The sequence below is a fragment of the Bos indicus x Bos taurus genome, chromosome 12, assembly GCF_003369695.1.
Source record: "Bos indicus x Bos taurus breed Angus x Brahman F1 hybrid chromosome 12, Bos_hybrid_MaternalHap_v2.0, whole genome shotgun sequence".
Classification (NCBI taxonomy): Eukaryota; Metazoa; Chordata; class Mammalia; order Artiodactyla; family Bovidae; genus Bos; species Bos indicus x Bos taurus.
In genome coordinates, this window is record NC_040087.1 from 9,495,455 (window position 1) to 9,567,543 (window position 72,089).

Below are 72,089 nucleotides of genomic sequence, written 5' to 3' on the forward strand. Positions count from 1 at the left end.
TGACTTTATTTTTCTGGCCTCCAAAATCACTGCAGATGGTGACTGCAGCCATGAAATTAAAAGACACTTGCTCCTTGGAAGGAAAGTTATGACCAAACTAGATACCATATTCAAAAGCAGGGACATTACTTTGCCAACAAAGGTCCATCTAGTCAAGGCTATGGTTTTTCCTGTAGTCATGTGTGGATGTGAGAGTTGGACTGTGAAGAAGGCTGAGCACTGAAGATTTGATGCTTTTGAACTGTGGTGTTGGAGAAGACTCTTGAGAGTCCCTTGGACTGCAAGGAGATCCAACCAGTCCATTCTGAAGGAGATCAGCCCTGGGATTTCTTTGGAGGGAATGATGCTAAAGCTGAAACTCCAGTACTTTGGCCACCTCATGCAAAAAGAGTTGACTCATTGGAAAAGACTCTGATGCTGGGAGGGATTGGGGGCAGGAGGAGAAGGGGACAACAGAGGATGAGATGGCTGGATGGCATCACTGACTCGATGGACATGAGTCTGAGTGAACTCCGGGAGTTGGTGACGGACAGGGAGGCCTGGCGTACTGTGATTCATGGGGTCGCAAAGAGTCGGACACAACTGAGCAACTGATCTGATCTCATCTGATCTGAAGGCCAACTTCACTTCAGACTCCAGGATGTATGGCTCTAGGTGAGTGACCACACCATAGTAGTTATTAAACCATTTTTGTATAGTTCTTTGGCATATTCTTCCCACCTCTTCTTAATCTCTTCTGCCTCTGATAGGTCCTTACTGCTTCTGTCTACCATGCCCATCCTTGCATGAAATATTTTCTTGATATATCCAATTTTCTTGAAGAGATCTCTAGTGTTTCACATTTTTTCTTTTCCTCTACTTCTTTGTGGTGTTCATTTAAGAAGACCTTCTTATCTCTCCTTTCTATTCTCTGTAACTCTGGATTCAACTGGGTATATCTTTCCCTTTCTCCCTTAATTTTCACTTCTTTTCTTCCTTCAGCTCTTTGTAAAGCCTCCTTAGACAACCACTTTGCCTTCTTGCATTTATTTTTCTTGGATGGTTTTGGTCACTGCCTCATGTACTTCTGTGCATAGTTCTTCAGACACTGTCCACCAGATCTAATCCCTTGAATCTACTTGTCACTTCCACTGTATAATCATAAGGGATTTGATTTAGGTCATACATGAATGGCCTACTGGTTTTCCCTACTTTCTTCAATTTAAGCCTGAATTTTGAAATAAGGAGCTGATGATCTGAGCCATAGTCAGCTCCTAGTCTTGTTTGTGCTGACTATATAAAGGTTCTTCATCTTTAGCTACGAAGAATATAATCAAACTGATTTTGGTATTGACCATTTGGTGACATCCATCTGCAGTGTTGTCAGAAAATGGTATTTGCTATGACCAGTGTGTTCTCTTGACAAAACACTACTGCTTTATTTTGTACTCAAATGCCTGTTATGCCAGGTACCTCTTGACATCCTACTTTTGCATTCTGATCTCCTGTGATGAAAAGGACATCTTTTTAAATTATTTTTTCCCCAAGTTAGTTCTAGAAGGTCTTGTGGGTCTTCATAGAACCAGTCAGCTTCTGGGGCATAGATTTGGAATACTGTGCTGTTGAGTGGTTTGCCTTGAAAATGAACCAAGATCATTATGTACTTTCTAAGACTGCATCCAAATACTGCATTTCAGACTTGTTGACTACGGGGCTACTCCATTTTTTCTAAGGGATTCTTGTGACAGTAGTGGTTATAACGGTCATTTGAATTAAATTCGTCCATTCCCATCCATTATAGTTCACTGATTTCTAGCATTCCAGGTTCCTATATAATATTGTTCTTTAGCACATTGGACTTTATTTTGACCACCAAACACATCCACAACTGAGCATCATTTCTGCTTTTCATCAATCACTCTTTCTTTCTGGAACAATTAACAATTGCCCTCTGTTCTTCCCTAGTGACTGATGCTGAAGCTGAAGCTTCAATACTTTGGCCACCTGATGTGAACAGGGGGCTTGTTGAAAAAGACTGAAAGACTCTGAAAGCTGGGAAAGATTGAAGGCAGGAGGAGAAGGGGGCAACAGAGGATAAAATGGTTGGATGGTATCACCAACTCAATGGAGATGAGTTTGAGCAAACTCTGGGAGATGGTGAAGGACAAGGAAGCCTGGTGTGCTGTAGACCACAGGTTTGCAAAGAGTGGACATGACTTGGAGACTGAGCAACAACAATTTCTATGGTAGCATATTGGACACTTTCCAACCAGGAGGGCTCATCTTCCAGTGTCATATATCTTTGCCTCTTCATACTGTTCATGGGATTCTTGTGGCAAGAATACTGGAGTGGGTTGCCATTTCCTCCTCGAGTGGACCACTTTTTTCCAGAACTCTCCACTATGACTTGTCCATCTTGGATGGTCCTGCATGGCATGGCTCATAGCTTTATTGAGTTTCACAAGCCCCTTCGTAACAACAAGGCTGTAATCCATGAAGGGGAGATATCTGAATATGACTGAGTACAAACAATCACAGCTAATATGAATTAAGTTTTTATAAAAATAGAGTTACTCCTTAAATCATTATTCACTTAAAAAATGTAGTTCTCAGGGCAATTCCATAAAGTTGGCACCATTATTATCTTCATTCTTTAAAATGAGGAAAGTATGTTACACAGATTCAGAGACTTTTCTGTGGTATACAGCTAATGAAAAATGGCCATACCAATGACACTGAAAGTAAAAACGTCTTATAAATATTACCTCTTCTTGCTGATTTGAAATATTATGGAAAGTGTTGAAGGAGATGATTCCAAAGGATCAGATTACAAGGAATCAGTGAGAAAGCAGCTGTCTGATCAAGCATATGTTGCAAGTTTTTCATGAATTTACTTGATTTCCCATTTCTGCAGTTATACTTCCAAGTGCTGTTGTAGTCACATACCAATGATGCAATCCACCAACATAGCAATCAATATCTGTTAGTTGTCTATGTGGAACAAGTTTCTCCCACTCCTAGCCCGCGTGTCCAGGTTTTACTTTCTAAAATAACCCACATCCTATTCTCAAATATGTGACAGTCAGGTGAAAGTGATCAAATTCTTAGTCATAGACTGGTTCAGTATGGACGTGTCATAAAATTCTGGCTAACTGGAAGAAAGAAGCTAATGCTGGTAGGTTTGGGGGAAGAAGATTCCTCTCCGTTTTGTGAAAACTGCTGGAAAAATAAGTTTCTTTTCACTAGATGGCTTATTGCATGGGTGCAACAATATCAGTGTCACACTATCGGTGCTGCTGCTGCTGCTAAGTCACTTCAGTCGTGTCCGACTCTGTGCGACCCCATAGAGAGCAGCCCACCAGGCTCCCCGGTCCCTGGGATTCTCCAGGCAAGAACACTGGAGTGGGTTGCCATTTCCTTCTCCAATGCATGAAAGTGAAAAGTGAAAGTGAAGTTGTTCAGTCGTGTCTGACTCCCAGCGACCCCATGGACTGCAGCCCACCAGGCTCCTCCATCCATGGGATTTTCCAGGCAAGAGTACTGGAGTGGGGTGTCATTGCCTTCTCCAACTATTGGTGCTATAATAAGACAATTTGAGAACCTAGGTAACAGAAGAGTGAACACAACTGCAGGAAAGTGCAGATGAAATATGTAAGACTTGGCAAACTCTGGATCAGATCATGGTTGAAGCCAAGTCTAACTCTGTATTTTTCAGTATGCTAATCATCTAAGTTGCTTTTAAAATTTAAATTGCAGTTCATATAATAGAATGGGCTTCCCTGGTGGCTCAAGCAGTCAGACTCTGCCTGCAATGCAAGAGCCACAGGAGACACAGGTTCAATCCTTGGGTCAGGAAGTTCCCCTGGTAGGAGGAAATGGCAACTCATGCCAGTATTCTTGCCTGGAGAATCCCATGGACAGAGGAGCCAGGCGGGCTACAGTCCTTACGGTCCAAAAAGTCAGACACAACTGAAGTGACTTAGCATACATGTAATAAAACAAAATGGAAAATGATTTATTCACCTCAGCACTGTTGACACTGGCCACAGGAATCTTTGTTGACCGTCATGTGCACTGCAGGATGTTTAGCTCAATCCCTGACTTCTACCTACCAGATTCCAGTAGAACATCTCCAGTCCTGACAATTAATGATGTCTTCAGACATTGCCATGTGTTCCCTGCAGGGCAAAATTGCCTTCTGTTGAGAATCCCTAATATAAAGCATTCATAGACATTTTAGGACACCTTCCCATCAACCAGAGCCTCTTTTTAACTATTCTGATTATCAATCATGTTATCTCACATTCCTTACTTTGATATCTAGACTAAACCATGTAACCAATCCTATTCTTTGGTCACATTTTTGTTTGGAGGTTGACAGTGGAATCTGGGCTGATGAATTTCAGGAAAGCTTTTGTTACAGGGAAGATCTGATTCCATGGTGGGTCTGTTTCTTATACTCTAACCTTTGCTTCAGGTTGCTTTTGTTCACTAAAATGATATTGTCCATACTTAATGGCTTGCCTCAAGGGACCCTGCTCCTCTGCCTAAATGTTAAATTAAAATTCCTTTGTTCAGGACCCTGTCAACCTGTGGATGGCTACAGGAAGGAAGAAATTAACACATTCCCTTCCTGAGGCTTGCCATTCCACAAGATATTTATAAGATTAATGGCTTTTTTCACTTCACCTCTTTATACCCCTCCACTCTCTGTTCTATAAAAGAACCTGGCATCTAGACCCTGATAAGATGGTTATTTTGAGACATTAGTTACCATCTTCTTGATCAGCTGGCCTTCCAAAAAAGTTGTATTCCTGGCCTCAATGCCTGGTCTCTGGGATTTACTGGCCTGCTGTGTGCACAGCGAGCTTGGTATCAGTAACAGTTTGTGATTATATCTAGGAAAAAACAAAACAAAACACTTCCTTGATGTTGTGAAAATTCTGTTTGTTTTGTAGAACTATTTAGTCATGGGAAATATGGGCAAACCGCTGGCAACCGTTTTGGGGAGGCAGCTGTTAGACCATGGCTGACATGATTCAGAAGAGAAAGACAAACAGAAAGACAAGTTTTTGACAAGCTATTATGCAGTTGACTAAAACCAGCTCTGCAGCCTTCCAGTTTCATAAATGAATATAATTCTCTCTATTGAAAAACTTGCTTGAATTATGTTGTGTGTTATTTACCACCTGCGTGACTTATTCAAGGAATGTGCTTTATCTAAGGATGTAAAAAAAGTTCTAGACAAATGAATAGAGTTTAGCAAATGCTGTTGAGACAAGCTGGAACCTGGGACTTGGAACTCTTTGCTTCAGAGCCTACATTTGGACAAATGTCTTCTGCAGCAAAAGAATACAATAAATAAATAACCTCAAGGGACTACAAGTAACTGCATATATGTGTAGTTGGGGCATATTTTGAACAAAGATACAAAAACGCCAAAACTGAACCGCCACTTGTACACGAACCCTGCACACAGCACCAATGAGGACATGGGCAGACGCCCTAAGTCCAACCTACATATCTGCCTGTACTTTCATTCCATCTAAGGAAGCGGCTCACCTCTCCTCAGGACCTGTTGCTTGTTTTTGCTTCCTCGTGTTGTAGCACAAATCCCAGTAAAGCCTTGCCTGAATTCTTCTTCTGGCTTCCTATCAATTTCTAGTTTATTGAGTCCTGGGACCCAGGTCAGTAACAGTATCTGAGAGAAGTTTCTGTGATGATGGGAATGCTCTACGTATGTGGTAGTCAGTCACCTGTGGGTATTGAGCACTTGAAAGTTGGCTAGAGTGACTGAGGAATTGGATTTCTTCTTATTCTTCTTTAGGTAAGAACATGACCTCTACCCTTTTTACAAATTTACAGTTTTGTAAATTTACAAATTTACTATGCAACCAAGGTGCATAATAGAACTCTAGAACATTGTTATCTTACGTAAGCAACTTTGTGTCTGTTAAAAATCAAGTGTTAATGTCTCCCTCCCCAAAGCCTTTGACAATCACCATTTTATTCTTGGTCTCTATGTTTTGATGATTTTGACTCTTTCTATGTTATAAAAGTTAAATTTTAATATTATTTAACTAAATTAATTTAAATGTAAAGAGTTACATGTGGATCATGGCTACTGTTTAGTACAGCACAGATCTAAAATCAATGAGAACAAAGAATACATTCAGAGCTTTGGTTAACAAGAAGCCCCAGCCAATCGAGACAGTTAGTGCAGCCGAGGCTTTCAGCAAAATCAACAAATCAGCCGATCTAGGACTTGAAATTGAACTTCAGGATGGCAAAACAAGGAAACAGGACTATTTGACAACTATCTGTATTTCAGAGAGTACCAAAGCAGCCATGTTTCTCCAAAGGCTGTCCAAAGCAGATATGGAATCTTAATTTGCACACATCTAAAGCACAGTCTGCTGCTTCTGCTGCTGCTAAGTCGCTTCAGTCGTGTCCGACCCTGTGCGACCCCATAGACAGCAGTCCACCAGGCACAGCTGTCCCTGGGATTCTCCAGGCAAGAACACTGGAGTGGGTTGCCATTTCCTTCTCCAATGCATGAAAGTGAAAAGTGAAAGTGAAGTCACTCAGTTGTGTCCGACTCTTAGCGACCCCATGGACCACAGCCCACCAGGCTCCTCCGTCCATGGGATTTTCTAGGCAAGAGTACTGGAGTGGGGTGCCATTGCCTTATCCAAAAGCACAGTCTACTTGGACTACTTTAGCAGACAAAGGGGCGAGCATCTATATTGGAAGATCTTGGGTCAGGTGCCCACCAAAAGGCCTGGTCACCTGCAGCCAGGGCAGTGGACGACATAACTGTATTCATGACAGCCTTTGTCTACAATCTCTTCAGTGGGCTTCACTGGCATTAAATGACAATAAATATTCTTATCTGGTAATTTGGATTTCTTCAGCCAAATAGCATGTGCTATGATAGTCTTATCAGTGAAGGAACAGAGCTCTTAAGCAAGTGTCATTTCTCCTGCATCAAGACAGCCTTTAGAAACCACAGTAACTTACTGTGAAGTCTTCCCCATATATCCTCAAACTGCCTATAATTGTTCCTTTAGACCCCTTTCCGTCTCCCCAGGAAACAATTCCAGAAATACTTCCATCAATTTCAAAAACCCTCCTTGTTACTTTATTTAAATTTTACTTTCACTGGGGCACACTCCCTGAAGGAGACAAGGCTTGACTCCGTGCAGGTACCAAATAAAGACAGGCACTCTGCCTTTACTCCGAAACTTAAAGTGCATGCTTGAAATGAAAACATTGACTGTTTCAGAAAGCCACAAGCAGCCCTTTGCCTGTGTGTCTTTAGGATGAAAGTATGGTGATGTACTTGGATTGCAAAATAGTTAACAAGTGTAGAGGAGAGACTTTCTTAAAACCTTCCACCTAGGGAGCGCTCCAAGTCAGATCTGTCTCAAAGGCTCAGAAACCAAAGGAATCAGTGGGTGGGTCCTGCTCTGCAGGTTTTCAGCTGTCTGCAAGGGCTGTAGTACCATGGGGTTTTGCTAGCGAGTCTGAACAGTAAATTCCTGGGGAAGAAAGCTAGATCAGGGAACTGCCAACAGATGGGGCATGGTATCAACTGCAAAACTCATGCTTTGACAAAAAGAGCTGGAAAAACAAGGACGCAAGCTCCAGCTACCAGGCACCTCGGTGCTTTTTCCCAGTACTTTTCTGCCCATGGCATAACTTATATAAAATCTGAAAACTCAAAAATCTGTAGTTTTTGAAATAAACCAGGTGAGTGGACCATTTCTGGGTTTGTATTAAACACTGAGCCCTTTTTGAGGGAAGAAGAGATAATGAAACAACTTGAAATAAAGTTTGCCACAGACTGATTTTTATAATCGGCCACGTATGTGGTGCCTCACTGAGTGTGCACTACAATAAGCTTTAATGAAATGGCCAAAAGAGAGAAATATTAATATCACTGTGGAGAAAAGGCAGTATAGTTTGCTCATCATTGTTGAAACATTTGGAGAGACGATGAACAAACATTCAGGTTAAGGAGACATCTGCCAAAGTAAAGGTCTTTCAGTGAAAAGGGCACTGGAAACTTCTGTCCAGCATATAATACTTGGCCAATGGAAGTATCAAACATGAGAATAAAATGTATCAAAAAACTAATAGTTGGCTTGGGGGACCTCAGGGAAGAATCAAAGGAGAAGAAAATATTGTGTCTATCTGAGCATTCAAAGGTAAATAAGATTTTTAAAAATTGCACTTACTTAAAATATTCATCTTACTAGTTTTAAGTATATAAAATGAATGAATAATTTAACAGGAAGAAAAGAGAGAGGCTGTGAGCTGCCTGGAGAGGTAAATTCCAAGCTCGCGCTAAGTGTTCTTTCCAGACTATTCTCTTTGGAAGAGTTTCTTGCCAAAAATATGCTCCCAGGCTCACCTCAGGTGATGTATTAACATTCTGAAAGCTTTTACCTAAACCAATAAATGAAACTCCCTGATTAGCTACAATCCCTGTAGACTCAGTAACTTTACCCATTAATTAACAAAGGGGCAAGTGAAAACAAGGAGAGAGTGTAAGGCAAGAAATCTTGCCATTTCTGTTAAGTCTTAGGATAACAACAAAAATAAATAAATAAAAATGAATGATTTACAGCCACTTTTGGGGGGCAATTTGTCGAAATAGCTAGATTTTGTTCAGTTCAGTTCAGTCACTCAGTCGTGTCCGACTCTTTGCGACCCCATGAATCGCAGCACGCCAGGCCTCCCTGTCCATCACCAACTCCCGGAGTTCACCCAGACTCACGTCCATCGAGTCAGTGATGCCATCCAGCCATCTCATCCTCTGTCATCTGTTATGTATGGCTGTGTGTGTATGTGTGTGTGTGTGTGTGTGTGTGTTTATAGTTTTTTAAACATATACACTCAGAATGCTTACTGATAAGTAAAAATATTTATGACACATTTGCAAATTCTGTTAAGGAGATGTTTCTATGGATAGTTTCACTTCAAAAATTGTAGTGTTGTGGCTTTTAGAAGATTGCAAATATATTTCCTAAGAGACATAAAGTACACATCTGCTAATAAGATGAAAGTCCAGGATAATGATTATCCTTTTTCACTCGGAAATTAACACAAAGGATGGATTTTAAAGATGAAGAGGGAAAAAATAAAAATAAAGATACAGAAGGTATGTGGCACTGAAATATTTATTAACTTAACCAGACATATCAGACATGTAATTTTTCCTTTATAAACAACACATCTAGTTGGATAGGAAAATGTCACATTGAGACACAAAAGCACTTGGAGTGGGTAGCAGAGAAAAGATTGGTTCCAGGATTCTAGATGTGTTTCAAAGTAACAAATCTGCTACTGACAAGAGCAGAAAAGTTGAAGAGTTTGATGATCTAAGTATGAAGAGGCCATACTCTGGCACATTGGAGAAGACATAGAAACCAATACTTCCCAAACAATGTGATTTTAATATAAATCACATATTATCTCTCTGTATAATCACTAATTTAAAATGGCAATTCTCTGAGCTAAAGAAAAAGGGAAGTGGGTTGGGGTTATCAGAAGCTAGAAAGAAAGCCCTGTGGAGCAGGAAACTGCCTCTCCGAGGAAACGGTGCTCCCTGTCCTGAGCTCCATGTGAAGGCCCCAGCTCTGGTGTTGTGAGGGTATAGCCAGAAGCTAGAATCTGGAAACAGGTGTTGCTGGGAGGACACCGACAGAAGCCACAAGTCCCTTCCTCCATTTGTCCTACCTCCGGGCTCCCTCTGCTTTGGTTTGGTTTGGTTTAGCCGCTAAGTTGTGTCCTACTCTTGGGACGCCATGGACTGTACCCTGCTAAGGCACCTCTGTCCATGGGATTCTCCAGGCAAGAATACTGGAGTGAGTTGTCAATTCCTTCTCTAGGAGTCTTCCCAAGCCAGGAATCAAACCCCGTTCTCCTGCATTGCAGGCAGATTCTTTACCATCTGAGCTATAGGGAAGATATACTGGTAGAATCTATCAGAAAACCTTCAGGTAAGTGACAAATATGTTTCAGCATCACTGGTCAAGCATCACAGAGCAGAACAAAGAAGAATGGGTTTGAAGCTTAGAGGTAAGAGATTTATAGCAGAATATTCTGTTATTCCCTTTCTCTCTTTGCACCATAAGTTTCTTTCTTTCAATCACATAATACCATCAGCATTCCAAACCCTTCCTGGACCTTACATGACTTCTAGAGCTACTTCCCTCCATTAGTATTCCCTTTCATTTTAAACCAATACAATATTGTAAAGTTAAATAAAATTAAATTAAAAAAAAAACTTCTCAAAAATGCTCTCTAGAAAGGCCATTGCAACTCAACTACCATTCAAATACTAAATCACTTCAATCTAGCTTCCCTTCGTTAGCATACGTGTGCATGCGTAGTCATTTTAGCCATGTCTGACTCCTTTAGAACAGTTCCATGAATACTGAATTTCACCAGGGTTACCAAACCAAAAATCCAGGCAGCTACTCTCTCCTGCCGGAAACACTTTCCTTTGTGGACATCCATGAATTCCTGTTCTCACTGAATGCAATTTTCAGTCTCATGCTTTCATCTCTTACTTCACTTCACTTCTAGTTGTTTGTATGTCACAAGTTTTGATGCAGGTATGCAATATTTCTGTAACTCCACTCACTCTGTAAAAATCTTTACTGTGAGTAAAACACTGTAATGTATTAAGTGTTTAATAGTATCTCTATGCTGGTAAACTCCAAATTCATGGATCAAAATGATATCACTCCTGTGAACTCAGACATCCAGTAAACTGATATTCCTCCTTCATTGTTGGACAACGTCATCAACATAATGTTGCTCAAATGCTACTATTTATTATGTCCTAAAAAGTTTTCCTTCTTTAGTCTTCTCTAAGAAAGGAACTGGAATGAAATCTTACCAGCTGCCCAAGTTAAAAACTAAGAAATTATCTTTAACGATTGGATTTATTTCATCTTCCACATGCAATACATAAAGATACGCTTGATTTTACCTCCAAATGTGTCTAAAATCTATTTACTTTCTATACTTCCATTCTGCTTTTAGCAGTAAGAATCCAAGTCACCATTACCATACACACCACTCCTATCTTGTCCTGATTACCCAACTCCTGTGTTCTCTTACTCTAATCCAGCCTCTCCACAGCAGCCAATGATTTTTAAAGAAAACAACCAGATCTTGTTACTTCTCTTTGAAAGCAATCCAGTGGCTTCCAACAGCACTTAGAATAAATTTCAAATGATAAATGATGTCCCATAGCCTACAGAGCCTAGCCTAACTATTATATTCACCTTGTTTAAGTCTTCCACGAGCAACTCTCTATATTCCAACAACATTGCTGATTTTTGGATGTTAATTTAACTTTCTTTTAGAACTTTTCTTTATAAAATAATTTTATTAATAATGTATATTTATTAATAATGAGTATACTTGATCTTTGTTGCCGTGCAGGCTTTTCTCTAGGTTCAGAGAGCTGGGGCTACTCTTATTGCAGTAGCCACTCCCGAAGCAGAGCACGGATACCAGGGCACGCCTGCTTCAACAGCTGCACTGCGCAGGCTCCGTCACTGTGGTTCCCAGGATCTAGAGCACACATTCTATAATTTTGGCACACAGGCTGAATTGCTCCATGGCATGTGGTTTCCTCTGGGACCAGGGATCAAACCCACACCTCCTGCATTGGCAGACCAGCTCTTCGTCCCTGAGCCACTAGAGAAGCCCCTTAGTTTAATTTTAAAAATATTATTGAAATATAATTGATTTACAATGCTGTGTTGTCGTTTCATGGCTAAGTCGTGTCCGACTCTTTCGAACCCCATGGACTGTAGCCCGTCAGACTTCTCTGCCCATGGGATTTCTCAGGCAGGAATACTAGGGTGGGTTGTTTCCTTTTTCAGGGGATCTTCTAGACCCAAGGGTTGAAGGTGGGCACCCCACATTGCAGGCAGATTCTTTACCAACTGAGCCCCCAGGGAAGTGCTATCTATCTATATTCTTATATACATATAGTCTTTTCTATTGTGATCTACCCAGGATATTGAATATAGCTCCCTGTGCTACGCCCTAAGACCTTGTGACTTATCCATCCTATAAATAATAATTTGCATCTGTGAATCCCACTCTCAAAACATCCCTCCCCAACTCCCCTTCCCCTTGGAATACTGCTCTTTTTTTAGTTACTTAACAAAATTTTGAGCACTTACTATGTGTTACCATCATGGTAAACAGTCTTTGTATCCTCATAAATACTGAGTCTAATAGAAAGTGACACACACACCTGTATGCATACTTTCTATTACAGATTTAAATATTGTTCCATAGGAAATAAACTCGGGATTCAGAACAGAAATAGATCATGATTGGTGAAGAGTTAAGCTATAATCTATAAATCAAGTATTTAGCCATGCAAAAAAATGAAGAGAAAAGAAATTTCAAGTAGAACATCATATGGAAACGCCCTAGAACGTTAGTGTGGACAAGCAGCTAGCAGGACTTGAAGGCCTTAATGTAGTAAATTAAAAGGAAACAGGCAGAGATATGGTTGGATGGATATAGTAGCCTAGCCAATTGGGCCATTACAGATTTCTCAACCTTGATAAGTTTACCAGATAAGTCTCTGTTCTGGATGGCTGACCTGTGTAGTTTAATCTTTAGCAACATTACTGACCACTGGAAAAAAGTAGCTTATGACCTCAGCTGTGAAAATTATGGTTACCAAAGGGGTAATGCACAGAGGGATAAATTGGGAGACTGGATTTGACATATACAGTCTAATATATACAAAATAGATAACTGATACGAAACTACTGTATAGCACAGAGAACTCTACTAAGTATTCTGTAATGACCTCTGTCAGAATAGAATACAAAAAAGCATGACTATATGTATATGTATGTGTGTATCTATATGTGTGTGTGTATATCTATATCTATATCTATATGAGCTTCCCAGGTGGTTCAGCAGTAAAGAATCAGCCTGCAACAGGAGATCTGGGTTTGCTCCCTGGGTCAGAGAGATCCCCTGGAGAAGGAAATTCTTTCTTAGGACAACCCACAGACAGAGGAACTTGCATCCATGGGGTCACAAAGAGGCTAAGAGTCAGACAGGACTCGTCAACTAAGCATGAACATATATATATTTATATGTCCATTGAGTCGGTGATGCCATTCAGCTATCTCATCCCCTGTCATCCCCTTCTCCTCCCTCCTTCAATCTTTCCCAGCATCAAGGTATTTTCTAATGAGTTGGCTCTTCACATCAGGTGGCCAAGTATTGGAGTTTCAGCTTCAACATTAGTCTTTCCAATGAATATTCAAAACTGATTTCCTTTAGGATTTACTGGTTTGATCTCTTTCCAGTCCAAGGGAATCTCAAAGCATCTTGTCCAACACCACAGTTCAAAAGCAACGATTCTTCAGTGTTCAGCTTTCTTTTAGAGTCCAATCCTCACATCCATACATGATTATTGGAAAAACCGTAACTTTGACTAGACAGACCTTTGTCAGCAAAGTAACATTTGTGCTTTTTAATATGCTGTCTAGGTGGATCATTTTTTTCCAAGGAGCAAGTGTCTTTTAATTTTATGGCTGCAGTCACCATCTGCAGTGATTTTGGAACCCAAGAAGATAAAGTCTGTCATTGTTTCAATTGTTTCCCCATCTATTTATCATGAAGTAATGGACTGGATGGCATGATCTTTGTTTTTTGAATGTTGAGGGTTAAGCCAGTTTTTTCACTCTCCTCTTTCACATTCATCAAGAGGCTTTTTAGTTCCTCTCCATTTTCTGCCATACTAGTGGTGTCATCTGCATATCTGAGGTTATTGATATTTTTCCTAGCAATCTTGATTCCAGCTTGTGCTTCATCCAGCCTGGCATTTTGCATGATGTACTCTGCATATAAGTTAACTAAGCAGGGTGACAATATACAGCTTTGATGTACTCCTTTCCCAATTTGGAACCAGTCCATTGTTTCATGTCCAGTTCTAACTATTGCCTCTTGACCTGCATACAGGTTTCTCAGGAAGCAGGTCAGGTGGTCTGGTATTCCCATCTCTTCAAATATTTTCCACAGTTTGTTGTGATCCACACAGTCAAAGGATTTAGCATAGTCAATGAAGCAGAAGTAGTAGGTCTTCTGTAGTTCTCTTGCTTTTTTCTATGATTCAATGGATGTTGGCAATTTGATCTCTGTTTCCTCTGCCTTTTTCTAAATCCAGCTTGAACATCTGGAAGTTCTTGGTTCACGTACTATTGAAGCCTGGCTTGGAGAATTTTGAACATTACTTTGCTAGCGTGTGAAATGAATGCAATTGTGTGGCAGTTTGAACATTCTTTGGCATTGCCTTTCTTTGGGATTGTAATGAAAACTGACCTTTTCCAGTTCTGTGACCACTGCTGTGTTTTTCAAATTGTCTGGCATATTGAGTGCAGCACTTTACTAGCATCATCTTTTAGGATTTGAAATAGCTCAGTTGGAATTCCATTACCTCCACTAACTTTGTTCTTAGTGGTGCTTCCTAATAGTGAATTCAATTTGTTGTAGAGAAGAAACTAACACAGCATTGTAAATCAACTATACTCCAATAAATTTAATTTAAAAAAAACCTATATATTTCAATGTCTCATGAGGAGCAAAAACCACTGGTATGTACTAAGAAGTTGCAGTGAATAATAGCCAACATTTCCTAAACTTTGGCTTTTTCCACTTGCTTCATAGAGCTATATACTTGAATGAATGAGGTTCACCTTTCACGTTTCTCTTGGAAGAATTTTACCAAATGTTTGAATATATAACATAAACCATAAGCTTCTTTGCAGGCCACCTGTCTCCTAATTGTAAAGTGATGCCAAATATTATGCAGAACTCCACTTCAATGAACCCATTTCTGTATTAGCATAATGCTGACTGCCTTAACAAAGGAGCCCCATATACCTTAAATTCAATGGAAATGTATATCTTATATGAATAGGTGGTGGTGCAAGTTTGGAGAAGGTAAACAAGGTTCTCTGTTCTTACCTCTGCCCTCCTATACAGGTGATCCTTAAAAAATGCTGAGATTAGGGGGTGGGCCCTCTGTACAGTCCCAAGTCTGCATATAACCTACAGTGGGTTCTCCTCATCCATGGCTCTATATCTGTGGATTTAACTCAGATCATGTAGGACCAAAATATTTGCTGTTGAATAAAATATCCCTGTATAAATGAACCTCTATAGTTCAAGCCCCTCCTGTTCAGGGTCAACCGTAATTCAACTTTCAATGTAACAGAAAACAAATTTCTGTAAACGTTAAGTCAAGTCATCCAGGTATCTCTTTAATACTCCATTTTAATTTTAGTAAAGACAGTCATAAAAGCCTTAGAGTGCCTAACATCCCCGACCTCATTTCACCAGTGTTCTCACTCGGTCTGCTCCAGGCACACTGGCCTTCCAGATGTTTTTAAGTGTCCTCAAACAGGACAGGTACAGTCTGGCCCCAAGAACTTTGCATTGATTACTCCCTCTGCTTTGAGGACTCTTCTTCCAGATATCTGCATGAGTAAGTTCATTATTTCCTTTAATTTCTCACAAATTCACCATCACAGTGAGACTATGTCCTCTAGTTCCCCACAGCGAATAACCCCTGAACTCTGAAATCCACTATACTTGCTGAGGCGATCATTAACATCATGCATCAGATGGTTCTTGTTCTCCCTGCTACAAGGCAGCTGGCAGGGCTGTGCTTTCTGGTTGGCCCTCATATTGGAATGGAACCACGTGATGAATTTTTGCTGATAACCTGAGAATGGAAATGAGGTTTGGTCCTCCTGGCCAGAGTATCAGCTGTCTGGCCACGATTTTCTGGGTCCTTTTCCTCTGACCTAACAATGGCATGACCTAAACCATGGTGTTTCTAGCCCTTTTAACCCAGACCGTTTGTTAGACTGACTGACTGTTATCTTTACTATGTATTCTCTCTTTCTCATGGCAAGAATATAAGATTAAGGAGCAGGGATCTTTATCTGTTTTATTCATGACTACAAAGTCCTCAAAATAATGTCTATTATATAATAGGTGTTCACTGGAAACATCAGATTGCTGAATAAATCAAAGTGAGTCCCAAAAGTATATTCTGCTTATGAAGAAATCACTATTTTTTTTTAAAGGACATGAAATGGGCATGAAAAAGTTTCCAAGAAACAGTTGGTGACAGTGAAAAAGTAAAGCATAAAAGTTCAGTCTAAAACTGAATGCACACACATACATATACACAGATTATATAGATAAAAATATATAAGTATAAAAACAGTGGAAATAAATACGTGAGTATACTTAAAGAGTCTATTTTTATGTCTATAATCATTTATGTGTATATATATCTGTATGTATATATAAATATATATATTTACTTCTGTAATTTTACCAAATTATAAATGATTAATGCATAACATCTATATTGAGCCACCTGGGAAGCTCATATAGAAATAAGGTCGCACATAATTATCTTCGGAGCTTTGCTGGTGGCTTAGAGGGTAAAGGATCTGCCTGCAATGTGGGAGAGCCGGGTTCTATTCCTGGGTGGGGAAGATTCCCTGGAGAAGGAAATGGCAACCCACTCCAGTATTCTTGCCTGGAGAATCCCATGGACAGAAGAGCCTGGTAGGCTACAGTCCACAGGGTCACAAAGAGTTGGACACGAGTGAGCGAGTGGCCCTAACTAATTATCTTCAACTATTTAGTCTCTTCTTCTTCCTTTCAGTAAAGGGAATCCTCTAGTTTTTGTTTGACAGAAACATACAATATTTCTTAGTTTCTGTTATAGTTTGATTTAAACATGTGCCTAAATTTGGCCAAGGGGATAGAAGCAGAAGTATTGCGTGGGAGGGACTTCCAGACCACCTCTTTAAAGAAGTTTGTCCAGTACTCTGCATTCTTCCTTACCACTGGATGAGAAATGCAAACACAGGAACAGAAAGTTGAAGTTGATAGGTCTGCCCCCCATACCTGCTTGATTATCCTCTGGACTGTGATACTGAGAGAAATCAATTTCTAGTGTATCTTACTCACTATATTTTACAACCTATTAAAGAAGGCTGAGAGCCAAAGAATTGATGCTTTTGAACTGTAATGGTGGAGAAGACTCTTGAGAGTCCCAGTCAATCCCAGAACAAATCAGTCAATCCTAAAGGAAATCAATCTTGAATATTCATTGGAAGGATTGATGATGAAGCTCCAGTACTTTGGCCACCTGATGCAAAGAGTTTACTCATTAGAAAAGACCCTCATGCTGGGGAATATTGAGGGCAGGAGGAGAAGGGGACGACAGAGGATGAGACAGTTGGATGGCATCACCGACTCAATGGACATGAGTTTGAGTAAACTCCCAGAGTTGGTGATGGATAGGGAGGCCTGGTGTGCTGCAGTCCATGGGGTCACAGAGTCGGGCAAGACTGAGTGACTGAATGGTAACAACAATAATAACTTAGCTGTTATTCTAGATACCACTAAAGCCAAGTAGGAGGTGGTCAGAGTAGATTGGTTTATGCACTTTCATGTATAGTATAAAGGTATGTATTTCACCCTTTTCTTCCTAATTCTATGTTAGTAATTATAAAGATTCAATCACAAATTGGCTCTTCCTTTTCTAAAGAATAATACTGGTTAAGACTAAAATAAAGTCATCACAAAATTTTTAAAGTCCTTGCCTTGTTATTAGGCAAATGTGGCAGTTTAATATATATGAATAATTGCATGAACTTATGTGCATCATTTTGGCAACAGATCTTCCACAGTTGACACAAAGATGCCTGGGAAAAATTTGATAATTAGCAAAATGTGATATAAAGAAATCCATATCTTATGTTGTATTCATCAATACCCAATACAAAAATAATGAATGTCTGTATAGATAAAAAAAATAGGATGCTTCCTTCATCACTAAAAAGTAGCTTTTCAGGCAAGGATCTGAGTTTTACTTAAAATATATCCTTTGTTATGCTTTAGTAAAAACATGGGGTAATGCGCATGGGGAATGTTCTGTAAAGGCAGAGCCAATCCATATTTTGGGTGATTATATTTGTAAATCTTTATTTTAGATCAATTTGCCACAAGTTATTTTCAATGAGTAGGACAGGGTATGATTCAACTGGTTTTGTTCTAAAAACGTATAGCTTCAATTATTTCCTGAACTCTGTCTATAATGATTTGCATTCTATCGTCCCTGCTGTTCCCTGACACCTACCATAATATAATCTTGTCCCTCTAGTTTTGTTCTATTTCTTTTCTTTCCTCCTCTTAATTACCCCTTTTGTACCCCTGGCCTATGGTATCTGTGTCTCTAATACTAATTTCACAACCCCCAAGGCTTGTCAGGTTAAAGATTAATGAGCAGACTATACCCAGAGGCTTCAGAAAGGTTAAGCATAATTACAAATGGGTATTTTATGCAATGCTGGAGATGTGCAAGCTGTTTTTTTAAAAAGGGCAAGAAAAAAGGTAATGAAACTTATGGGATTCATGTCAACTATTGTATCTCAAAAAGAAGGTCTTGTTAAAATGAGAAATTAACATGCTAACTGAAAGGGATTGTTACATTCTACCCTTTGTTTTATTCCTGATTAAAAGACACACATCCAGGAACAAAACCATATGGTAGAATTAAGTACAATCACAAGGCTGTTATATCACTCGCTTTTAATTTTACTTTTTTTCTTTATTATGAAAAGGTACTTTTTCATTTTACAGTAAAAAAAGAAAAGTTACAGTTTGAAAAAAAAAAGACTGGAACATTGGAAAAATTAAACAGCATTCAAAGAAGGAATATGTCATTTCCAGTTGAAATTTTATACTCACCACGAAAAGAGCTACTTTCTGTGGAAAAATAAAGCTTTTTTAGAGGTCCAGTTACACAATTATTGTAAATTATAAGCTGAACATCTGGCCATCCCAGCACCATGGGGATAGTATTAGGATTATAGTAATTAAAAGAAATCCAGTCAGTGTTTTACTAATTATAAAGTGTTACCAGGGTTAAAACATTTGTGTTTAAAAGTGAGAAAGCTGTTGGCTTAATTGGAGGTGCTTTTCCCCAAAATGTTTCAGAACAAGGGAACACGTTAGAATTAACTTTGCTCAAAACGAAAAAACATAATGCGAATATTGATCTCTAAATGTTGAGTTGATAAGTAAAGATTTTTTGGTAGCAAAGAGGTTAGACATGAGTAGTGTTAATTAATTTCCTTTCAGATTATTCAAGTTCTTACTGAGGGCAGCCCTTTCCACTTATACACTAGATTTCTCCACTTCCCCCACCAACCACTTTTCTGTAGGGGTTGGAGAGAAGTGGATGTTCTCAGGTTGCATCAACATTTTTTTCTCTCTCCACTGAAATATGGAAATATGGAGAGTCACAGATGAACATGAAAATTTCCATCTCATTTAAAATAGGGGGAAAAGCGCTTTCTTGCCGTCATTGTTTTTCTATCTACCACCCTATTTTCTTTATAGGAAAATTTCCTAAAGCACTTGTCTGTTTTTTCTGCCTCACATGTCTTCCTTCCCAGTCTCTTTTAAATTCACATCAATACAGCTTTCATTTCAATAACTGAAACGGCCATTTGTTAAGGTTATTGGTGATCTTCCTAAATCCGGTGTACAGTCTACTGGCCTCTCCTCAGCCTCCTCTTTCACGCTCAGCCGTGGCAAACACCCACTGAAGCCCTTGCTTTCTACAGTCAGCCCTCCGTATCTGTATCTGCAAGTTTTCCATGTATGGATTCAACTAACCTCACATTGAAAATATTTGAGGGAAAAAAGTCCAAAATTTTCCAAAAAAGCAAGAGTTGAATTTGCTACACTCTGGCAACTATTTACACAGCATTTACATTGCATTTACAACTATTTACATAGAATTTGCATTGTATTTACAACGATTTGCATAGCACTTACTTGGTACTAGGTATTATAAGTAATCTACAGATGATTTAACGTATACAAGTGGATGTGCAGAAGATATGTGCAAATCTACACCGTTTTATAATACGACCAGACCAAACAGAGAAACAGACTCCGACTTTGAAAACAAACGTATGGTTACCAACGAGGAAAGGCTGGGGAGCAGTGGGGAGAACTTAAGGGTTTAGGATTAACATTTACGCACTACTCCACATAAAATAGATAATCAACCAAGACCTACTATATAGCACAGGGAACTCTACTCTAAATTTTTTGTAATAACCTATAGTGGAAAAGAAACTGAAAAAGAATGGATGTATGTATATGTATAACTGAATCACTTTGCTGTGTACCTGAAACTAACACAACACTGTACATCGATGGCACAATATAAAATTAAAACAAAGATACCAGAGTATTCTCAGATCCCATGGGGATCTCCTGTGGATACTCACAGACGACAGCAATATCTCCCTGCTGGATACGTTTTCTTCACTTGACATCCAGGACATCCACCGGTAACTGGTTTTACACCTACCACTCTGCTCGCTCCCTCTCAGTCTCCTTGCTTGTTCCTAATCTTTCTGAACTCATGGTTGTTTAGGAAGAGCCCAAGATCATCCTTGAACGTTCTCTCTTTCAGAATTCTTTTCCTTGGTGAATTAATCCAGTCTCATGACTTTCAATGTCGTGTATATGCTGATGACTGATAGACTAGAATTTTTCAGTTCACTTCAGTTCAGTCGCTCAGTCGTGTCCGACTCTTTGTGACCCCAGGAATCGCAGCACGCCAGGCCTCCCTGTCCATCATCAACTCCCGGAGTTCACTCAGACTCACATCCATCGAGTCAGTGATGCCATCCAGCCATCTCATCCTCTGTTGTCCCCTTCTCCTCCTGCACCCAATCCCTCCCAGCATCAGAGTCTTTTCCAATGAGTCAATTCTTCACATGAGGTGGCCAAAGTACTGGAGTTTCAGCTTTAGCATCATTCCTTCCAAAGAAATCCCAGGGCTGATCTCTTTCAGAATGGACTGGCTGGATCTCCTTGCAGTCCAAGGGACTCTCAAGACTCTTCTCCAATACCACAGTTCAAAAGCATCAATTCTTCGGCGCTCAAGCCTTCTTCACAGTCCAACTCTCACATCCATACATGACCACAGGAAAAACCATAGCCTTGACTAGACAGACCTTTGTTGGCCAAGTAATGTCTCTGCTTTTGAATATGCTATCTAGAATTTTTACTGCTGACCAAATATCTATGTTCTCAGTCACATTTCACAGAGCCTTTCTAGTTAAGTGGGCCCATTGGATTCATCAACACCAATAGGTGATGCCTAGCTCTCTAGACAGTGTTTGAGAGCTAACGTGAGCCCCTCTCACATGGTGATGGTGATACATGATGAATGTGAAGGCCTCATATACAAATAGTGGAATCCTGATATAAAAGCAGCGTAGATGCAAGTGCTTAAAAGCAACCTAATCTGTGAAGGTGTTTGGACACATAGCAGGCTTTTTATGAGCAAGAAATAAAGCTTTTCCACTTTATTCATAGGGTCAACAACTTCTTCAGTAAAATGACAGATGATAAATATTTCAAGCTTGTAGACCATGCCATCTCTGTTGCAACTACTCAGTTTCAATTTTGCCATTTTAGTGACAGAACAGCTGTGGGCATGATATAAATGAATCAGAATGTAGCTGTGTTCCCACAAAAGCTTATTTAACTGAAATGGGTGGTAAGCTGGATTTGGCCTATGGTCCATTGTTTCTGACCCTTGCTCTAAGCCACTGAGATTTTGGTGTTTCTTTACGATCACAGCATGTAGCCTAGTCTATATGGATTAATACAACTGTCAAACATATGCCTTCATTCCAGGTCTCCAGGCACATGCATGATTGACATGGGCTCCTAATTTCTCCTTTTTTAAAAAAATTTACCTTATTCTCAATCCCAAAGGTCAGTGTGATGCTATCAAAAGATAAGTTCAATTTTCTCACTCTTTTGCTCCAAGTTATCTAGCACATTTCTATCTCTTTATCAAAAGTCTACAACTGTTAAAATAGCCTGCAAATAGGATAACCATTCATTCCAGTTTTATAGAAAAATACCCAACTTTTTAAATGAAGTTCATCTCCTTTCACTTTCAAAAGTGTGCTGAGATAATCAGTTATATATAACTCATTATCTCCGTGGCCTCGTTTGCTTCTACTTTCCCATATTTCATATTGATCCAGCCGTATCTGCATTCTTGCCATATCAGAGCACACAAAACACCATTCAACATCAGTACTTTTTACGTTTCCTATTTTCGTTTCCTAAAATGTTCTTCCTCTAAAACTCGCCTGCTCTGTTCCCCCTTCACCTTTATCACACGTTTCCATAAATGGGATATTCTCAATGTAGTCTTCCTCAACTGATTTGCCTTCAATTGTATACCATCTGCCAATCCACTTTGTCTCTCCCTCCCTCATTTACTTATTTTCACCACAACACTTGTGACCATCTACGGCATAGGAGTCTGACAAAATGTTCTTACTTATTTCATTTGTTGCAAATCTTCTCACATTAGAATGTACCCTCCATAAAGTCGGATGCTTCCCCCAAATCTACCGCCATGCCTCATAATGCAGTTGGTCTGTGTTTTGAATGGATAGTATCTATAATGAAAATTAATTGTTTAGGTCCTAAAAGAGAGACTACCTCTCTTCAATTTTAGTTGCATTCAACTGATTTAGGGATGATCTGTGTCTTAGCCATGAGGACTTAGGGAACAGAGACTTGTGTGTGTGTGTGTGTGTGTGTGTGTGTGTCTGTGTGTGTGTAAAGTAGCTCAGTCGTGTCCGACTCTTTGCAACCCCGTGGACTGTAGCCTGCCAGACTCCTCTGTCCATAGGGAACAAAGACTTAGGGAAGTCCAAATAAAGTGTTATCTCTAACACTTGAAGATCTAAATATTTAACAAGAATGCAGAAATAATCTAGTTAATGAGAATATTATGAGAAGTAATGTGAGGTGACATATTACAATGGTAGCCACTGCTTCAAAATGAACTGATGAGAGATACAGAAAGTTGTTTTCCAGTGACTTTGCTCAGGCACATTGACTATCTCTTGAAGTGGTCAATGGGAAACCCTATCTAGGATCAGTCTATTAGAATAAGAGCAAATTGATCTCTGCTGCTCACTTCTAGCTCATGTTTCCATTGGTCGCAGTAGCTGTCTGGGGATTTAGTGCTCCTGAACTTTCTGCTTGCATCATTTGGCTCTTCTGCAACTGCTTGGAAAGTGAGATCTTAAACTCCAGAGTCTGTTGTTTTATTTAAGCTTGTTAATGTTTCAAAGAGCCAATGATATGAGTCCAGTTGACCTCAGGAAGAAAAAAATATGTGGAGACACACAGGGCTGGGAGGTCAGTGAAGTATCAGAGGAGGAGCAAGAGGTTGAGCATGCAAAAGTCAAGGAATTCAGAGAAAATCTGAGAAGGTACTTAGAAAATGATTTTTTTTTTTTTTTGTATCCATTCAGCCAGTCTTTGTCTTTTGGTTGGGGCATTCAACCCATTTACGTTTAAGGTAATTACTGATAAGTATGATCCAGTTGCCATTTCCTTTATTGTTTTGGGTTCGAGTTTATACACCATTTTTGTGTTTCCTGTCTAGAGAATATCCTTTAGTATTTGTTGGAGAGCTGGTTTGGTGGTGCAGAATTCTCTCAGCTTTTGCTTATCTGAAAAGCTTTTGATTTCTCCTTCATACTTAAATGAGATCCTTGTTGGGTACAATAATCTGGGCTGTAGGTTATTTTCTTTCATCATTTTAAGTATGTCTTGCCATTCCCTCCTGGCTTGAAGAGTTTCTATTGAAAGATCAGCTGTTATCCTTATGGGAATTCCCTTGTGTGTTATTTGTTGTTTTTCCCTTGCTGCTTTTAATATTTGTTCTTTGTGTTTGATCTTTGTTAATTTGATTAATATGTGTCTTGGGGTGTTTCTCCTTGGGTTTATCCTGTTTGGGACTCTCTGGGTTTCTTGGACTTGGGTGATTATTTCCTTCCCCATTTTAGGGAAGTTTTCAACTATTATCTCCTCAAGTATTTTCTCATGGCTTTCTTTTTGTCTTCTTCTTCTGGAACCCCTATGATTCGAATGTTGTAGTGTTTAATATTGTCCTGGAGGTCTCTGAGATTGTCCTCATTTCTTTTAATTCGTTTTTCTTTTATCCTCTCTGATTCATTTATTTCTACCATTCTATCTTCTAATTCACTAATCCTATCTTCTGCCTCTGTTATTCTACCATTTGTTGCCTCCAGAGTGTTTTTAATTTCATTTATTGCATTATTCATTAAATATATGAATATATATTCTTTAAATATAATTTCAGTGGTTGAAAAAAAAATATTGATTGAAATTGTGCTGAAACCATATTTAACCATCTGTGAATTGCCATATTTGACAAATAAAAATATAGTATGCAAAAAAAAAAAAGAGGAAGCTTTGGAGTCAGCTTGCCCAGGGTTCAAATCCAGTGTGTGACCCTGGGAAGTCTCCTGGCCTGTAAAATGGGGATAAAAAAAAAAAAAAAGAAAATGATTTTTATAAACTATTTTTTTTAGCATTGGTCATATCCATACATCATGACCACAATTACTGTATGCACTTCTCTTTTGCAGGGAAATACACCTATTGATTTCACTTTCTTTCTTTTCTTTAGCAATATAATATTGATTTGTGACCAGATTATGTTGGTGAGTAGACTAAATGCTTAGTTGAGAATAAAAAGTTATTAAAGACATGTTAAAAGTATAGGAGAAAATGGCCTGTGCTTAGAATCTGACCTATAGAGATGCCTCACAGCCCTTGAAAACTAATTTTTAGAAGCTGCTCCATCAAAGGATAAATTCTCGATTGTGAGTGTGTGCTCAGGTAGACTGGGAACAACCAATTTCTATGGCCAGTTTCTGAGAGGACAGGGAGGCATCAACGCCAACCATCTGCCCTCCCAGAGAAAGCTGCAGTTCTGCCTGGCAACCACGGTGCTGGGACTGTAGCTGAGTGAAGCGTGCTGCGGACTTCCTCAAAGGTAACCACAACCTCAAACAATAGAGAGGACAGATTTCCTCCTCACTCTTCTGGAAAGTGTGTTGCATCTAAGCTGCACTCAGAGGCATGTGTGCTCCGTTCCTTCCCATAAAGCAAAACGGAACCTGCTTTTCCACTCAGAATCACAGTGCAGGGCAGCCATTACTAACTTAGTTCAGACAAAGGTCTGGACACAGAACCATCTGCTGCTGCTGCTAAGTCGCTTCAGTCGTGTCCGACTCTTAGCAACCCCATGGACTGCAGCCCACCAGGCTCCTCCATCCGTGGGATTTTCCAGGCAAGAGTACTGGAGTGGGGTGCCATTGCCTTCTCCGTTAACATAGTGATTCTCCATGTCTTGTTAAGAAATGAAGTAATGACTGTGATTTCTTTGTTAGTTCATTGATTTTATGGTTATTTAAGTAATGCAATGATTAAGAGAAATAAGTAATACAGTTGGTAAGGAGAAATGGTTTGCAAACCTTGACTCACTTTAGGTCTAGATCAAAATGCATTTACCAAAACTTTGCCACTGAGGAGACTTTAACAGAAATAATATTTATAAACCTAACAATATCGGAGCACAAATCAATTAAGAAACTGTTTCTAAAGGCTTACATAGTTCCTGTCCCTTGATTAAATTTTTCTTTCTTCGTTTTGTTATTAGTTGGGATTTTGGCTGATGTTTCCCTAGGAACATTTCCACTAATGAAAAGGTCTTTCAATTTAACAGCTTTAGAGATACAGCAAGATTTTGTCCATTAAAAGGAGCTATTTTCCTATTAATATGGAATAGACTAATGACTGAACAAAGAAATACAACAAAGTCAAAATGGGAATAGAGAACAGTTTCCAAAAAGAAGAAGAAGAAGAAGAAAGCCTAAGGGGGTGAGCCACGACCATTGGTGCAGCTCAAGTGTACACAGGATATCGGAAGGTCAGGTTCAAGTAACAGAGTAGCCAAAGAGTGCACATGCCAGCATTTAGTAGCCACTTACATATGCTATTTTATGTGACCTTCACAACAACTTAATCAGCATTATTTTCTTCAATATCACATGAAAATGATATTTTCATGTGAAAATATCATGTGAAATATGATGTGAAATATCATGTGAAAATATCATGTGAAAATGATAAGGGTCAGAAGGGTTTGGAAACTTGCCCGAAATCATACACATCAGTAGTTCTCAAATTTCTGAGTGTTCATGGAAGCAACCTAGATGTCCATCAGCAGATGAATGGATAAGAAAGCTGTGGTACATATACACAATGGAGTATTACTCAGCCATTAAAAAGAATACATTTGAATCAGTTCTAATGAGGTGGATGAAACTGGAGCCTATTATACAGAGTGAAGTAAGCCAGAAGGAAAAACACCAATACAGTATACTAACGCATATATATGGAATTTAGAAAGAGGATAACAATAACCCTGTGTACGAGACAGCAAAAGAGACACTGATGTATGGAACAGTCTTATGGACTCTGTGGGAGAGGGAGAGGGTGGGAAGATTTGGGAGAATGGCATTGAAACATGTAAAATATCATGTATGAAACGAGATGCCAGTCCAGGTTCGATGCACGATACTGGATGCTTGGGGCTGGTGCACTGGGACGACCCAGAGGGATGGTATGGGGAGGGAGGAGGGAGGAGGGTTCAGGATGGGGAGCACATGTATACCTGTGATGGATTCATTTTGATATTTGGCAAAACTAATACAATTATGTAAAGTTTAAAAATAAAATAAAATTAAAAAAAAAATTTCTGAGTGTTGTAGACTCAGTTGCAGTGAGGTATTAAAAATCCAAGTGCCATAGTTTACCCCATTAGCCTTCCATTAAGCATTTAGTCTGCAGTTTTTATGACCTCTCTACTGTTTACCTTGAGTGTGAAAGGTAACATGGACAGCAAGCTGCAAATCTAGGATTCAAATATAGGTCAAATCTATCTCCTATGTCCACAAAAAGAACTAAATCTCAACCCAAATCAGAGTTGGACAGGAAATAAAAGTGATAGTGTTTGTAACAATCAGTGTCCCTTCTCTACTCTTCATTTGAACACTAGCATTGAACATGACACTAATTAACCGTGGACATAAAAAATGTGTTTCCTTTCAAATGAAAGAAGTTGTCTCTGAGCACTTCTTTTAGGATTCTATCCTACATGTACATGAACTCTATGGATTAATTTGGTTACTCTTTTGCTATACATTTAAGTTTAAATAGTTCCAAAGTTTTGTCTGGTAGCAATATTGGAGATAAATAGAAAATGTGGCTAAGGTTTTGTCCTGAGAAGTAGGAACTGCCATAGATGTGATTGCTTGCTCCAAGGAGAATCATAGGAGCTAAAGTTCTGAGGTTTTATGATGTTGCTTATTCCCCCACTGAACAGTTGAATTCAATATCACATAGATTTAGAAGCATGGCTCCTCATCAATAGTAATAGGTGGATGCACTGTGGTCAAGTAAATTCTGCTATCAGAGCATTTTCTTTTCTCAGTAATTATTTATTAAATTGTAATAATTTCTTCCCTTTTCAGATGAGAAGGGGACATGAGTTCTTTTCAAAACATTTAAGCACTTAAACTCTCTATCCCCAAATTATGCAAGCTGAATTTGCAAATTTAAGGTTTGGTTTGGCAGAAGTCAATCAATCAATAAGAATAGATTTCTATCACATTTCTATACATTTTGTATGATGCTAGCAGAGAAACATTCTAAATTATTTTTATTAACAGGCAATAGTTTGTTTTAGGGCTTGGAGATCCACTCCAGGATTCTTGGCTGGGAAATTCCATGGACAGAGGAGCCTGGCAGACTGTAGTCCATGGGGCTGCAAAGAGTTGAACACGACTGAGCATGCATACACGCACAGAAAATTTGTTTTAGCCTTCCTTCAAGTTTAAGTCAAAGACTCCAACAATTATGGAGTACAGTTCTGCTCTTATTTCTAGTACAACAAGCATTTATCGGACACACTATCAACACATTTTTCTTTTAGGTATTCTTTTTGAATTTGTGTGAGCATTTATTTTCATTTTATATTGAACTATAGTTGATTCATGATGTGTTAGTTTCAGGTGTACAGCAAAGTCATTCTGTTATATATACATATATCTATTCCTTTTCAAATTCTTTTCCCATTTAGGTTATTACAGAATATTGACCAAACTTCCCTGTGCTATACAATAAGTCCTTGTTGGTTATCTACTTTAAATATAGTAATTTGTATATGTCAACCCCAAACTCCCAATTTATCCCTCCCTCACCACCCTTTTCCTTTCATAACCAGAAATTTGATTCTATGTCTGTGAGTCTGTTTATTTTTTGTAAATAAGTTATTTCTGTCATTTTTTAGATTCTGCATATAAGCAATATCAAATGAAATCTGTCTTGCTCCATCTGATTTACTTCACTTATTATGATAATCTCCAATTCCATCTGTGCTGCTGCAAATGTCATTATTTCATTCTTTTAAATAGTTGAATAGTATTCTTTTGTATATATTCATATCTTCTTTATCCATTCATCTGTTGATGGACATGTAGTTTACTTCCACATCTTGGCTATTGCAAACAGTATTGCAATGAACACTGGAGTGCTTGTGACCTTTCAAACCATGTTTTTCTTTTTCTATATATGCCCAGTGGTGAAATTGCTGGATTGTATGGTACCTCTATTTTGAGTTTTATAAGGAACCTCCTACTGTTCTCCATGGTGGTCACATGAGTCTTTCAAAGATGAACATGAAGTTACCCCACTCCTCATAAAATTAACAGCTCACTGCTTTAGGTCAGTTTAATGGAAAAGGTGTAGCCAAACAATTGAATGATAAAAGCAAATGCAATCTGACAACAGTTTGTAACATGAATCTAAGACAACTGATACATTCATTTCACCACCAGAGACCAAGTTTGAGGGCAGTCAAGATGCTGGGTGAGAAAAGGTCAGGGAAAACAGAGGAACAGGACAGACCAAGGGACAAAATCATAGAGACCAGGGCCTAGAAGAGAGGCAAAAAATGAGGGTCAGAGAAAAGAGAAGGACCAATGGGTATAGTAAGCCAGGAATTAGTACACAAAGTAAAGAAGAATAATATTCATAAAGAAAAACAGATCTACTTTCATATAAAATGATATAAGGACTTACTTCTAAAATGTAAATACATGAGAAATTGATATTCAAAGAAGTGCATGCTTGCTGAGTCGCTTCAGTCGTGCCCAACTCTGTGTGATCGTATGGACTGTAGCCTACCAGCCTCCTCTGTCCATGGGATTCTCCAGGCAAGAAGTACTGGAGTGGACTGCCATGTCCTTCTCCAGGGGATCTTCCTGACCCAGGTATTGAACCTGCATCTCTCATCTCCTGCCTTGGCAGGCAGGCTCTTTACCACTAGTGCCACCTGGGAAGCCCGTTAAAAGAAGCTGTACTGACAACTCTCCACAGAAAATAAAGCTCAAAATATCCCGGTTGTTTGAGGAGTTGATAATTTAACAAAGCAATCATTTGTGGTTGATGGTTGGAATTGGCCTGCTCAACAATTTAGCATGACAACTGGGTTCTAGTTCTGTCCTGTCAATAACTATAAAAAAATGCATATCATAACTTCTCTGAGTTTCAGTTTTCTGAAATCAGGCAAGGAAAGGTTGGAGGTAGATTGAGGCAGAGAAGAGAGATTTCACTTCCAAGATTCTGCAACATGGAAACACATAGATCCATGGTAAGTAAAGAATAGGAGGAGAAAGCAGAGAAAGTGAGAAGGGTATTGTGCACCAGCCATAGAACAGGGAGGCAGAGTGGAAGTTTATTATGGGATACCTCACGAAGGGAGCAAGATTTAAATTAGTGTTATATCAGGACTCTTCAAGGTGTTGGAGGAAATGCAAAGAGAAAGGCATGCTGAGACACAGACGCTATAATATAGAGGCACTATAATATGTAATATATAGTGCTGAATCTGGCTTAAGAAGGAGATGCTACAAGGAGGTGGAGAAAGTTGTCTGAGAGTGAGCATGATATGCATATCTTTTAGCTGGGGGCTACATCAGTTTTCTTTTTAACATGATCATCTCTGTGATTTAGGGTGGTCCCAGTGCCACCTCTTCTCAGGCAAATCTGTGAACTCCCCAGAGCCAAGCAATCAAGGTTCTTTCCCACCAGCCTTCTAAATCCATCTTAACACTGTCAGCTATTGAAAACTCTAAACTGTGGGTGAAAAAGTTGAACTCTGTTTTCTATTCTTCTTTTTGAAATATTTAGCTGGTGATGGAGGTAAAATGGCACCAGAGGTTTATCACTAACCTGGGAACCAGGGAATAAAAGGAAGTAAATGATGAGACCCACTGCAGAGGCTTTGCCCCTGAACATGAGGCAGGGAAGGCCCTAGGGACAGCCAACAGAACCTTGAGAGACAGATGTACCCATCAGGGATGGAAGAAAGACTATGGTGTAGGGAGGAGATGTGAGAAGCAATGTTATCAAGGCTTGTTGAATTTAGGTTTCCTGTGGTCATGTATGGATGTGAGAGTTGGACTGTGAAGAAGGCTGAGCGCTGAAGATTTGATGCTTTTGAACTGTGGTGTTGGAGAAGACTCTTGAGAGTCCCTTGGACTGCAAGGAGATCCAACCAGTCCATTCTGAAGGAGATCAGCCCTGGGATTTCTTTGGAAGGAATGACGCTAAAGCTGAAACTCCAGTCCTTTGGCCACGTCATGCGAAGAGTTGACTCATTGGAAAAGACTCTGATGCTGGGAGGGATTGGGGTCAGGAGGAGAAGGGGATGACAGAGGATGAGATGGCTGGATGGCATCACCGACTCGATGGATGTGAGTCTGGGTGAACTCTGGGAGTTGGTGATGGACAGGGAGGCCTGGCATGCTGCGATTCATGGGGTCGCAAAGAGTTGGACACAAATGAGCGACTGATCTGATCTGATCTGGGCCATACTTAATGGGACTAGACCTTATAATATGCAAAAAAAAAAAAAAAAAAGAGTGAAATGGGCCAGAAAAGAAGCAAAGGTCTTTTAAACAGAAGTAAAATCAAAGGGAAGAATTAGATTCTGTGCGTAGAGAAGTGATGCTGGTAAACCCTGCGAACATTCTTCCTAAAGAGAAAGATAGGGCTGTGAATTTGCATCACAAGGTGGAGCTAATTATGGGATGGCCAGTAGTCTCTTCCTATCCTCCCAGGGAGTGGCTGTTTTCCCTTCTTACCATCACAATGAGGATGGCCAAGAAACAGGAGTCCCTGTTTCAACACAGTGAAGAATTGGGACACACAGAAGAGCCAGCAGGAATTAGAATGGCAAGAAAAATGCACACGTGGAGAAGGCTTGTGTATAACTCCCTAGGCTCCACTGATGGATTAGTTTGTAGCATTTGTACTTGATATGTATAATTAACACCTGCTCACTTATGTTTTAGGAAAATCTTCCATGCTCCAAAAACAGCCAGGACTGTGCAGAACGCAAGGGTATAATTCTTCTGGGTGGCGGGGTTTTGGTCCTAGTTCTGTAGTTAATCCTCACAATGGGTACAACGACCGTGGCTCTCTCCTGTCACCAATTCCATGGAAGGAAAAGTCACTGTGTTCAGTGACTCAGGCCCTTTCATCCTCAATTCACAGAAAAGAAAAGAGGGTTTTGTTACATCTAAGTGAGGGCTCCCTATCAGAGAGTGTTCACATATTGAGCGTAGGTTCAGAAGTCACCTTCACCAATGAGACAGGAAGGAGGAGGAAAGGGGCAGCTGTTAAAAGAATGACATAGACGTTGAAGATATAACAAAAGCTGCTTAGAACAGAGTAGCCTCACATTGATGGAAGATTCGACTTCCAAGTGATGTTGCACCTCATTATACAGTCATCATAATACATTAACATATGCTCAGTAATGCACCCACAGGCACCATGACAGTTCCCAGGCCAAAAATGGATGATGACCCAGTTCCTAGAAATCCCCACCCATTCCCCAAGCACCTCCACTTGGGCACCCACCCCAGGAATTCACTTGAGACCTGGGACATTCTTGCTCTACTCCATTCCCCTGCAATACCCTGCATAAAATCTAAGGCCTCACTCACTGAGGTCATCTATGGGTAATTTGGCCATATTAAAACCCAGAAAAAAGATGTATCTGCTGTTATCATTTCTAATTAATTTTATTTTTTTAATTTTATTTTATTTTTAAACTTTACATAATTGTATTAATTTTGCCAAATATCAAAATGAATCCGCCACAGGTTTTAATCTCCATACTTAAGTTTATTTTGTTGCCAAGCTATGGAATAAAACTATAGAACAAACAGCAACTGTATCATTGATTCAGTCACTAAGGTGGGTACTCAAGGATAATCAAATGTTGGTGTACTAAACTTATTTTTATCATATGCCTTTTGGTTGAAAAAATACAGTGAGGTATAACTGATCTCTTCAGGCTGAAAAATGAATAAATGGGTTGGAATGTTATTTGCCAAACAAAGCAAGGTCACCACAGCCGAATAGCAATTTCAGATGCATAACAGTCTATAAATTAAGGTATTAAATTTGTAAGATACTGTTTTTAATTCACAGCTTTAATATAATTGTGTTTGCTCAATTAGAGTTGTTGGACATTGTAATTTCTGAGTTCTAATCTGTTTTTTAAAAAGGCAGAGCAAGCATTGATCGTCCTCATTAAAGTTTGAACAGCAGCTATAAAAGCAGCATGATAGAGTTGTACATCAGCTTAAGGTAAAAGAAGGGAAATTATGGAAGCAGGTGATGGAATAGGGAAACAGCTCATATTTTCCCACCTGTTCTAAGTACCCTCTTGGGTTATTTGAGTGGAGTGAAAGGGCTAAATCGCTCAGTCAAGTTCAACTCTTTGCACCCACATAGACTGCAGCCCACCAGGCTCTTCTGTCCATGGGATTTTTTCAGGCATGAATACTGGAGTGGGTTGTTATGCAAAATAAGCATGTGACAAGGTGAGGCATGGAAAGTTGCTGACAGCTAGAAGGATTTACCGTAATATTCCGAAGGCAGCACTGGGGAAAGAGGAGGTTGCTAGGGGTCTACAAACAAAAGAGATGTTAATGTAAATGTGTAGGAAAGTGTCACAAAAGTTAAGAAAACACACACAAAAAAGGACAAAGAGGGAAAACAAGGGCCAGTATCCAAAAAGAACCCGAGGACTATAAAACACAGTGCAATTTGAAAGCTTTTCTTCTTTATTAGGAGCTGGTGATTTGATGCTCTTCACCTTAAAGAAAAACAATTTCTAAATTAACAAGTGCAATAAAAACTGACCATCTACTGTGTTACCATGCAATTAGGCGTATGATTAGTCAATAGTCCAAGATGGATGGAATGTTACAGCTGCTAATAACTTTGGGGTCTCATGGACAGTTAATGGCCTTTGGAAAGAAATGCTACTCAGGCCTTGAATTGCAGCTGAACTCTGCATGCTATTAGGGCAGGAGAACCTAGACCAGATGAGTCCCTTTCAGAAGCACATGCCATGCTGTGTGGATCCGGCTGTGGAAGCAGTTTGCCAATCTGATCTTCAGAAACACATAGTCGGTGTTCGGCCAATAATGAATGTCAAAATAATACTTAGCTTCCCTTTGGGTGATTCAAAGGGCTCCGGCCAGAAAATAGGCATTATAACCTTTCTGGTATGTTTCTCATTAATTGTCCTTCAAACTGAGAGAGGTATTTTCAGAAGATTGCTTGTGTCGAAAGATCAGGGGGCAATGAACAGTGTGAAAAGTACTGAGTTGGACAAAATCATTACGTGTGATATACTGCACAAGGAAAATGAAAGTTCAGTCCTGGCACTGGGACTGGCAGAGGAATGTATGCAAAGTTGCTTCGTAACTATTACTCCTTAGACTAGATAACCACTATGGCACTTCTGAGCCCCCAAGTAAAAATGACATAAATATAAAATGAGTTGGGTTTGTTTCCCCTTGGTCCTTCTGTTCAATCAAACTTCCAGCCCAAACTTGAGACCCAGAATTTTTAAAAAAGCTCAAAAAAGTCCAGGATCAGAGGGGAAAGAGGAAATGGATAAGCCTGATATGAACATATGGGGCAAGTACCACAAAGGGCCACGTAAGGAAAGAGAGGAGCCAGAAAATGCAGTTCCCATCTCAGTCTGGCCTGAAAATTCTACATTCCTTTTGGAAAAGCAAAGTGCTGGTAGGCAGGCAGTTGTAACAAAAGTATTTTGTCAAGGAAAGTAAATGTCGTTCTTGAGATGAAACACCACTTTGAATCTGGGAAAACAAGAGTGAGTATTGAATGACAGACCCAAGTCTCATGAGACAAGCATGGTGGAGACTCTGAGGAGAGCAATGAAATCTGGGCCATTGGGAGAGAAAACAAAGACTGGCTTCTGAGAGATGGATTGAGACATAACTGAGGCAATGAGATAATAATGATTTAGCGGAATCTTGAAAAAGTGTTTTTCCCAAACTCCCTGTTCGGGGGCAATTTAAAACAAGCTGCTACTGATGATAAAAGTAGACTTTCCAGAGGAGAATACATTTCACTGAACCCACTGGATTCTTTGTTCCAAGAAAATATTTAAAGAGTGTTTTCCTATAGATTCCAATAGTCCCCTTGCTCTTTTATTACTGGACTCTTGTTGCTTTATACTGAATTTAATGGGTTTTAGTTTTATGATAACTTTTTTTTTTATTATTATACATGACCTGAAATTCTTTCTGGAACACAGCAGAGTATAAATTAATTCACAAAAAAATTTAAAAATACTGTTCAATCTTGGTACTCCCTAGGTTTTTTAAGCTAGAGAAAAATGAAAATTTAAAGAAATATGTATTAATATATATTTGGGTGTTTATATTTAGTATACATCTATATATAATTTGCATTATATATATATACATTGCTATTGCTAAGTCACTTTAGTCATGTCCGACTCTGTGCGACCCCACAGACGGCAGCCCACCAGGCTCTCCAATCCCTGGGATTCTCCAGGCAAGAACACTGGAGTGGTTTGCCATTTCCTTCTCCAATGCATGAAAGTGAAAAGTGAAAGTGAAGTCGCTCAGTCATGTCCGACCCTTAGCGACCCTGTGGACTGCAGCCTTCCAGGCTCCTCCGTCCATGGGATTTTCCAGGCAAGAGTACTGGAGTGGGGTGCCATTGCCTTCTCCGATATATATACATATATGATAATAAATGTGTAACTCACTTATATAAAAAAAGATTAGTTTAATGAGTTATTTGCTAATTTAGGGTTGCCTGCTGAAACTTACTTTGAGAGGATACAATGCACCTGAATAGGAATAAAAATCAGAAGAGGATTTGCAAGGATTCAGATTCTCAGAATGAGAATGAAGAACAATAACATAAAATTTTCAGAACTAAAGTAAAAGGTAGAAATAGTGAGACAAAAGCTATCTTAACATCAGTAAAATAAAGACCATGTATATTAAAAAATGTTGCTAATTACATATATTCTGTAGAAGCTTATGGATGAAACTACTATAGATATTATACAGACGAGATGCCGCTTTGCCAAAGCAAACACATCAATGAGGAATAGAACACGTGTGAAAAGAGAGTGATTAGAAATAGAATACCGCCTCTATATAGCACTAACTCTGTAAGGTCACTAAAAGCCAAGCACTGTTTAAACAGTTCAGTGCACATTTACTCATTAAACCCCTCGACAGCCCTGTGAAGAAGATCCTGAGAGGTTATGTCCTTTGTTCCAGGCACATCATCAGAGGCAGAGTCAGCATTCAAACTGGCTTCCTGACTCCAGCGCGCAACTTCACTAAAAGATACCTCAAGTAATGAGCAGAAAAGAAAAAATGACCAAATGACTTCTTTGTCTAACAAAGTTCATGAGTTAAAATCTTTTGAAGTAAACAGTGTTTAGAAGATTGCGAGTGAAATATGCAGTTGTATTTTTTAGGGTTCCCAATGTTTTAATCAGTATCCGTTGAATGGGTTCCCTGATGGCTGAGTGGTAAAGAATCCGCCTGCAGGGCAGGCGACGAGAGTTGGATCCCTGAGTCAGGAAGATCCCCTGGAGAAGGAAATGGCAACCCACTCCAGTATTCTTGCCTGGAAAATCCCATGGACAGAGGAGCTTGGTTGGGGTGGGGTACAATCCATGGGGATGCAAGAGAGTCAGACACGATTTAGCAACGGAACAGCAACAACAACAACAAAATCCATTTAATACCTAACATTTGAAAGACACAATGCCAACCATTGAGGGAGATAGAAGAAATTTCTTTGTTTGACCTCATTACATTCCACGAGATCCTGTCGTGGCTCCATGTTGCTTCAGAAAAAAGAGAGAAAAATGAATCCTTGGTCTGACATCAGAGACAGCTCGTGATCTACCATCACTTATTAACAGAGCTATGGTAGAGCTTGATCTCAAGCCATTCTGGGTCACCATGTCTCTCCCCTCTTGGTGAATTTCCATTGTGAATTTCCTGCAACAGTAACTCTTCCCCAGCCACTGTTCCTCCAATCACTGGGCCTGGCTAAAAGGAATCCTTCAAAATCCAACTCGCATTTTGCGACATCTTGTCTGATGAAATTCAGGCCTGAGTTAGGTATCCCTGATTTCTGTTCCCTTAGCCTCACACCCTATCACGCTCAGTTTATTTTCTCTACCACTGGAGAAGGGACCACAAAATATAAGGTTTGTTTCTAACAGGAATTTTACCTTTCATCTCTTTTTCTCTGCACTAAGTTTGGCCATAAGAGTTTTATAAAATATCTTGATTAATGAATAGATGGATGACGGAATTTAAGTAGGGGATGTATGCAACACAAACAATTAACAAATTTTAAAAAGAAATAGAAAACCAAGAAGAATAAAACAGCAGTATTTGACTTGTTCTTGAAACACCCTTTTCCACTTCACAAAGAATTTGAAGCATCTTACAAAAATGTTTCACTACAAAAGATAAAATATACAGTTAAGAGAGTCATTACAAAGGGGAACTAATCACACCTTGGTTTGAATAAGCACACCAAGAAAGCATTCCATATTGCATTATAAAAGCATGGGGAATGAGGTTCCCCAAATGTAGCTCCTAGTGACCAAAGCATGATCTGTTACCAGATTCACAGTGGCTATAATAGGAAATCAAATCAGTTTTTCAGTAGAAGCAGAGCTATTCATGATTGGTAAACCTGAGGGAAATTTCTTCCTTTGGTTTCTCATAAAAAAGGACCCTGTGTGATAAAGAGTTCAGTGTTTCCTATGCTTCCTTACACTTTCTATAATAATGCATTTCACATAGCTGCTTCAAATATAATCTTTTCATGTCGGCCAATGACCAGCACTAAAGCATAATTCAGTAGAAGTAAACCTAAGAGGGGTCAAAATAATACTGCCCAACACAGTATAATAGACCTGTGATGGTTGGACTTGATCCAAAAGCAACACTCTGGACAGCCAGGACAGCATATGTTGCATGGCCTTCAGGAAATTCTCCATACATATTAAGTCTCATAATGAGCATTTAATAACAAACTGACAGCAGGAATTTCAAGATTATATTATTGGCAAGAATCTAGAGGTGAGAACTTCTATTCTTCTGATCAAAGCACATTCATAGGCTTTGCCAACCAGTTGAGAAGAGCAAATATAAAATAAGGAATCTAATGAAGAATTATGCCTGAATGCCAACCATTTTAGAGAAGTATACTTGGTGTGATTTTCCATTTTTTGTTTTTTCCCTTAGAAATTAGTCCTGGCTCTACTGCTGCAGCTGCTGCTAAATCACTTCAGTCGTGTCTGACTCTGTGCGACCCCATAGACGGCAGCCCACCAGGCTCCCCCATTCCTGGGATTCTCCAGGCAAGAACACTGGAGTGGGTTGCCATTTCTTTCTCCAATGCATGAAAGTCAAAAGTGAAGCCGCTCAGTTGTGTCTGACTCTTAGCGACCCCATGGACTGCAGCCTACCAGGTTCCTCCATCCATGGGATTTTCCAGGCAAGATACTGGAGTGGGTTGCCATTTCCTTCTCCACCTGGCTCTACTAGAAAATGATTAATTGGGTAATTGATGGCAAAAGTTGTAGGGCAAAGGGTCATCAGTGTTGCTTGACTATGAAAGTTTCAAGTTAGTATAAAACACCATAATCTTTAAGAAAAAGATAATAATAATGTGTGTCTGTAGTTCAATAATGTCTACATGGGATTTGCAACAGAAAACAATCTACTTTTCCTGATACATCCTCTGAGATGAATGAATGGCAAACTGTTTGGGAATCCTGTATATTTGGGAATTATGTTTGAACAGAATATTTGCAAAATGAAATTACTTTTATTTTAAACTCTGGATTTTAGCCCATTATCAGTAAGGATATAGAAAGTGATGAACGATTATCTCTTAACATTAAGAACATGGGGGATGTGCAGTTCTCTGACCTTTGAGGGAAAGCTGTGGCCTAAGTTCAATTTTATGATAAGAGTAATAGGTATGGCTTTTAGAAACAAAGCACGTGTAATTTGGGGAATGTCCACATAAGGATGATGAAAAGTGTGGTGGGCGTTTATTGAAGCACCAATAGTGTCTGCTACGTTTGAGTTATTCTTACTGTTTTGCAGATCTGGAAACAATCTGTCAAAACTCACATGAGAGTACCAGGCTTTAAATGGCAGTACCAGGACCAGAACTTAAGTGCAGTGAACATTTATTGACTGCCTTCTCAGAGGCTATTCCCTCCTTCTTCAATTTAACAAGACTTTCACTTTCCCAAATATACAGATGAGAGGCACTGTAAACCGACAGAGCCAATCAGTATATCCCACTTCTCTGGCAACAGTGATATTTCAGCATTAAACACAATGAGCTACAAGAATAGTAAACTCTATTTCCTAGGCAGGATTACAAAATAGAACCCAGGATTACAAGATAGATTATAAAACAGGCAGGATTAAAAGATAGTCTTTATCCTCTTCTGTTATTGACATAATTATGCTACATTACACTGCAGTGTGTAGCAATGTAATTAAGGTTACTAATCAGATGAACCGTAGGTAGGGAGATTATCTAGGTGGGCCTAAATTAATCAATAAATGTTTTAAAAGCAAAACATTTTTCTCAGGCTGGTAGCAGGAAAGGAAATCCAAAAAGATGAGAAGAATCTGTGTCATTACTGCTGGCCTGAAGATGGAGGGGAAACACAGTAAGGAATGTGGGCAGACTAACCGCCAGCAAAGAAATGTCAACCTCAGTCCCCAGGACTCCACCAAACTGAATTGTTCCAACAGTAAGAAGCTTGGATGACAACCTTCCCTTGGGGTTCAAGTGAGAGCTCGTTCAGCTTACATCTCAATTCCACCCTCATAAAGCTCGGAACAGCAAACCCAGACACACTAGGCTGGACATCTGACCAAAGAAACTGTGAGAGTGTACATTTGCATTATTTAATCCATTAAGTCTGTGGCAATTTGTCACACAGCAATAGAAAACTAATTAAATTTCTAGATGCAAATGAGAAAGCTCCAAATGTTCTGGCAGCCATCTGTCAAACATGAGGGAACAGTCTGCCAAGGACGGCACCGCCGCCACAGAAGAGCAAAGGAGTGGGAACAGAGAGAGCAGGACTCAGTGCCTGCCCAACCTGAACAAGCCTCTCCTGGCACCTGCATACTTATGAACGTTTTTGATAAAGGAATCAGTACATTCTATGTGTTGCTTATAGAGCCCAAGTAGGATTTTTGTTGCTTCTGCATCGATGGATTCATCAAATTTATTGATTCTCAGATTACAATGATTTTGTTCACAATGATATTGGCTACAAAATAGTGGTATTTTCCCTTGGGTTTCATAGTTTCCATAAAACTCTGATGTACTTCAATATCTATTATATATATATGTAAAATAAAGTAGAGGGGAAGAGAGAGAAATGGTAAAATATGGAATATCTCCGAAGAGAAATATACACTGAAAGAATATGTATTGAAATTTTAATTTTTGATAATTAAGATATCTGAAATGCTGAATATATTGGAAGGCTTAGCAATATGTAGGATGAAGCAAAATAATCATTTTACTCAAAGACAGATGAGTAGAAGTTATTCAAGTTGAAGAGCAAAGAGATAAAACTAAGTATGACATATATAGGAGACAGTGTCAGTGACATGACCACAAGATCTAGCACTTGTATAGAAGGAAGGAGAGGGAAGAGAAAACACAGGAGAGGGAAGAGAAAACTACTCAGAATAAATACCCAAGGAAGTTGAGGACTTAGAAAATTTAACAAATAAAATCAACCCAAACAGTTAAGAATTTCAGCAAATCCCCAAAGGATTATTTTTTTAAATAATTGCAGCAGGACTTATTAAAACTATCACTAACTAAAAATAAATAGAAAAATTTTAGAAACATTGAAGAAAATAATACACATTGCATTCAGGATAACAACTGATATGCCATTAAGAAAATGGAAGGTAGAAAATAATGAAACATATTTTCAGTGTTTAAAGGAAAAAATATCTTAATACTGAATTCTAGATCTATTAAAATTTCTTCCCAAGAGGCAAAATAATATGGGAAAACAATAATCTTAATATATTATTGGTGGGAATATAAAATTGCATAGCCACTTTGGAAATCAGTTTGGTAGTTTATTAAAATTTTAAATATAACTGTATCATATAATCTACCAGTTGCATCTCATATATATGTATATATCTAAATGAAAATGTGTGAAAACATATGTCTGTCAAAATGAAAACATATGTCCATCCCCAAATAGTCAAATGAATTTTCAGGTAGTATTATTTATAACAGCTTAAAAATAGAAATAACCTAAATGTCAAGGAGCTGGTGAATAGATTTCAAAAGCAAGCAGTTCATCTATACAATGAAATAGTATTGAATGACAAAAAATAATAAACCAATGATATAGACCACTCATGAAAGATACACACAAAGTGTTATGCTAACGGAGAAAAGCCAGGCATGAAAACCACATGTAGTACGGTTACAATTATATATAATGTTTACAACAGGTAAATTTATAGAAATAGAAAGTAGAGAAGTGGTTGCCTAGGGCTGAGTGTGGGAAAGACGATTAGTTATAAATGGGCATGAGGCATTTTATCAGGATTAGAATGTTCTAAAAATAGGCTCTTGTGATATGTATGATTCTGAAAATTGACGAAATTGACTGAATCGCATAATTAAAAATGGACAAATCGAATGGTATGTGCATAAATATTACCTTGATCCTAAAAAAGGGAACAAGTTGGTAAGTGCAACAACTTCGATAAACTTCAAACTGTTATGTTGAGTGAATGAAGCCAAAGATAAACTCATTAATACTCTATGGTACTGTTTATATCAAGTTCAAGAATGGGTAGAATGAAAACTATTGATATATCTGTCAGAATAGTAATCACCTTTGGGAGATAATATTGAAAAGATAGGAGAATAGAGGAGTTTGGATACAGGGGTAAATGCATGTCAAAATCAATCTTGCTATACATTTACGATTCAGTATTTTCCTATATAAGTTATAAATTAATTTATTATACCTCATTATGATATAATTAATTTATAATATATGGGCTTCCCAGGTGGCTCAGTGGTAAAGAATTTGCCTGGCAAGCAGAAGAAGCGAACTCTGTCCCTGGGTTAGGAGGATCCCCTGGAGAAGGAAATAGCCATTCCAGTATTCTAGCCTGGAAAGTACCATGGACAGAGGAGGCTGGTGGGGTTGAAAAAGAGTTGGACATGACTTAGTGACTAAATAACAGCAATTTATAATTCATACATACGAAAAAATATTATTTTCAAAATAATTTAAAACATTTGAAATTATATAAAAAAGCAAAGTTTGTGATTCCGCTGGACCCTATTGGGCCTTCTTGGTACAGAACCCTTCCCCATAGCCTCTGCTTTTGCAGAGGGTCGCACAGAGTCGGACACGACTGAAGCGACTTAGCAGCAAAGAACCTATATACTAATATCCGATGCCCATTCTCTAAATAATTTTAAAGATGCTAAATCCCTTATCAAATGGAAGAAATTAACTATTTGATGACCATGGGCACTGAGTTCTCAGAGTTACTAGCACCTAAGGATTGATAATATTAACCCCTGTGACTCTCGCAAGTTACCATATGATCAACCAATCAGAACTGTACATGAGCTGAGACCATACCCTGAGATGCCTCTTTTTGCCATCTTACTTCTAAAAATGCTTTGCTGAAACCTATCAGGGAGCTTGGGTGTTTTGAGCACAAGCTTCCCTGGACTCCTTACTTGGCACTCTAATAAATCCTGTACTTTTCTTCATCCTTCACCATAACCCTCTGTCAATAGATTTGTTTTACTGCCTGTAGGCAAGCAGAACCAAGTTTGGTTGGGTAACAAGTTGATTTTAGCAACTGACTCAACAGGAAATTTCTCAGTTGAAATTTTATATCAGGGCACTGTGTGATATCATAAACAATAGCCTCAATAATATTTCTTCAGCAAATATAGCAGCAATGTATTTTCTATAGTGCTCCCTGATAAAAGCTGAAAATATGTCATTACCAAACACACTTCCAATAGCAGTTCTATGAGGACTTAAGATAAATATCACCCAAGAATATGGACTTTCTAATCTCTAGGAAGAGTTTAGACTCTCCAAAGCAGTGGAAGCCAGTTTATCAATTTTACCAGCGTGTTAAAAATAGCAAAATAGAAAGGAGTGATACCCTATTTTTAGGGATGTCACATTACAATAACCCAAAAAAAATTATATGAGAGTTATTTATACATGAGGTACGCTTAGTGCTCAGTCGTGTCCAACTCTTTGTGGTCTCATGGAGGGTAGCCCGTCAGGCTCCTCTGTCCATGGAATTTTCCAGGCAAAAATACTGGAGTGGGTTGCCATTTCCTCCTCCAGGGGATCTTCCAAACCCAGGGATCAAACTCGCATCTCTTGTATCTCCTGCCTTGGCAGATTGATTCTTTACCACTGTGCCATCTGGAAAGCCTATACATGAAGAATATTTATGTGCAAATAACCCAATTCTGAAACTGAACAAAAATGTCAACATAGTTCATAAGATAAATGGAATATAATGTGTCCTGAAACCTTCAACAAAAGTATGTATTGTCTGTTTCTGGGTTTCTGAGGTTCTTCACAAGGTTGTCAAACCAGAAAGAATTCCTTGCAGTGTAGAAAATGTAACAATTGCAAATTAGCAAGTAATGTGAACTACAAAATGAATTCTACTTCTCAGGGTTTTGACCAGAGGTTCTACTTTTACTACAACAACCACATTAACAGTTTCAGGAAAGAATCAATGTTCTTTGATCACATAGAAAAGATTTGAGAGAAGGAGACAAGAAGAGATGGCTGCCTCTTACCATCACGCCTTGTGTTTGCTGGGTCTACAGGTTATATGTCTGCTCTCTAAGACACGGCTTATAATTTCAGATGGCATATACCTACATTTTAAAAATAGGGAAATGTAAGCTGCAAAGGTAAGTATGAAATATGTGAGGTCCGTGACTCTCAGCATCTGGGTATACCTGTGCCTTTGTGTGAATAAGTATGTGTGATTTCTTGCTCTGGTAAGGATAGTAATAAAAAGACTAATAACATGAGCCTATGTCTACAGCTCACAAACACCTTCATATTCAATGAGGTATTATATTGTGAAGAAAATAAGCTTTATTTTACACGGTTAATTCTTATTTGTCATTGAGTATTTTCCTGCTTATACGATAAACACTCAAATTGTCTCTTCCATATAGCTTGACTCAGATAATAAATGTCTTTTTAACAGTTATTTTTCTCTCTTAATAAAGATCAAAAGGAATTCAGAATATTCTGTAAAAATATAACAGCATTACTTCTTATCCAACCTCAAGTATATCTAAGTTTGGTAATCTTTATAAAATTTTACATTTGTCTCTTTTTGAGAGAAGATTCAACCTCTCACAAAAAAATTAAATACCATGGAATTTGCTTGTAATATTAGTCAAATCATGAGAAATATCTCTGTATCCCTCATGCAGTACTTGGGTGCAATTTCAAAAATGACAGAATGATCTCTGTTCGTTTCCAAGGCAAACCGTACAATACCACAGTAATCCAAGTCTATGCCCCAATCACTAAGGCTGAAAAAGCTGAAGTTGAATGATTCTATGAAGACTTACAAGACCTTCTAGAACTAACACCAGAAAAAAAATTTCATTTTCATCATAGGGGATTGGAATGCAAAAGTAGAAACTCAAGAGATACCTGGAGTAACAGGCAAGCTTGGCCTTGGAGTACAGAATGGAGAAGAGCAAAGGCTGACAGAATTGTCCCATGAGAGCGCACTGGTCATAGCAAGCACCCCTATTCAACAACACAAGAGATGACTCTACACATGGACATGATCAGATGGTCAACACTGAAATCAGATTGATTATATTCTTTGCAGCCAAAGATGGAGAAGCTCTATACAGTCAGCAAAAACAAGACTGGGAGCTGACTGTGACTCAGATCATAAACTCTTTATTGCAAATTCAGACTTATATTGAAGAAAGTATGGAAAACCAGTAGAGCATTCAGGTATGACCTAAAGTCAAATCCCTTATGATTATACAGGGGAGGTGACAAATAGATTCAAGGGATTAGACAGAGTGCCTGAAGAACTATAGATGGAAGTTCCTGACATTATATAGTGATCAAGACCATCCCCAAGAAGAAGAAATGTAAAAGGGAAAATGGTTGTCAGAGGAGGCCAGCTATTTGTAAATAGCTGAGAAAAGAAGAGAAGTGAAAGGCAAAGGAGAAAAGTAAAGATATATCCATTTGAATGTAAATTTCCAAATATAGCTAGGAGAGATAAGAAAACCTTCCTCGGTGATCAATGCAAAAAAATAGAGGAAAACAATAGAATGGGAAAGACTAGAGATCTCTTCAAGAAAATTAGAGATACCAAGGGAACATTTCATGCAAAGATGGGCACAATAAAGGACAGAAATGGTATGGACCTAACAGAAGCAAAAGATACTAAGAAGAAGCGGCAAGAATACACAGAGAAACTATACAAAAAAGATCTTCATGACCCAGATAAGCATGATGGTGTGATCATTCACCTAAAGCCAGACATCCTGGAATGTGAAGTCAAGTGGGCCTTAGGAAGCATCATTATGAAAAAAACTAGTGGAGGTGATGAAATTCCAGCTGAGCTATAAAAGATGATGCTGTTTAAGTGCTGCATTCAATATGGAAGCAAATTTGGAAAACTCAGCAGTGGCCACAGGAGTGGAAAAGGTCAGTTTTCATTCCAATCCCAAAGAAAGGCTTTGCCAAAAAGTGTTCAAACTACTACACGATTGCATTCATTTCACATGCTAGCAAAATAAGGCTCAACATTCTCCAAGGTAGGCTTTAACAGTACATGAACAGAGAACTTCCAGATGTTCAAGCTGGATTTAGAAAAGGCAGAGGAACCAGAGATCAAGTTGCCAACATCCGTTGGATTATTGAAAAAGCAAGAGAATTCCAGAAAAAAAAAATCTACTTATTCTTTCTTGACTATGCAAAACCTTTGATTGTGTGGCTCACACAACTGTGGAAAATGCTTCAAGAGACGGAATACCATACCATCTTACTTGTCTCCTGAGAAACTTACATTCAGGTCAAGAAGGAACAGTCAGAACTGGACATGGAAAAACAGACTGCTTGCAAATTGGGAAAGGAATACGTCAACTGTATAATGTTACCCTGCATATTTAACTTATATGCAGAGTACATCGTGTGAAATGCTGTGCTGGATGAAATACAAGCTGGGATCAAGACTGCCAGGAAAAATAAGAATAACCTCATGTATGCAGATGACACCACCTTTATAGCAGAAAGGGAAGAAGAATTAAAGAGCCTCTTGATGAAAGTGAAAGAGGAGAGCGAAAAAATTGGCTTAAAAATCAACATTCAACGAATGAAGATCATGACATCCAGTCCCATCGCTTCAAGGCAAATAGATGGGGAAACAAGGGAAACAGTGACAGACTTTATTTTGGGGGGCTCCAAAATCACTGCAGATGGTGACTGCAGCCATGAAATTAAAAGATGCTTGATCCTTGGAAGGAAAGTTATGACCAAACTAGATAGCATATTAAAAAGCAGAGACATTACTTTGTTAGCAAAGGTCTGTCTAGTCAAGGCTATGGTTTTTCCAGTAGTCATGTATGGATGTGAGAGTTGGACTATAAAGAAAGCAGAGTGCCAAAGAATTGATGCTTTTGAACTGTGGTGTTGGAGAAGACTCTTGAGGGTCACTTGGACTGCACGGAGAACCAACCAGTCTATCCTGAAGGAAATCAGTCCTGAATATTCATTGGAAGGACTGATGCTGAAGCTGAAACTCCAATACTTTGGCCACCTGATGTGACGAGTTGACTCACTGGAAAAGACCCTGATGCTGGTAAAGATTGAAGGCAGAAGGAAAAGGGGAAGACAGAGGATGAGATGGTTGGATGGCATCACCAACTCGATGGACATGAATTTGAGCAAACTCTGGGAGCTGGTGATGGACAGGGAGGCCTGGCGTGCTGCAGTCCATGTGGTCGCAAAGCGTTGGACACGACTGAGTTACTGAACTGAACTGAACCTCATCTGCAAAACATGGTTACCAGTTCAGCTTTTATATTTTTCTGATCGCTGTCAGAACACAGTAAATGTATAATAGACCCACCATGCACTGGGCTGCATAAATGTAGACATTAGAATCATAGCAGCCATGATACCAGAGTGTTAATCTACTTTAAGAGTCACCAAAGAGAAATACGGACCTCCTGGTGAAACTGAATTTGAAAGTCACTCAGTCATGTCTGACTTTTTGTGACCCCATGGACTTCTCCAGGCCAGAATACTGGAGTGGGTAGACTTCCTCTTCTGCAGGGGATCTTCCCAACCCAGGGGTAGAACCCAGGTCTCCTGTATTGCAGGTGGATTCTTTATCAGCTGAGCCACAAGGGAAGCCCAAGAATACTGGAGTGGGTAGCCTATCCCTTCTCCAGTGGATCTTCCCGACCCAGGAATGGCAGCGGGGTCTCCTGCACTGCAGGCGAATTCTTTACCAACTGAGCTAGCAGGTGGCGCTAGTGTTAAAAGCCTGCCTGCCAGTGAAGGAGATGCTAGAGGCATGAGCTAGATCCCTGAGTCTGGAAGAGTCCCTGGAGAAGGAAATGACTACCCACTCCAGTATTCTTGCCTGGATAATTCCACGGACAGAGGAGTCTGGCAGGCTATAGTCCCTACATTACAAAGAGTCAGACACAACTGAAGTGAAGCAAGCCAGCGAGAAAAGAGATATTTAGAATGCTAACTGGAAATCTCTCTGGAAATAATGCATTGTCAGTGTAATTTCCTCTGGTCTAAACTGCATGTTAAAGCTATATGGTGAGGAAAAATCAAAATTAGTTATCTTTATGAATCCATGGCTACTGTGAAAAGATTATAAAAACACACATATATACATATTATGGATATAATTACATAAAATCAACGAAATTTTGTTGTAAAATTTTTATCAAAGACCATTTTAACCATAAAAAACTAAAAATACAACATATGCAATTGATCAGACAATAGTTTTTGTTAGGTAGAGAAGAAAAGTTGAGAAGTTTATCATTAAACATACATAACAATGCACCAAGGATGAAATAAATCACACAAATTAATTGGGTATATATCTCGTCATAAACTATAGTTCTAGGAACTTGTGTTTTCAAATAAAAATTGCATTATGTTCCAAAGTGCTTTATGGAGCATCTAATTAAAATATGAGGTAACAGAATATTGTTATGCAGGTAACCTGTTACTCACAGTCATGAATTAGTTGCAAGTATGTCAAACAACTGATGTTAACAGTCAGAGAAGAAATAAAGACTAAACAAATGTCATTTAAGGACCATGACAAGAAAAATATTGGAATCCATGTATAAAATGATGAATGTTACCAATGACTTAAAATTATTCATTCTTAAACGTGTCATTGCCAACTTATCTCACTTTCATAAAGACCACTTATGTAGTCTGTAAAGAAGCATTACAGATTTTGGAGACTTGTTTGTACCAAACCCAAGTAAGAACATGTTTTCTTTTTGTGTTGTTTTTCATGACAATGCTGTGTTAGTTTCTGTTGTATGACGAAGTGGATCTGCTACATGTATACACATATCCCCTCATTCTTGGACATCCCTTCTACCCTCCTCAATTCCACCCATCTAGGTCATCACAGAGCTGAGCTCCCTGTGCTATAGTGAAGATTCCACTGACTATTTTACACATGATTTCTTTTGGATGACTGAGTAATATGAAACTGTGCCCTTTGCAACAACATGGAATTATCTAGAGGATATTAAACTTAGTGAAATAAGTCAGACACAGAAAGACAAATACAACATGTTTTCATTTATGTATTGAGTCTAAAAAAATAAAATAAACAGAATAAAACAAAACAAAAGTAGACTACAGAAAACAAACTAGCAGTTACCACAGAGGAGAGGGTTGGGGAGAGGAATTAAATAGGTGAAAGGTATTAAGATGAACAAACTACCAGTCATAAAATAGATAATCACAGTGGTGACTCACAGTGGTGACAACACAGGGAATATAGTCCATATTTTACAGTAACTGTTTAGGCTGTATAATCTATAAAAAGATTGAGTTCCTATGAACTATGAACCTATTATATTTGGTTCATACCTGAACCTAATGTAACACTGTAAGTCAATACTATTTCAATATATTTTAGAAAAGAAAGTAATATTTCTATATTCTATTTTATAAATTCAGAAATTGTAAAACTGCAAACAGTTGATAGTTCCAAAAAGTAGAGCTCATTGCAAAGCAGCTAAAGTCCAATAAAAATTAAGTTAAAAAATAAAATAGAGCTATCCTTCAGATTTTTTAAAAAAATTATATAGACAATAATATAGAACACATATTTAAAGTTTAAAATTTGCTAAGATTTAGCATGTGCAGTGGCACCCCACTGCAGTACTCTTGCCTGGAAAATCCCATGGACGGAGGAGCCTGGTAGGCTGCAGTCCATGGGGTCGCTGAGGGTCGGACACGACTGAGCGACTTCACTTTCACTTTTCACTTTCATGCATTGGAGAAGGAAATGGCAACCCACTCCAGTGTTCTTGCCTGGAGAATCCCAGGGACGGGGGAGCTTGGATGGGCTGCCGTCTATGGGGTCACACAGAGTCGGACACGACTGAAACGACTTAGCAGCAGCAGCATGTTTAAACCCTGTAAAACCATCTCTGCAATTAAGATATGAACATATCTATGATCCACAGAAGTTTCTTAGTGTCTCTGTGCAATCACTGCCTTATGCCAGTACCCAGGCAAACACTGATCTGTCACTATAGATTTGTTTGCAGTTCTAGAAATGTATCTAAATGGAATCATACACCATAAGCTCTTTTTTGTCAAGCATCATTCCACAAAACTGTTTGGAGATGCATTTATGCTGTTGGCTTCTACAGACAGGTTGTTTTTGTTTGGGCTTGATTTTTTCTATGTAATACTGCCTTGTTTGGATACAGCAGAACTTGCTTATCCATCCACCTGCTGTGGACATTTGAATTGTTTCCAGCTTTGTCTGTTTCAAATAAAGCTGCTATTAATGTGTTTTCAAATCTTTGTATAGTCATAGGGTTTCATTTCTCTTGGGTAAATACCTATGAGCAGAATAGCTGGGTCATGTGGAAAGTTATGTTTAAAATCTTTAGAAGCTGCCAAACTTCAACTTCCAAAGTAATGGTATCATTTTACCTTATCACCAGAAATATATGAAAGTTCCAATTGTTCTACATCATTGCAAACAAGCCTGATAGAATGATTCACCTTCAAAAACTTGGCTGTAAACAAGTGCTGGAAAGTACCCGAAACAAGCCTGAGCTTTGGTCAGTTCAGTTCAGACGCTCAGTCGGTTCCAATTCTTAGCGACTCCGTGGACTGCAGCATGCCAGGCTACCCTATCCATCAACAACTTGCTCAAACTCATGTCCACGGAGTCGGTGATGCCACCGAGTCGGTGAGTGTGGTAGCTGTGTCCACTTTATCAAAGGTGACAAATTTTGGCATAATTTTGTTCCAGATTGTTTATTTTTCCTTTGTGTGTGTGTTTTAGTTGTTCAGTCATGTCCAACTCTTAGAGGCCCCACATACCCCATGGGCTGTAGCCCTCCAGGCTCCTCTGTATATGGAATTGTCTTGGCAAAAATACATGAGTGGGTAGCCATTCCCTCCTCCAGGGGACCTTGCCAATCCAGGGATAGCACCCAGGTCTTTCACATTGCAGGAAGATCCTTTACTATCTGAGCCACCAGGGAAGCCCATTTTTCCTTTATTTCCTCTTTAGTATTTGTGGTATGCATAATACAATTCTCTTACTCATTCTTTAACCATTGGCAATTTTTGTCACTTCTCTTTTCTTTTCCATTCTATTTTCCTAGCAATTATCATCTTTATTGACCTTCCCAAAGAACCAACTTTTAGCTTCATTGTTATTTCTCTACAGTTTGCCTGCTTTTATTTTGATATCTTTATACAGTCAGCAAAAACAAGACCAGGAGCTGACTGTCGCTCAGTTCATGAACTCCTTATTGCCAAATTCAGACTTAAATTGAAGAAAGTGGGGAAAACTACTAGACCAGGTATGATCTAAATCAAATCCCTTATGATTATACAGTGGAAGTGAGAAATAGATTTAAGGGACTAGATCTGACAGATAGAGTGCCTGATGAACTATGGATGGAGATTCATGACATTGTACAGGAGACAGGGATCAAGACCACCCTCAAGAAAAAGAAATGCAAAAAAGCAAAATGGCTGTCTGAGGAGGCCTTACAAATAGCTGTGAAAAGAAGAGAAATGAAAAGCAAAGGAGAAAAGCAAAGATATACCCATTTGAATGCAGAGTTCCACAGAATAGCAAGGGGAGATAAGAAAGCCTTCCTCAGAGATCATTGCAATGAAATAGGGGAAAACAATAGAATAGGAAAGACTAGAGATCTCTTCAAGAAAATTAGAGATACCAAGGGAATATTTCATGGAAAGATGGGCTCACAAAATGACAGAAATGGTATGGACCTAACAGAAACAGAAGATATTAAGAAGAGGTGGCAAAAATACACAGAAAAACTATACACAAAAGATTTTCACCACCCAGATAATCACGATGGTGTGATCACCCACCTAGAGCCAGACATCCTGGAATGTGAAGTCAAGTGGGCCTTAGAAAGCATCACTACGAACAAAGCTAGTGGAGGTGATGGAATTCCAGTTGAGCTATTTCAAATGCTAAAAGATGATTCTGTGAAAGTGCTGCACTCAATATGTGAGCAAATTTGGAAAACTCAGCAGTGGCCATAGGACTGGAAAAGTCAGTTTTCATTCCAATCCCAAAGAAAGGCAATGCCAAAGAATGCTCAAACTACCGCACAATTGCACTCATCTCACATGCTAGTAAAGTAATGCTCAAAATTCTCCAAGCCAGGATTCAGCAATATGTGAACTGTGAACTTCCACATGTTCAAGCTAGATTTTAAAAAGGCAGAGGCACCAGAGATCAAATTGTCAACATCTGCAGGATAAAGGAAAAAGCAAGAGAGTTCCAGAAAAACATCTATTTCTGCTTCATTGACTATGCCAAAGCCTTTGACTGTGTGGATCACAATAAACTGTGGAAAATTCTGAAAGAGATAGGAATACCAGACCACCTGACCTGCCTCTTGAGAAACCTACATGCAGGTCAGGAAGCAACTGTTAGAACTGGACATGGAACAACAGACTGGTTCCAAATAAGAAAAGGAGTACGTCAAGGCTGTATATTGTCACCCTGCTTATTTAACTTATATGCAGAATACCTCATGAGAAATGCTGGACTGGAAGAAGCACAAGCTGGAATCAAGATTGCCGGGAGAAATAACAATAACCTCAGATATGCAGATGACTCCACCCTTATGGCAGAAAGTGAAGAGGAACTAAAGAGCCTCTTAATGAAAGTGAAAGAGGAGAATGAAAAAGTTGGCTTAAAGCTTAGCATTCAGAAAACTAAGATCATGGCATCTGGTCCCATCACTTCATGGCAAATACATGGGGAAACAGTAGAAACAGTGGCTGACTTTTTTTGGGGGGGGGTCCAAAATCACTGCAGATGGTATTGCAACCATGAAACTGAAAGACACTTACTCCTTGGAAGGAAAGTTATGACCAACCTAGACAGCATATTAAAAAGCAGAGACATTACTTTGTCGACAAAGGTCCATCTAGTCAAGGCTATGGTTTTTCCACTAGTCATGTGTGAATGTGAGAGTTGGACTATAAAGAAAGCTGAGCACCAAAGAATTGATGCTTTTGAACTGTGGTGTTGGAGAAGATTCTTGAGAGTCCCTTGGACTGCAAGGAGATCCAACCAGTCCATCCTAAAGGAAATCAGTCCTGAGTGTTCATTGGAAGGACTGATGCTAAAGCTGAAACTCCAATATTTTGGCCACCTGATGCGATGAGCTGACTCATTTGAAAAGACCCTGATGTTGGCAAAGATTGAAGGCAGGAGGAGAAGGGGACAACAGAGGATAAAATGGTTAGATAGCATTACCGACTCAATGGACATGAGTTTTGGTAAACTCTGGGAGTTTGTGATGGACAGGGAGGCCTGGTGTGCTGTGGTTTATGGGGTCACGATGAATCGGACACAACTCAGCAACTGAACTGAACTGAACACCTAGAAACACTTTTTTCTATCAACTCTAATTGCTATTAATATAGTTCCTCCAGCATTTTTTTTCTCCAGCTTTCTTTTGATCAAAATTATTTTTACACTATTTATGTCTATATAGGGATTGCATTTTTGTAGGCAACTTTTTATACAATTGTTTCTGACTTTTAGCTATTACCTCTTTCTTTCCCTTTGCTGCTGCTGCTGCTACTGCTAAGTCACTTCAGTCATGTCCGACTCTGGGCAGCCCCATAGACTGCAGCCCACCAGGTTCCGCCATCCCTGGGATTCTCCAGGCAAGAACACTGGAGTGGGTTGCCATTTCCTTCTCCAATGCATGAAACTGAAAATGAAAGTGAAGTCGCTCAGTCGTGTCAGACTCTTAGCAACCCCACGGACTGCAGCCTACCAGGCTCCTCCGTCCATGGGATTTTCCAGGCAAGAGTACTGGAGTGGGGTGCCATTGCCTTCTCTGTTCTTTCTACTATCATTTAAATTAAGTATGAGTTAAATTCTATTTTATCTGCTTGGGTTATTATTTATAGCTCATCTTAGTTGTAGTTTTAGTATTTGTAGTTTACATTTTTACTCAGCACAACCTGTCTTCAAGTTATATTATACCACTCCACATACAAATTTTACTATTTTACAGTTGAATACTTCCATTTCTCCAGTGCAGATCTCTGGGCTCCTACTGTGTATGTTTTACATAAACTACATAATACATTGTTATTATTGTATTCATTCTTATATTTGCATTTTGAAGATATTTAAAGAAGTAATATATGTACCTAAATTAGCTGCTGTTTTCATAACTCTTTACTTTCTGCATATCTAGATTACAATCCAGTATCATTTTTTTCTGTTCACTTGGATTTCACATATTTCTGAGAGATATGCATTGTTTTATTCTCTGTCTGAAAAGCTCATACCTTTGTCTTTGTTTTTGAAGTATCTTTTTTCTGGGTGCAAAAATTTAGCTCTGTGCATAGCATATATGTCTTTAAGTATATATTTAATATATTAAAATATGCATGTAATATTTTATGTACACAATATTATTTTACATTTTATACATGTACTTGTGTTTTATATATATATATATATATATATATATATATATATATATATATAGGCTTCCCTGGTGGCTCAGCTGTAAAGAATTCACATGTCAATTTAGGATATGCAGGCTTGATCCGTGGATTGGGAGCATCCCCTGGAGAAGGAAATGGCAAGCCACTCCAGTATTCTCGCCTGGGAAATCCTATGGACAGAGGAGCCTGGCAGGCTACAGTTCATGGGATTGTGAAAGAGTCAGACATGACTTAGTGAATAAACAACAAACAACAACATTATATATGCAATTGTATACAATATATATGTTATTTATAAATAATATATAATATATATGTATATGTGTATACATATACACAAACATACATGCACCTTCTCTCTCCAATCCTCCAATTTCATGGATACTGCTTCATGCTAACCCACAGCTCATGGATACTCTGTCAAGCTTTTTGTTTGTTTTTAATTTTTATTACTTTCTCTTTATATTTTACTTTGGATTGTTTCTTTTGTTATGTTTTCAATTTACTGAACTTTTTATTTTCTGTAGTGTCTACTTTGCCTTAAATTTCATCCAGGTTATTTCTATCTCTAGACGTTTAATGAGGGTCTTTGGGTTTTTCAATTATCCATGTCTCCAACAAAATTTTGAACATATAGTATTCAGTTATAATGACCATTTTAATGTCCTTGTTTGCAAATTTTAACATGTGTGTCGGTTTTAAATGATTGATCTATCTCTTCATTGTGAGTCATATTTTCTACCTCTTTGTCCGCTAACAATTTTTGGTTACCAAACATTGTGAATTTTACTTTTTTGATACAGGGAATATAGTTGAATTTCAGTAATTATTTCAGTAAGTATTGAATTATTGAAGAATTAAATATAAATATTGAATGAATTTCAGTAAGTCTTCTTTGTTCAGGGACATAATTATGTTACTTGGAAACAGCTGATTGTTACAAAAATGTCTTTAATTGTGTTACACAAGACCAGAGTTGAGTAATCTATCCAATTCCCCATAAATAACGGGGCTTGCAATCTGGTTGGTGAGAACAGAGACTTTTTGTAGTGATATGTGAGCATGGGGCAGTTTCCTCCTACTCTTTCTAGTGTGTTTTCCCCCCAACCTTGTGTAAATTCATCACAGGCATGTATGGATCAGTACTCTGTTGGGTACTCAACTGCACCTTCTGCACAGCTCTGGAGCTTAGTGTGGCTGTCTTGTCTCCAGGACTCTGTTCTGTAAATTCTAGTTTCGTCATTCTCCTCAGACTCTTCCAAGCTCTCTCTTCTTAACCTCAGGATTCCCCCAGGCTCCACATGGGTTACCTCTTTGTATGCCGCATCTACGAATGTTCCCAAATCAGTCCACTGGGGTACCTCATTTTCCCCCTATCTCTCAGTTATAGTTGTTTTCGTTGCCTAACACCCAATGTCTTGCAACCATTATTTCATACATTTTGTCCATTTCTTAATTGCTTTAAAAGGAAGGCTGAATATGAAAAATTCACTCCAACTTGGCCAGAAATGTAACTCTCTTTCTGGATTTTAACATTATTGGTGGAAAAGATTAAGATCTACCTTTCACATATACAAATGGTAAGGACCAGAAAAATTTCCACGAGATGTTAGAATGACAAAAATAGAACCATTACTGGCTCACATACATTAACAAATCAGATGATAATTTTCTGCTAAAAAATTTATTCTGAGTTTTTTGTCTCTTAGTTCTACTTTTTAGGTCATTTAGAATTTCTCTGCTATCAGAAGATTGACCATATGGATTCAAAGGGTATTGTTATACTGTTGTTGTTGTTTAGTCCCTAACCATGTCCGAATCTTTCGCAACCCCATGAACTATAGCCCACCAGGCTCCTCTGTCCCTCTTCCATGGGATTTCCTAGACAAGAATGCTGCAGTGAGTTGACATTTCCTTCTCCAGAGGATCTTCCAACCTAGGGATTAAAAGCACATCTCTTGTCTTGGCAGGCAGATTTTTTACTACTGAACCACCAGGTAATCTCCTCTTGTTACAGTACTCACACACACAAAAAATCTCCTAGTATTGAAGGTTTTAAACATTTTATTCATGTTGTTTTTATAATCAACCTTTCCAGATAGGAGGCCTCATCTTCTGCTGCCTTACTACTACTACTACTACTACTAAGTCACTTCAGTCGTGTCCGACTCTGTGCGACCCAACAGACGGCAGCCCACCAGGCTCCGCTGTCCCTGGGATTCTCCAGGCAAGAACACTGGAGTGGGTTGCCATTTCCTTCTCCAATGCATGAAAGTGAAGAATGCTTTAGTACAATTCAAATATATTTGATTTTTAATATCATTTTTACCCTCTTTGTCTAACAATGAGTGTACTTCTAATAACATTTTCACATAATAATTTAATTGCTTACTTCATTAGCTGTGTTCAGCAGTGGAACTTTTTCCAAGATTTATCACTACTGAGTAGTCATTTACATATCTAAATTCTCTGATGGTAGAGAAGTTTGGGAGAGAATGGATTTATCTATATGTATGGCTGACCTCCTTTGCTGTCCACCTGAAAATATCACAATACTGTTAATCAGCTATCAGATCAGATCAGATCAGTCACTCAGTCGTGTCCGACTCTTTGCGACCCCATGAACTGCAGCACGCCAGGCCTCCCTGTCCATCACCAACTCCTGGAGTTCACTCAGACTCATGTCCATCGAGTCAGTGATGCCATCCAGCATCTCATCCTCTGTCATCCCCTTCTCCTCCTGCCCCCAATCCCTCCCAGCAACAAAGTCTTTTCCAATGAGTCAACTCTTCGCATGAGGTGGCCAAAGTACTGGAGTTTCAGCTTTAGCATCATTCCTTCCAAAGAAATCCCAGGGCTGATCTTTAGAATGGACTGGTTGGATCTCCTTGCAGTCCAAGGGACTCTCAAGAGTCTTCTCCAACACCACAGTTCAAAAGCATCAATTCTTCGGCGCTCAGCCTTCTTCACAGTCCAACTCTCACATCCATACATGACCACAGGAAAAACCATAGCCTTGACTAGATGAACCTTTGTTGGCAAAGTAATGTCTCTGCTTTTGAATATGCTATTGGTCATAACTTTCCTTCCAAGGAGTAAGCGTCTTTTAATTTCATGGCTGCAGTCACCATCTGTATGTAGTGATTTTGGAGCCCAGAAAAATAAAATCTGACACTGTTTCCACTGTTTCCCCATCTATTTCCCATGAAGTGATGGGACCGGATGCCATGATCTTCGTTTTCTGAATGTTGAGCTTTAAGCCAACTTTTTCACTCTCCACTTTCACTTTCATCAAGAGGCTTTTGAGTTCCTCTTCACTTTCTGCCATAAGGGTGGTGTCATCTGCATATCTGAGGTTATTGATATTTCTCCCAGCAATCTTGATTGCAGCTTGTGTTTCTTCCAGTCCAGCGTTTTTCATGATGTACTCTGCATGTACGTTAAATAAACAGGGTGACAATATACAGCCTTGATGAACTCCTTTTCCTATTTGGAACCAGTCTGTTGTTCCATGTCCAGTTCTTTTTTTTTTTTTTTTTTTAAATTTTACAATATTGTATTAGTTTTGCCAAATATCAAAATGAATCTGCCACAGGTATACCTGTGTTCCCCATCCTGAACCCTCCTCCCTCCTCCCTCCCCAGTTCTAACTGTTGCTTTCTGACCTGCATACAAATTTCTCTAGAGGCAGATCAGATGGTCTGGTATTCCCATCTCTTTCAGAATTTTCCACAGTTTATTGTGATCCACACAGTAAAAGGCTGTGGCATAGTCAATAAAGCAGAAATAGATGTTTTTCTGGAACTCTCTTGCTTTTTCCATGATCCAGCAGATGTTGGCAATTTGATCTCTGGTTCCTCTGCCTTTTCTAAAACCAGCTTGAACATCAGGAAGTTAACGGTTCACATATTGCTGAAGCCTGGCTTGGAGAATTTTGAGCATTATTTTACTAGCGTGTGAGATGAGTGCAATTGTGTGGTAGTTTGAGCATTCTTTGGCATTGCCTTTCTTTGGGATTGGAATGAAAACTGACCTTTTCCAGTCCTGTGGCCACTGCCGAGTTTTCCAAATTTGCTGGCATATCAGCTATACTCCAATATAAAATAAAAAGCTAAAAAAGTTCTCTGATACATGGTGTGGTTTTTTAATGTGATCTATGCAAAATGTGAAATTGCAAAAAGTAATTCAGCATTTGTTTCACTTGCAGATTTTTTTAACAGACAGTTTTACATTTTGGTCAATCTATGTGACTCTGTGATTGTTTATATTTATGAAAATATAAATCCCTTTAAGACAAATTTAATTATTTATCTTTTGCTATAATTTTGAAAATTTTAATATTGACAATCACACAATATATTTACAAATGCTAATTGCATGTTAACCTTGAAGAACTAAAAGCTGTTTGTGAGAGATAAATTATATGACCTAGGTATTGAAAAATACCCATTGAGATTAACTTGGAAGTACCTAGGAAAATACAGTTTAGTATTTATCTTTTAAAATGTCCCCAATGTATTATTTTTATAATATGATTATTATAATTGAAAAAGCCATATATAAATGTATAATGTTCTTATTTCTAACATTTCATGGCTAAAATTTCTTTGCATGAAGGTAAACAAAACTAAGAGGTAAAATTTTCTTCAATTTTTCCAAATTTCATACACACAAAAATGTTCCATAACTCTTTTGAGTTATTTAGTGATTCATTTTGATTTAGGATACATGCTAATCCCAAAATAATTGTTTAAACTGCAGTTGCAACAAATACAGCTATATCCTAAGTATTTATTTGCCAAATATTTACTTGGTAAAGGCAGAATATGAGTTAATGATTCTTGATCTTGGCAAATAACTTTGAAAATGTCTTAAGGAAATCAGCAGCCATTCTCATATTTATTGTTTGAAAATAAATAGTAAGGAATCTTTGATCACATTATGGCAAAAAAGGGGGAGTTGAAAGCAGTAGGGTAAAGACACATCATTCCTCCAAAGAGGGTGGTTTGTTTAACAAGCAAAATTATAATTTACAACCTAAGGGGTAGTTTGCAATTATGAGAAAAATGTGTGCTTATGAATGGAATAAACTACTAACATTTTCTAGTTTTTCTGGAAACTTCCAAAGTTACATTTCATGTTTTCTTCAAGTTTCATTTCAGCTTCAAACAGTCACCAGCCAAACTTATTGAATGTTTACTGTGTGTCAAGCACACTACCAGTTATAACTTTCACTAACCCATTAAGGTCCGTCCAGTCAAGGCTATGGTTTTTCCAGTGGTCATGTATGGATGTGAGAGTTGGACTGTGAAGAAAGCTGAGAGCAGAAGAATTGATGCTTTTGAACTGTGGTGTTGGAGAAGACTCTTGAGAGTCCCTTGGACTGCAAGGAGATCCAACCAGTCCATTCTGAAGGAGATCAGCCCTGGGATTTCTTTGGAAGGAATGATGCTAAAGCTGAAACTCCAGTACTTTGGCCACCTCATGCGAAGAGATGACTCATTGGAAAAGACCCTGATGCTGGGAGGGATTGGGGGCAGGAGGAAAAGGGGACGACAGAGGATGAGATGGCTGGATGACATCACCGACTCAATGGATCTGAGTCTGAGTGAACTCCAAGAGTTGGTGATGGACAGGGAGGCCTGGCATGGTGTGATTCATGGGGTTGCAAAGAGTCAGACACGACTGAGCGACTGAACTGAACTGAACCCATTAAGATTCCACAATCCTTGGAGTTAGGAATCAAGTCTAGTTTTTTAGAAGTATAAAAAAGGGTGAAAATTGAAAGTGGTTCTGTCGCACCTGGCTCTTTGTGACCCCATGGACTGTAGCCCACCAGGCTCCTTTGTCCATGGAATTCTCCAGGCAAGAATACTGGAGTGGGTTGCTATTCCCTTCTCCAGGGGATCTTCCTGACCCTGGATTCACACCTGGATCCCCTGTGTTGCAGGCAAATTCTTTACCATCTGAGTCACCAGGGAAGCCCTTAATAGGGTAACTTACCCTTTACAACTTACAAGAGTATTAAGTGATGGGCCTGAATTTGATTCTTGGCATGCTTAAATCTGCTTGTAACTGCTATATGATCCTGAACTCAAGACTCATCTCTCTATACCCTGAAATAAAACACCAGGTTATGGTGATATGAGTAAAAATGTCATAGTGTACATCCTTATTATGATAAGGTTCCAGATGCCTTTCAACATGATAAAAAAAAAAAAAATCATCCTGATGAAACCAAAAAGCAAATAGAACGAGTCAACCATTTTTCCACACCTGAAAATCTGTTCTTATCCAAACTACTGGAAATGTTACCATGCTCTATGTTTTCAAGGTGAACAGAAATGGATTACCAATGTTATTTTTAAGTTTCTTTCATTGTTCCACTAAAAGTCAGTGACCCAGGAAATTCATAATGTTTTTCTATTTGTTTTATGTTTTATTATAAAATTATGAAAATAATTATAAAGATTCAAATGGGTATGGAAGATTGAAAAGTCAAAAAGTTCCCTTCCTTCACATTCCATAGTTAATTCCTGCTAATATTCTGTCATTTTCTGAAAACTTCCAAATGAGAAAATATCTAGAACAAGAGATTTGGGTAAATTTATTGCTGTAGGTATTTCCTTCCCAGGATTATGTCAAATCTTGTTAAGTAAAGATACAGATAAGAAGGCAATCATTCTAAGTGAAGGCTGGCAGAGAAAGACAAATATCACATGAAATCACTTACATGTGAAATCTAAAACATAATACAAATGAGTTCAGTTCAGTTGCTCAGTCGTGTCCGACTCTTTGCAACTCCATAGACTGCAGCATGCCAGGCCTCCCTGTCCATCACCAACTCCTGGAGTTTATTCAAACTCATGTCCATTGAGTTGGTGATGCCATCCATCCATCTCATCCTCTGTTGTCACCTTCTCCTCCTGCTTTTAATCTTTCCCAGCATCAAGGTCTTTTCAAATGAGTCAGTTCTTTGCACCAGGTGGCCAAAGTATTGGAGTTTCATCTTCAGCATCAGTCCTTCCAATGAACACTCAGGACTGATTTCCTTTAGGATGGATTGGTTGGATCTCCTTGCAGTCCAAGGGACTCTCAAGAGTCTTCTCCAATACCACAGTTCAACAGTATCAATTCTTCAGCGCTCAGCTTTCTTTGTAGTCCAACTCTCACATCCATACATGACCACTGGAAAAGCCATAGCCTTGACTAGACGGACATTTGTTGGCAAAGTAATGTCTCTGTTTTTTAATATGCTGTATAGGTTGGCCATAACTTTCCTTCCAAGGAATAAGCATTTTTAAATTTCATGGCTGCAGTCACCATCTGCAGTGATTTTGGAGCCCCAAATATAAAGTCTGCAACTGTTTCCCCATCTATTTGCCATGAAGTGATGGGACCAGATGCCATGATCTAGTTTTCTGAATGTTGAGCATTAAGCCAACATTTTCACTCTCCTATTTCACTTTCATCAAAAGCCTCTTTAATTCTTTTTTACTTTCTGCCATAAGGGTGGTGTCCTTATGGCAGACCTCAGATATTGATTATTGATATTGAGGTTATTGATATTTCTCACAGTAATCTTGATTCCAGCTTGTGCTTCATCCAGTCCAGCATTTCTCATGATATATTCTGCATATAGGTTAAATAAGCAGGGTGACAATATACAGCCTTGATGTACTCCTTTTCCTATTTGGAACCAGTCTATTGTTCCATGTCCAATTCTAAATGTTGCTTTCTGAATTGCATACAGATTTCTCAAGAGGCAGGTCAGGTGGTCTTGTATTCCCATCTCTTTCAGAATTTTCCACAGTTTGTTGTGACCCACACAGTCAAAGGCTGTGCCATAGTCAATAAAGCAGAAATAGATGTTTTTCTGGAACTCTCTTGCTTTTTTGATGATCCAGAGGATGTTGGCAACTTGATCTCTGGTTCCTCTGCCTTTTCTAAAGCCAGCTTGAACATCTGGAAGTTCACGGTTCACATACTGTTGAAGCCTGGCTTGGAGAATTTTGAGAATTACTTTACTAGCGTGTGAGATGAGTGCAATTGTGCGGTAATTTGAAAATTATTTGCCATTGCCTTTCTTTGGAAATGGAATGAAAACTGACCTTTTCCAGTCCTGTGGCCACTGCTGAGTTTTCCAAATTTACAAAACAGAAAAAGATCACAGACTTAGAAAATCAAAGAAAAAAATTGAGGGGAATAGGTTAAATTAGGAGGGTTGGTAGGCTTAGCATACACACACTACTTAACATATATAAAACTGATTATAAACAAGCACATAGGACCTCCTGTATAGCACATGTAACTTTACTCAGTACTCTGTAATAACCTATATGGGAAAAAAGTCTGAAAAATAGTATATATATATATATATGCATAATTAAATCACTTTGCTGTATACCTGAAACTAACAACATTGTAAATCAACTATATTCCAATATAAAATAATTTTTAAAAAGAAAGTAAGAAAAACTCAGAAGCTAAGGAGAAAAAAAGGAAATGGATTGAAATGTCTCATATTTTCTTTCCAAATATGTAGTAGTGAATGGGAAAAAAATGAAAATATTTTCTGTGTTCTCAAGTCCTTTGTGGTTTTTGTTTGTTTGTTTGTTTGTTTTGTTTTGTTTTTTATCACTCAGGATCAGTTACATTCAAGTCAGCTTGTCTGGGTAAGAGAGCCCCGTCAGGCATAACCTCTCCTGCCCACCACTGTGATTAGCTCATTCTGAACACGTGACTTCCTTCTGATCATTAGGTCAGCTCAGAGACTTCTGTCTGACTGATCACGTATAGCAATTACTAGGATTATTTAAGCTCTAGAATATATTCAGATTTAAGTCATAGTCTGCCACTCTGCCTGGCATTGATTTAAAATTATTCGCAACATTCTGCCTCTTGGATGATTGCTTATAGAGCTACAAATTTTGGCTCAGTCTTCTGCACCCAAATCCCTAACTCTCTGGGCAGTATTTTGCCTGAGATGTGTTAACAACACTATTTCTGTAAGTTAATGTTTTGGACATGAACCGAAATTGCACTTTATAACTTTCTCCCAGAGTCCCATATTGAGACATATTTGAAAAATTTTGACACATATGGGAAAAACACAAAATCAATGAGAGTAGTTGATACAATAACTTCAGAAATAAGAGTGGATAAAGACCTACATTTTATAATAAACACACACCAAAAATCTAGAGTGAAATTTCAGTAGAGATAATTGTGAACTTGTGGCAGGTAAATATATTAACATTTCATTTAAATTCATTGTGACAAATAAGGTTTGTTCCATTTCATAGACAAATTAAAGAAAAAATTTACTGGGCATGCTGAATAGCAGCAGAGACATAAATCAAACTTAAATATGTAGCTGTGTGCAAGGACAAAATGAAGATATTACTATTATCTCCACATAATCCTCTTTTTAATCATCAAGTGTCTATATTTTATAGGAGATATTTCTAAATCCTGTGAGTCATTTTCAGATTTTCAAACCACAGTGTTTCTCATCAAATGACAGAGCCATTTACATTCATGGCAGCTGAGAGGTATTTTTTTTTTTTTTTTTTTTGCACACATGGCCTTATGCCTGAGCTTCTATTATTTTTGTTCCAGAAGAATGCAATAAATATGTCTAGAGACAAGGGACAAAGTTAATAAAAGGCTGTCCTTTCCTTTGCCTAAGACCCTGGTTTAAAATGAGCTATTTTCCCTGAACACCATATATTAATTGGATGGCTTCAGCTTCAGCCACAGACAAAAGCAGTCCAGATCATGATTATTTGCAATACAATTCTTCTTGATAGGATGAGCAGTCACAGAGCATAGATATTAAAAAGTAAACTTTTTCCATGATAAGAAATAGATCCTAGAATGCAACCTCCGGGTAGGTCAGTTAAAGGAGCAACACTGATAATATTTCTGGCAGTGTGTGTCTCCCTCTCAAAGATTCAGAGGTATTTTATAATTGTAGAGACTTCAAAATGATTAGACTTCTAATTAGCTAAATCTTTTAAAACATCAGTTGCTTCAGTAGAGTGCTTTCTGTTTGTTTTTAAATTTTTTTTTATTTGGTTCTTTTATTTGTTTTTTTAATTTTTTTCTTTTTACTTTACAATATTGTATTGGTTTTGCTTTTAAATACATATTCAGTCTTCCTTGGTGTCTCAGAGCTGAAGAATCCACCTGCAATGCAGGAGATGCAGGTTCAATCCCTGGAGTGGTAAATGGCAACCCACTCCAGTACTCTTGCCTGGAAAATTCCATGGCAGAGGAACCTGGTAGCCTGCAGCTCATGGGCTCACAAAGAGTCAGACATGATTCAGAGACATAATGGACGTGTACTCAGGATGTCTGTTATGACTTCTACAACTTGTAGAGGGTGGACAGTCTTTAACTGACAGCACACTCTCTGGAGCTGTTTGTTCATTTTAATTAAACAAACTAATCTGTCTCTGTATGATTTGTAAAATATAAAGTTGTTGTTGTTCGGTCGTTTGTCTCTTGCTTGGCAGGCAGGGTCTTTACCCCTTAGCCACTTGGGAAGCCCCCAAAATAAAGTACTTACCTTCTTTTTCAAATATGAAGGTGCTATTCTCAGGACCTTTGGTTAAAATACCAAAAACGAGTTCTGAATCTAAATTAGACATGTTTCAAGTCTTTAGTCCTAGATAGCTCCTGAAATTCAAACTTCATAGTGATCCAAAGGACAGCAAATGGCTGTTTGCGTAGTGCAGTATCTACTATGCTGTCAGGGTGTCATTTTAATCTCCTAATGACTAGATTCATAGCTCGGCATCAGTGAAATATAACCACTCTTGATCAGGTAATCAAGGATATCAAAAATAGCAAGTACTCCCACTAGCCCCTCTTGAAAAAAACTGGGGGAGCTAAATGTTTGTGATTCTGGGGTTTGGCAATATCTGGAGTCATTTTAAATTAGCATTACTTGGGAGTTGGGGTGTGCTAGAGTGTAGAAGCCAGAGATGCTGCTAAAAAACAATGCTCAGAACAGCTCACAAAAACAAAGAACGATCTGGTCTGAAATGTCAATAGTGCTAAGGTGGAGAAATCATGACATAAATGAATAAAGGTAACAGAAGGATGGAGAAGGCAATGGCACCCCACTCCAGTAGTCTTGCCTGGAAAATCCCATGGACGGAGGAGCCTGGTAGGCTGCAGACCATGGGGTCGAGAAGATTCGGACACGACTGAGCGACTTCACTTTCAATTTTCCCTTTCATGCATTGGAGAAGGAAATGGCAACCCACTCCAGTGTTCTTGCCTGGAGAATCCCAGGGACAGGGGAGCCTGGTGGGCCACCGTCTATAGGGTCGCACAGAGTCAGACACGACTGAAGCGACTTAGCAGCAGCAGCAACAGAAGGATAGTAGAGAATTATCATATTTTATACTCACTCCATTATTCTTGCCTGGAGAATCCCATGGACAAAAGAGCCTGGTGGGCTACAGTCCATGTGCTTACAAAGAGTCGGACACGACTGAGCAACTAATACACACACACCATATTTTATATTGCTAAGCTCTGTTCTCCAAGCCTAAATAATTGTGTCTATTTCTACTTGTCTAAATTTAAATAGCTTTCATTACAAATATTCACTTATGCATTCAGACATTCATCTTTTCATTCATTGATTCATTTAAAAGGACAGTGGGGGAAGTTCCTAAAATTCAAATTAAAATAAATACTAGAATATTTAATACATAAAGGAGCAACAAAACAACAGAAGTATGAAGTGACATTCCAATATATATTTTTCTTAGACTTAATGATAGGATAAAGCAAAATCACCGAAGAATTTCAACTTGACAATGCACACAAATAAGATCTCTGCTTCAGAAGATTATCCTAGTTGGAGCAGAAGTTTATGCAGAGTCAGAATCCAAATAGGCCTCTCAGGTGGCACTAGTGGTAAATAACCCACCTGCCAATGCAGGAGACACAAGAGACGTATGTTGGATCCCTGGGTTGGGAAGATCTCCTGGAGGAGGGCATGGCAACCCACTCCGGTATTCTTGCTTGGCAAATCCCATGGACAGAGGAGCCTGATGGTCTACAGTCTGTGGATCACAAAGAGTCAGACACGACTGAAGTGATTTAGCATGCATGCAATGTTCCAGCAAAGGTATTTAATGGTTTGGCATAAAACATTGTTCAGGATATGAATAAATAGGCTGATTACAGAAGTTGTTTAGGAAGTAGAATCAGACATGATCATTAAGGAGCTATAGAGATTATGAAGATGTGCACCAGTCAAGGACTACGCCTGGATTCCTTCTGGTTTAAACAGTAAGGAAATACTGGTATCATAGGAGGTAGAACATAGGAAAGAGGTGCTGAGGGTGAGAGAGAAAATAATGTCAGTTTTAATATCTTAAACTCAAAAACTTGTGCAACACCTTTGGAAATGTCCTTAGCTGGTTATATTAGATTAAAAACTCTGAACTGAACTCTGGATTGAAAACCGAGAAATCTTCAAGAAAGTGGTAGAAAATTTGGTTTGGCCAGAATTCAAATGTACTGAGAAGTCACAGAAGAATATATTTCCCTGGGGAAATATATTTAATCAGATTCGATAAAGTCATCAGATACAAAGAGGGCACAGACAATAGAGTTCCTCAGTCAAGAAAATATAATGGAAAAACCAGTGTCTGAAAGAGACACGGATTCTGCCTCTTGATGCTGTGAAAATAAAATGCAGTTAATATTAAAACTATCATTTGTGTAGTGTTTTAAAGTTTACAAAGTGCTTTATAATAATTATTAATATCTTATTTAATTCAAAGAACCTGAGTAGAAGAGGACAGATATTATTGTTCGAGTCTGTAAACATAGATACTGAGGCAATAGAGGTTAAAGTGCATTTCTTAGTATCATGTAGGATAAAAGTGCCATTGCTGAAATGAGGCAAGTTTTCTCATCCTAAGCTCCATGCATTTTTCAACACAGACACAGACACACATACACACACATATACACACACAAGCGCAATGACTGAATATAGATTAAAAAAATAAAACATGTTATTTAGAACACAGTTTTTTTTCCCCCTTAAGTATTCCATATATGCATTAAAAATAAATCAGAGCCTATTTAAGTGACGGTAGCGTAATACTAAAGTGTGTTTCTATATCATTTATCTAACTGGAGAATTTATTTTAAATATTAATAATGAGCATACATAATAATACTAAAACAGGTCATTGCTCTCAATAGGAATTGATCACACGCAGCCTCCAAACCTACAAAATTTGAGTGTGCTTCCATGATAGGTAATTTTACAGTTTACTGCAAAATTTGAGTGTGCTTCCATGATAGGTAATTTTACAGTTTACTGCAAAATTTGAGTGTGCTTCCATGATAGGTAATTTTACAGTTTACTGCTAAATGTATATTTCAAGTGACCTTGGGTGTCAGATTTGAATAGCAAAGGTTTCCTGGAATAGGGAATTCAGAAGTAGAGGAACTTTAACATGCACTCTGGTTTCAATGGTTCACTATCTCGAATAAAAACTGATAATGACTCCAGGACTGGAAATGCTTTATCAGTCCCAGTGGCTTGGTCTCTTCACACCAGATGCAGGAAGTTGCCTGTATTCATTAATATCCTTCAGTGAGGTCACAGGTAGGGAGAGAAGGCGCTCCAGGGGGGATAGCTAGTGAAATAAAAGCAAGAATACTGAGCTTTGTGTAGTAAAGGAAGGATGCAGGTTTATAAAGTTCTCATTGTCTTAAGGTCATGAATAAATTGAAAGTCAAGCCCACTGCAAGGAACGTGTTGTCACTTACGCCTTACTACTACAGCCAGGAGAGACGGCCTCTGTTCACAGAGACTATGGCTTTTTGCCCCTCTTTCTCTCTTAGCCTACCTTGTAAAATCACACACACACACACACACACACACACACACACACACACACACACACACACACACACACACAAAGGGATTAATTGCTCTGGCTTTGCTACTTTGTTATGTTTGTCTTGGAAAACCTTGGATTGGTGAAAACTAGAATTGAAACCAGTGGTCCTCTTTTATGACTCTTTTTCTGTCAGCTTTGTTTCTCAGAATCAAGCTTAACAAATTCAAGTGAATCTGTGCGCAAAAGTGACTCCTGAGGGAACAGGCAAAATCCTTCGAAAGGATTGCTACACAGCTTCAGCCACAAGCGCTGAGACCTCCTTATCCGTCTAACCCTGCTTACATATTTCAGAACTGAACCCCATCTTCATCCGGGCACAGCATCCCCCTGGTGATTTGAACAAGCCTTGTTAACAGTTTCATCTAACAGGCTCAGCAGGTTCAACATTTGATTATCTTTCCCTCAGGTTCACGATCAAGTCTTTTCCCTTCGTTATGAACTGACAGAACTCTGTGCTCAGGTTCTGTGTGTGTGGAGGTAGCTTCACAGACTGAACGTGCAGAAAATGCAGAATCGACAATCTGGATGAATCTCGTATTCAAGGAATTTAATTGTATTATTGAAATTCAGGGCTGTGCCCCTGAGACATTGATCCGGTATTGTCAGTTTCAAATCCTGGGCACACTGGCAGCAGGGGCGATTTGCTCATGGAATTTGCAATTGAGGTAATGAGGAATCAAAGCTCGTGACAGGATCCCTAACTGACAGAAAACAGGGGAACCCAACGCCAATCGATAGGGACCGGCCCAACGGTGCCTGCCTGGCAGCGTGCAATCTTGGCCAAGTTCCTGGGGTTCCAATTTAGAAAGAGGCTCAGGACTTCGGAGAAGGACACAGTTGGAGGTGCAGGCTGGGGAAGGTTTTCTTTCCAAAGCACAGAGACTGTTTGCTCATAAGCTTTTATTGCCAAAGGCAAGGCACTCTAGCTTCAGCAGCCAAATAAAACAAAGGGGGATTAAAACAAAACAGTGGAATACAAAATATGAGGGGGAAAACAGGAAAAAGACTTGTGACAAACGATTGCTTTTTGCTCTGCAAGAAGTTAGGTGCAATCTGCTCTGTTGGGGGAGTCTTCAACAATTTCAAAGGTGAAGGCCCTCAGTGGTATAAGGAGGATGCATTTTAATCATAAACTTGGAATTTTTTGTTTATTTTTTAGAACTGAGAGAAGCTCATTGTAATTTCAGAGCAACGGAGCTTTAGGCGTTTCTCAGACTAAACCAAAATAGACTGCTGTTGCTGTTGGCTAGTCACTAAGTCGTGTCCAAATCTTTTGCAACCCCATGGACTGTAGCCTACCAGGCTCCTCTGTCCTTGAGATCTCCCAGGCAGGAATACTGGAGTCGGTTATTTCCTTCTCCAGGGGATCTTTCCGACCCAGGGATTGAACCCACGTCCCCTGTATTATACTGCTGAGCCAGCTATTATCATCCATAGGCCCTTACGTTGAATAACCAATTTTCCCTTTTGGTTTACAGATACCCTGAGTTACAGTTGGAAACATGGAGAAAAGGAATCCACTGAGATAGCTCTCTCACACAAAATGTTTTTATCTTGTTCCTAGATATTTACTCTCATGAGATAACTATTAAATTACATAGATGTTCCTCAGCCCAATAAAACATAGGGTGGGTTATAGTTCTAACTGTGGAAAGAACTTGATTTAAACTTGTCCTGAGAGCATTAAGAAAAGCTCTCTTTTATTTTCAGAATATCTTGGTTTAGAGAATAAAAATATGGTAATGTATAGACACCTCATCTCGAAAACCTAAAAGAATTATCAGTTCAAAAGGAGAAGGGTTTTCCTTTTACCAGGCAGCATTCTTGGTACCGTATGCTTACATGTTGTAGCTTGATACCTACTTTGGAAAAAATATCAATATGACTACCTCAGTTTCCTCCAGAGTTAAAGAACAAATGCTGTGTTAAAGATTTTAGAAAAAAAAAAATACTGTTCTTTAGCTGGATTTTAATGGTACTTAAAATACTCCTTAGATGTTTTATGCTCTCTAGAAGGTACAAGGATATACTTGTGAAAGAACAATATATTTCATTGCTGCCTGAGAAATTGCTAGATTGCTCAATGGCTCTCAGAGTCACCTTTTCCTTACTATATTCCCACAACAGTGAAAATACTGTATTTTGTGTTTAAATACCAAGAAATCCAGTCAAATAGTGACATCCATTTAAATTATTCAGAACAAACCTTTTAGATAAGTGGGGAGGTATATTTATTTTAACCTTTTTGGATAAAAATAAGTCTCTAACATATGTGGAAACTTTCCAGACCTGATGATCAAAGCAACACTGAATAGTTTAAAGTTCGCAGGTGGCTCAGTGGGTAAAGAATCCACCTGCAGTGCAGGAGACACGAGAGACTCAGGTTCGATTCCTGGGTTGGGAGGGTCTCCTGGAGGAGGGCTTGGCTACCCACTCCAGTATTCTTGACTGAAGAATCCCCGTGGACGGTGGAACCTGATGGGCTATAGTCCATAGAGCCACAAAGGTTCGGCCAAGACTGAAGTGACTGAGCATGCACAATTGCTTAATTCCCACTGTGTGCTAAACAGTTAGGAGCACATGGGAGAGCATGTCAGGGATAATATAAAGACTGCCCCTGCCCTTATTGGGGAGGCAAAAATAAATAAATACATACAGGCAAAGGAAAGGCAAAATGATTCCAATTTCCCGTTCTATCTGCCTGCCCTGTTTTCCTTCTCCTAGATCATAAAAGCTTAAATACCTTCTTATTCCTTATATATATTTCTAGAGGGTTTTACTGAATATCATTCCCAAAAAGAAAGCACAGAGGTAATGCCAAGTTTTCATGCAGCTGATGAAATTAAAAAAAAAAAAAAAGCCTCCCCCTTGTTTTGTTTTGCTTTTAAGTCTAGTTTTGTTTTTTTTTTTAATTCCCTACTAATCATTGTTCAATATTCATTCTACTATGAAGAAATTATTATCCTATAGCACAAATTGCTCTCACTCCAAAATGACATGATTAGAAATTTTCAGCTAATCAGTAAGTGGTCTGTAGTTTGATTCCCATTCATCAGTGATAGGAAAGGGGGAGAGATCGAGGAACAGGAGCAGCGCTTTATCAAGCATTCCCTATTAGGAAGTGAACACTGAAATTGATTAACAATTGAGAAACGAATTAAAATTCTTTTCTTTCGGCCATATTAGAGAGAAGAAATCGCTATATTTAATAGCAATTATGTGAAATATTCTGGGTAATGAAGCAACTTAAATAAACTTTGCAGTCCCCACTCATATTACAAATAGAACAAAATGGTAATTTGAATGTAATATCACAATTTGCATTTAGGATTATGAGGAAACTCAGTGCTTGAACTAACTCAGCTTATTAGGCAATAACAGTTTCAGTAATTCTAAGTGTTATTATTATTTCTAATAATCATAATAACACACTCTGCTTAGTTGCCTTTAGTTTGACTAGCACAGCTTACAATTTTTTTTTAAATAGAGTATAAGCGGCAACTTAAAACCTATTCTTGAATTTTTTTAACAGGATGCAGACATCTTAGGGGTAAAAGTGAGGCCATTAATATTTCAAAATGTATCCTTTTGACTATTATCTTATTTGTAACTTAATTTTTGTGTGTCATTTATTTATACATGAGAAATTTGTCCTTGATCCCCCTTAGGCAAGAATACTGGAGTGGGTTGCCATTTCTTCCTCCAGGGAATCAAACCTGCATCTCCTGTGTCTCATGCATTCCAGGCAGATAAAGATCATCTGAGCTACCAGGGAAGCTACACTAAAGCCTTTTACTATGTGGATCATAATAAACTGTGGAAACTTTTAAAAAAATGGGAATACCTGACCATCTTACCTGTCTCCTGAGAAATCTGTATGCAGGTCAAGAAGCAACAGTTAGAACCTTATATGGAACAACTGACTGGTTCAAACTTAAGAAAGGAGTACTATAAGGCTGTTTATTATCACCCTGCTTATTTACTTTTTATGCAGAGCACATCATGCAAAATGCTGTGTTGGATGAGTTACAAGCTAGAATCAAGAGCCAGGAGAAATATCAACAACCTCAGATAGGCAGATTATAACACCTTAATGGCAGAAAGCAAAGAGGAAACTAAAGAGCCTCTTGATGATGGTGAAGGAGAAGAGTGGAAAAGCTGGCTTAAAACTCAATATTAAAAATGCTAAGATCATGGCATCCGGTCCCATCACGTCATAAAAAATAGAAGGAGAAAAGGTGGAAACAGTGACAGATTTTCTCTTCTTGGGCTCCAAAGTCACTGCAGATGGTGACTGCAGCCATGAAATT